Below are 72,089 nucleotides of genomic sequence, written 5' to 3' on the forward strand. Positions count from 1 at the left end.
TTGCAGAGGACCTGGGTTCAGTTCTCAGTACCCACATAGTGGCTCACAACCGTCCATAACTCCAGTTCCAGGTAATCACACACCGAGCTCTTCCAGCTCTGCAGCCACCAAATGTGGTGTGTATGCATACATGGGCACACAAAGAATCTTATCTTTGCTTCTGGTAGTCCTGGTGTGGAACCGAGTGCATCAGATTTCCCAAATGTGGATGCTGAGGACTTTGACAGCACTTGTCTCCTTGTCTTATGTATTCTTTTCACCGTCTTTAGTCCTCATCCTAATGCTAAGCCTGCCAGGAGCCATCACTGTTGTATAGGACTTGTTGTAAAAGATTGTCAGTATGAGTGACCCATTATGTTGGGAGAATAGCTAACTACAGTCCCAATCTACCTCTCCCCTTCCCCAAATAATCAGAACCTGGGCTAATAGGTGACAGCAAACATTCCACAGTCAGGTTACTTAGCTACCCTTCCTCCTGGGACCTCTTCACCCGCTAACAAACTGCTTTATTTACACTTCTCAGCCTGCTCCCCTGTTATCCTGTCTACCTCCAAGGACTCACGTACCAGGAAAATGACCTGATGAGTCCCTGCCCCAATTTTTTCTGCTTCACCTGCTATATAAGGTCTCTGAGAAAAATAAAATTTTACAGCTTGATCAGAAATCCTGTCTTGTTGTCATCCTTGCGTCCCTTGTTCCTATTTATTCCAAGTCCTTCGAGGGTTGGGTTCTATTTGCAGCAACCCTGCTGGCTGTGGCATTAGCCCCCACTGTGGTTTGCATCATGGATTTGACATGTCTGAGATATGCATTGATCCTTACACGAATATAATGTTATTCGTTTTTTTTTAACTTTTTTTTGCATTTATTGGATGATTACTCTGGCTGGTTTTATGTCAACTTGACACAAGCTGAAGAAGACACCAGAGAGGAGGGAACCTCATGTAAGAAAATGCCTCCATGAGATTTGGCTGTAGGTAAGCCTGTGGGACATTTTCTTAATTACTGATTGGTGGGAGAGGACCCAGCCCATTGTGGGTGGGGCCATCCCTGGGCTGATGGTCCTGGCTGCTATAAGAAAGCAGGTTGAGCAAGGCATGAAGAGCAAGCCAGTAAGCAGCTGTCCTCCATGGCCTCTGCATCAGCTCCTGCCTCCTATGTGAGTTCCTGTCCTGACTTCAGGATGAGCAGTGATGTGGAATTGTAAGCCAAGTAAACCCTTTCCTCCCCAACTTGCTTTGGTCATGGTGTTTTCATCACAGCCACAGGAACCCTAACAAAAACAACATATTCCTGTACCACGTATGTTTGTTTTTTCCTTTTCACTGACTTTAGAACAACTTGTTCTGCCTTAGTGATGTTGAAAACTCACTGTGGTGCGGAGCTCATGCATGTGTTAACCCAGCTCTCATTTCGGCGGTTCATCTTAGATGGTTTTGTCCATCTGAGACGTTCAGTGACTAGCGAATCCATACCTTGACTCCTCAAATTCATTGTTGCTGTCTGCATTTTTAAGCATATGCAGCAAAAACTGGGCAGTCTTTCTGGATCTGGCCCACTGACCTGTGTCCTGCCCCACAGTGTAGCCTCGGTACACCTACGAGCACCCCCCTTGCACTGCCAGAATGAAGACATTACTTCTTTAAAGTGGCATTGTTCAGACTCATAGTTGCCTGGGCAGTTTCACAGCTGATTTTTGCATGATTTTGTAGGGTTTGGGGGGCTCAAGAGAGTAGCAAATCTTTTTCCTAGGTCACCTCAGGCCACTCAGAAGAAGGGAGGTGTGTGTATTTTTTAATGGCTACTCTGTTTTTGTTTTTAGTTTTAAAGACAGGGTTTTTCATGAATCACAGAATCCCAGGATGATCTTGAGTATCTGATCCCCCCTCCCACTGGGATTGCAGGCTTAGACTTGAATGAGAAAGGCTTCCCTTAGATCATATATTTGAATGTCTGGTTCCCAGTTGGTGCACTGTGTAGGAAGGATTACGGGGTGTGTCCTTCCTAGGGGACATGTGGCCTTGTTAGAGGAGGTCTATCACTGGCATAGACTTTAAGGTTTCAAAAGCTCAGACTGGACCAGTCTCTCTCTCTCTCTCTCTCTCTCTCTCTCTCTCTGTCTCTCTCTCTACCTCTCTCTCTGTCTCTGTCTCTCGTCTCTCTCTGTCTCTCTCTCTGTCTCTCTCTCTCTCTCTCTGTCTCTGTCTCTGTCTCTCGTCTCTCTCTGTCTCTCTCTCTGTCTCTCTCTCTCTCTCTCTCTGTCTCTGTCTCTCGTCTCTCTCTGTCTCTCTCTCTGTCTGTCTCTCTCTCTCTCTCTCTCTCTCTCTCTCCCTTTTGCAGATGAGATGTGAGCTCTGTTACTGCTCCAGCACTATACCTGCTGGCACACCACCATACTTCCCACCATGAGAATCATGAACTAACCCTCTGAAACTATAAGCAAGCCCCTAATGAAATGTGGTTTTCTATAGCCTGTCTTGGTCATGACGTCTCTTCACAGCAATAGGGCAGTGACGAAGACACATACCTGGTTGTATGCTGGGAACCGAGCCAGGCAGATGCATGCTGGGTAAGCCCTCTACCACACATTTGATGGGGGAAATCCTTGTGTATATGTTTGTTTTATTGGTTGATAAATAAAGCACTGTTGGCCAATAGGGAAGCAAAGTGCTAGGGGTGGAGGAGGATTCTGGGAAATGTAGTAAAGAGGAGTGTCTCAATGTGATCCCAGGAAGATAGGACACTAAAGCTGGCGTACTAGGTAACATAAGTACTTATAAAAATATGTAGATTATTGCTTATTGTTGATAATTAAGATTGAGCTAGCAAATAAGAAATCCTAGTCATTGGCCGGCAACATTGTAACAAAGATAAGACTCTGTGTGTTATTTTGGGCCCTAACCTGGTGGCAGCACTCGGGCTTTATCATTACCCAGGGCAAGTTTCCTTGTTTCTTTCCTTTTCCCCCTCATAGAATGGCTGAGTTTCTCTCACTGTGGGTGAATAATTCATTCAGGGAACTGGGATTGTAATGTAAAAAAAATTTGTTCCTAATTCATATAAAAAATGGTCCAATGTTCCGTTTTCAAGGTGACAGTGTCACGGAGCCTTCAGCTCTGCCCAGCTGTGACTGTTATACACTGGACCTGGGGCACTTTTTGGAAGAATCCTCACTTGTTATTTTTTTTTTATTCCCCCAAGATACAGCTCCACCTGCCTCTGCCTCCCAAGTGTTGGGATTAAAGACACATACCACATCCCAGCATCCTCCTTGTTCTTGATGCAGAATCAGCGTTATGGCTCAATGAGTCGGATGTATGATCTTCAAGGTTTTCCACACAGTTCCCTGTGGGACCGGCCTGCACCTAGCTGAAGACACTCTGGCTGCTTTTACTCCACACAAATCTCCCTTCCGAGCCTTGGAATTGTTAAAGAAGAAACAAGGATGTCCTATTGCAAGAAATATTAAATATGAGTCTTTTTTTCATTTCAGATGTTTTGATTAGAATTAGAACAAGATTGTTTTACATGACAAAGTTCCATTATCTCTCTCCTCCTCCCGTACCACCCCAACTAAAACCCTACCTATCACATATCCTTTCTGCTCCCCCTGGATGATGAGGCCTTACATAGTGGGGTCTTCAGAGTCTATCATATCCTTTGGGATAGGACCTAGGCCCACTCCTGTATGTCTTGGCTCAGGGAGTATTCCTCTGTGTGGAATGGGCTCCCAAAGTCCACACCTAGGCTAGGGATGCGTACTGAACTACTACAGGAGATCCCCTAGATTTCCAAGGATTCCTCACTGACACCCATGTCCCTGGAGTCTGGATCAGTCCCATGCTGGTATCTGGGGAGCAAGAGTTTCCTGATGTTTAGGTCAGTTGTTTCTGTGGGTTTCACCAGACTGGTCTGGAACCCTTTGCTCTTCACTCATCCTTCTCTGCATCTGGGTTCCAGTTCAGTTCAGTGATTAGTTGTGGGTGTCTGCTTCTACTTCTACCAGCTGCTGGATGAGGGCTATCGGGTGGCATCTAAGTCAGTCATCAATCTCATTATCAGTGGAGGGCATTTAAAGTAGTCTCTCCTCTGTGCCTTAGATTGTTAGCTGGTGTCATCTTTGTAGATCTCCAGACATATCCCTAGTGCCTGATTTCTCTGTAAACCTAAAATATCTCCCTCTATTATGATATCTCCATTCTTGTTACCTTCTATTCTTCCCCTGACTCAACCTTTCTGCTCCCTCAAGTCCTCTGCACCCCTCCTCTTCTCCCCTTCTCAATATGAGTCTTTTCTGTCAGGTATTATGAAACTTGTGTTTGGGACAAGGAGTTCAAATCTGTTATCTCCCCACCTATTAAGACTTTTCCGCAAAGGTATTAATCTACCAACGCCAGTAAAACTTGCATTTATACAAAGACCCCAGGTTTATGTGGCCAAAAGGACAAAGAGCAAGGCTGAGGCCATATGTGGCTAATATAGCAATAAATCTATGATCTGTTGGAGCAATTTAATACCCAGATTCACATTCCTCCACTATAAAAAATGAACCATAAACCAACTCATGTTTATGGAAAAAATGTTAGAAGGCAATATATAAAATACATCCAGGCTGTACAAAGACAGAAGGAGCTGCCAGGCAGACACCATGTAGCTACCGGAAAAATAGGACGCTGGGCGTTCCAGTAAAACAAAACCACATAGAGATAAACAGATGAATAGATATAGGTTAATAATTGAGATCTGGCCAATAAGAAACCTGAGCCATTGGCCAAGCTGTGTATAACTAATATAAACCTCTGTGTATTAATTTGTGACAAATGGGGGCCTGACCAGGCAGAAAACAAAGTCTGTCTACCAGGTATAGTCCAAGAGTTTGATTGCCTGGAAGAGTCCCCTTCCCACTCCCTTTCATCTCTTGGGCTCCAGTTCTGTTCAGACTAAGCCAACTGAATAAGACTGTGAGGCCGGCGCCCAGCCCTGGGGAAAAGGCACAGTTACCACCTAAGTTAGAGTGAAAATCAAGTATGCTTCCAGTCTCTGTGTGTTTGTTCTTCCAAGCCCACCCTCTAGATCAAGAGTGGAGTTTGCCTTGTCTAGACATGTGTGTGGGAGTGGCAGTCGGTCTCTTTCTTCTCCACCAGAAACTTATTTCTAACTCTATCTATGGATCATGGACCTTAGATGATATCCTGTGTTCATTTTCTGTTGTTTCTGTAACAAAATGCCACAGGTTTAGCTTAAAACAACACTAATTACCTTCTTCTCTTTCAGGACATTAGACCCAGCAGGCCTGAGTTCCCTTTGCAGACTGGTGGTGATGGGGGGAGGGGGGACTCTTTCCTTGCTTTGCCCAAATGTTGGAGCCCACGGTTGGTTTGTGTCCCTCTGACTGGGATGACTTCAGTCTCTGCTTGTCACATCCCTGCCTCTGGTTGGAATCTTGTTCCCTGCCTTCACTTAAGGATCTTATGATTGCATGGGTCCACATGGGTGACCCCTGATAACCGTCAGTCTTAAAATCCTTCAACTGGAATATGGGCACCATGCAGGAGGGACATTGGTCAGCCTGTGTACTAGACTCCAGGGCCCCTTTCTCCTGTTGCTTCACAGCTCCATGAGGGATCTGCCCCAGCCATTTACCATCTTTTTCAGACAATCTTGACCTCACACAGGTGACTCATGGGAGCACATATTCTAGTCCCTAATCACTATGCCACTGAAATCTGGGTCCTCCCAGAAAATCTGGGATGTTCATTGTAACTATAGAAATATTTTGGCCTGGCAGAGGTGGTGCTCACCTTTAATTCCAGTACTTGGGAGGCAGGGACAGGCACATCTCTGTGAGTTCGAGGGTAGCCTGATCCAGGACACTCAGGGTTGTTACACAGAGAAACCCTGTCTTGAAAACCCACCCAAACAACCAAACAAAAAAAAACAAAAACAAAAATGAAAATTATTAAATAACTATAAACATATTTTTTAAAGAACGGTTTGTGTCTGGCTATAATTATTTCCACAAACATGGTAACCACATTCCTTCTAAAGTGATATTAACCATGAAAGCTGTTAGTAAAAATAGCGTGAGTGCTGAATGTTTGTTGTGATTCTTTCTACAATCTATCTTAAACAAAGATGCTTCCCTGCCATTTTCATTTTATTTTGAGACAGGAACTTACTCTGTAGACAATGTTTGTGTTGAAGCTGCATTCTCTGCTTCAGGCTTCCCAGGTGCCCAGACTGTGTCATGAGTTGACTGGCATAAATCTTGGGCCCTGAGTATGTGAGGCAAACCACTCCCAACCTAGCATATATGTATATTGTGTGTGTGTGTGTGTGTGTGTGTGTGTGTGTGTGTGTGTGTGTGTGTGTTGTGTATGGTTGCATGAATACTGTGTGCACCGTATGTGTATTGTATATGCACAAAAGTATAGAGATGCATGCCTATTTATCGTGGCCAAGCATGTCTCAGCCCCAATCCATGGAAGCCACAAAGTTCGGCGTGAGTGGGGGAGTGTGGACTTGGAAACTCCTAGCAACCAACAGCAATAAAGACCAGACACAGGCATCTTGTCATCTTTAGAGAGCTCTCAGTTCCATGTTGCAAAACTGGAGTCTCTCCTTTACTCAGCAACTTCGTTGTTGCTTTCTAACTGTACTTTCCTGACCATGATATGAGGCCATTTGTCTCTCCTCTTCCTAGACCCTATCATTCCTCACTGCCCAGGTGTAGGCCTATTCAAATGCTTAGTTCTGTAGAGATGCAAAACTAGAGGACATTCTCCACTGAGGCTATGCCATTCAACAGCAAATCAGCTAGCATCTGCAATACCATTTAGACTGGAGCACCAGAGGTTTGGACCCAAGAAATCCTATAATGGCATAATTTTTGGCTCCCGACACCTATTTCTGCATGTGTGTTGTACTGGGTGCTGTGTATTGTGTGCTGCGCATTGTGTATGTACAGGAGTGTAGGGATGTGTGTCTATCAGTGTATGTGCTGTGTGGTATGGTGTGCATTGTATATGAACAAAAGTATAGAAACACATGTCTGTGTCTGCATGTGTGTGTACTGTGTGCTGTGTATTATGTGGTGTGTATTGTTATGTACATTAGTATAGGGATGTGTGTCTATGAGCTCATGTGTGTGTGCTGTGTGGTGTGGTACGCATTGTGTATGTACATGAGTGTAGGCATGTGTGTCTATGAGCACATGTGTGTGTACTGTGTGCTGTTATGGTGTGGTGAGCATTGTGTATGTACAGGAGTGTAGAGATGTGTGTCTATGTGTGTGTGTGTGTGTGTGTGTGTGTGTGTGTGTATGTGTGTGTGTGCTGTGTATTGTGTGGTGAGCATTGTGTATGTACACGAGTGTAGGGATGTGTGTCTATGTGTGGGTGTGTAGAAGCCTGAGGGAGACCATGGTGTCTTTCTTTGTTCTCCAGTCTACCTCCTTTAGATAGGTGTCTCTCACTGTCAAGGCTAATCTTGGTTGTCATCTTGACTGGATTTGGAAGCAGTTGAAAGGCAAGCCTCTGGGCTCTCTTGTGAGGGCTTTTCCTGATCTGTTCCATAGCATGCGGAGACCCACCCTACACTGGGTCTGTAGCCTCTGGTGGGAGCTCCAGAAACCCCCCCCCAAGACACTTTGCTTACCTTTGCTGTGACTGGCACGTTCATCTGCACTGTAGCAGAATCCAGCTTGAGGGGCTTCCAACAGGGGCTGCAGACAAGAGGCTCTCCAGGAACCCTCCCGGATTTAGCATCAGAGTGGGATTGCTGAGACACCAAGCCCCAGGAACTGAGAAACTGCCAGGTTCTCTGCCACGTTGGTGTGTGAGGCAGCCAATGTTTAGCCAACCCAGACTGTACTGTGTAAGCCAACTGAATGTGTTTCTTTAAATGTATATTCATTCTGCTGCTTCTGTCAATCTAGAGAACCCCAAATGAGACACTGACTGAACTGTAAACTCATTACCTAGGCTAAGCTAGCGGGCCAGCAAGTTCCCAGGACCCATCATCTCCATTCCTCAATGCTGGGGTATAAGTATGAACAGCCACACCCAACTTTTTGTGGATACTGCGGATTTGAACCCGGGTCTTCCCACTTGTGAAGCCTGCACTCTTACCCACTGTACCCTCTTCATAGCCTGGTCCATATTTTACAGCTCCTCAAGTGATTCCCAAGTGCAGCCCTCACTGAGAAAACTAATCCACTCACAGCTAAGACCAATTAAAGGATGTAACTATGCAAACAAGGGTTTGTGTTTCCTCTAAGAATCTAGACCAGCTTCAGCCATTTCCTCCCCGGGGTCCCTTCATTCTTCCTTTATACTTCCTTTATCCCCTAGCAGTCAAGAGCCAACTCTGGAAGCCAGGCATGGTGGCACACCCCTTTAGTCCCAGCACTCAGGAGGCAGAGACAAGCAGATCTCTGTGAGTTTGAGGCCAGCCTTATCTATATAATGAGTTTTCTGAACTGCCATAGTTACACAGTAAGACCAACCTCAAAAACAAACAAGAATGGCTCTTGAGCTATGTCAGTGAGGATCCAAATTCAATGGTTGAAGCTGTACTTCCCTGCTCCATTGACCTTTTGTGCCTAAAACCAGTTTCAAGAATTGGAAAGAGACTGAGTGGCAATAAATCCCCAGGAGGCTGCAAACTACCCTGAGCCAGAAGTGCAGAGTCAAAACCCCAGGAATGCTGAAACACTGGAGTTGGATGGCTGCCCTGTCTTGGATCTTCTAACATGCTGCACTTTGCACTATTCTCCTTAGGATTGTCTGGTCCCCCAGTAAAATCCATATTCGTGTTGGGCTTGGGAAGGAGGTGGCCTCACCACCAAATCCTCACTGAGTATTGGCTTCCACCCAGAATGCTCTCACAGTGTTCTTTTCAGGCATGGCCCTCTCACCGGGTTACTTAGTGTCGGGGACACCTCTGGTTTAGAGGTTGTTGGGTATGGAGTGCTTGGAGATCAGATCTCATCTCATCTCCCCTTAATTCTTCAATTAGCTAACTCTGCTAGGAGTCGAACCAAAAGACCAGCACACAATGCCATCAGATTGCAGTTATGTATTCAGTTTCCTGTACACTTGAACCACATGGGCTATGAGAAGAAGAAGAGAAAGTGGTGACAAGATGCGTGTCTGGAGGACTGACATAGGTTCTAAATACTTCTTACAAGATCATCTACCTACAGGAGAATCGGCTGCCACAGGGATAGCAGGGGTAGCAAAGGTCGCAGGGTCCACATGGTCCCCAGGCTCCGCAGGCTCCGCAGGGGCCGCAGCCGCAGGGGCCACAGGGGCCGCAGGGGCTACAGGGGCTGCAGGCGCTGCAGGGGTTGCAAGTGTCGCAGGTGCCGCAGGGTCCGCAGGTGCCGCAGGGTCCACAGGGGCTGCAGGGGCTGCAGGGTCTGCAGGGGATGCATGTGTTGCAGGGGGAAGTGCAGGGGTAGCATGGAGATTCAATCTTGACACAGCTGCCGAGCCCGTAGGAGTAGGTCACTTCTTTCTCGTCCACACACGGCGGCAAGCTGAACTCTTTGCAGATGTTCATGTAACTGTACTTTTTGGATCCGAGGCAGTTGTACCTGTTCTCCCTCTCAGCTGACACACAGACCTTTCCGTCTTTCACCCGTACTTTGACCTGATCCGGTTCAAAGCCGCACACGTTCACTGATCCTAAAATGTTGCTGCTGCAACAGGAGGAGGGCAGAAATTTGTTCCTTGTCCTTCTGAGTCTGTGGTTGGAAAGGGAGGAAGGGAGAAGAGAGGTTAGACCTCTGGCCTTAGCACACCCCCACCACCCTTTTGCTCCAGGAGCTTCATTCTCACCCTTCCTTGTGGTCTCGAGCATCTGCTTTGTTTATTGTGTGCAACGAGGAATCATAAGCGGGCCTGGTGTTTTATGTGCTCGCTGGTGATCAGTCCCCACTGAGCCATCCCTCCAGCCCCGGGTTCTTATTAGCATATATTAATCATAAAACAATTACTTCATTATTGCATCTCTTTTCCCTCCTGCCTTCTTCTTCTTCTTTTTTTTTTCTTTTTTTTTTTTTTTTTCTAGCCCAAGCTGGTCTGGAGTTTACAGCAATCTTCCTGTTTCTGCCTTCCAAGTGCTGGGATTATTCCAGGCTGTGCTAACAACATTCTAACTCATTATGACATTTCATGCCCCTGTATTTGGTCACGTTCACACACCCGTGATTGCCTCACACTGGGAGCCACCTCCCTGTCCCAGCCTCCCACATGCTGGGGACCCTAGGTACGGATCACCCAGCACCACACTCACCTTGAAAATCTGGTCTCCCTTGCACTTTAGTTTAGAAATCCAATCTAGGGGATCCACCCCCCTTCCTGCTGTTATTTGTACCCCACAAACATTATTTTTTGCCTAGTGGGTGGGGAGCAGCTTTGTAATGACACACACCTAGACTTTGGGGCAAGGATCTAGACGCCTGGGTCCCTTGTATGTCAATGATGTTCCTGTTTTACATTTCTTGGGGCTGTGCAGGCATCGCTGACTTGCTTGCCAAACATCCCACACCTTCCCTGGTACAACCCAAGTAACAGGAGATCCTCATTAACCATGAGTGTGTCACACGGCTGTGTCAGTTCCCTCCCTGGGGAGCCATTTCCTGAACGAGAGAGTCCTTGTTTTCAAGAGCGTTTTGGAATTGTCTCCCTTGGATTCAGATTGTTTTATAGCCTCGGAATCATTTCCTTGGTGAGCTCATTTCCCTTTGTTAGCTCTGATATTTTTTTTGCAGATTTTTTAAAAATTTGAATTAGAAACGAGATTGTTTTGTATGACAACCCCAGTTCCCTTCTCCCTCCCCTCTTCCCCTACCCCCGCCCCCCCAACTAAAACCCTACCTGTCACATCCTTTCTGGTCCCCCTGGAAGCTGGATCTTCCATAGGGGGTCATCAGAGTCTATCGTATCCTTTGGGATAGGCCCCCCTAGCCCTAATATTAAGCAGCACTTTCCTAAGACGATAATGCCGAGTCCAGTCAGGAAACTCACCACACAGAGAGGGCAGTGTCCATTCATTTAACCCTAGCTTTGCTGTTCAATTTCACAGTGGGTTAGAATTCGATTTTCACCTCATACTTAAATCCAAAACATAGGCTTCTCCCAGTGTTCAAAGTGTGAGAGTCAAATGAAGCTAGTATCTGTATGATTTCCACAAATACAAACACACGGTGACCCTAACAACAAAGGCTTCCGGGGCCTCTTTTATTATATGCTAATATGAAGTATATGCTTATGTGCAAGCATAGCTATATGTGAGGATTGATCACACGCTGTCATTAGTGTTTTAAATGAACAATAAGGACCATTTCCACATTACCGCTGGCCACTGCCAATCACGGTGAAAGTCTTATTAGATAACAGAGACTGGACCAGGCGAAGACGTCTCCTCTTGCAGCTCATAAGATCTTCCTGTCTGGAGGGTGGACAGATGCTTACATGCTAGGCCAGACTGTCCTGAATCTCACTATACAGCCCAGGCCGGCCTCCGACTCCCTACCACCCTCATACCTCAGACTCAGAAATACTGAGATTACAAGTTGGAGCCACCATGCCTAGCTAACATTCAGAGCTTTGAAGTGTGCCCCGGAACCTCCTTGTGTCACTACTCCTGTTGTTCATATTGAGCTAACCGGGGTGCCATCTTCTCCAGGAAGCCTTCCTTGGCTCTCCAGATGTAAACATGTATAAACTCCAACCATTTTATGGAAATCTTTGGGGTGAGCTCAGAAGGGAGGGAAGGGGAAAGGATATTGCTAGGGTGTATCTGGTATAACACGGGGCTTTCTTCCGGGCCTCTTCATCTAGTTTCCTAAGTATTAATGGTTCCACCACACAGCAGCCTTTGAGAGAAGGATCCAGGGGTGGTTTCTGTGAGTTCTTCAAAGTCCTGGCCCAGCTCTGTTCACCCAATGCAATGACTCGTGGGCCCCTCTGACCCATAAGGATTTACGTGCGGTGCAGGCCAGGTCAAGGCGAGCAGGGAGGGCTGTGGCCCTCCAGCCTTTTCTCTGCTGGGAGGCAAACTGCACGAACGACCTCAAAGCCCTCAGTGGAGAGATGAGTGCATGAGGCCTGCAGCACATCCCCAGTTACGCCAGTGTGGACCTGGCCAGGAGAGAGGAGACCTAGGCCAGCCGCTAGGGGGTGGTGGAGCTCTCCTTTAAATTCTAAATAAAGCCAGCGGATTGACAGCTCCCAGGACTCTCAGTGATCCATTGCCACAATGTCAAAAAAAAAAACACAAGAAACATTCAGGACGGAATGCGAACCATGCAGATGCAGAGAATGTGGTCTACACCCATTTCCAGGTAGAGTGAGCCAAAAAAAAAAGAAAGAAAGAAAGAAAAAGAAAAGAAAGAAATCAAATCCGACCCCCCGCCCACCCCAAAGATAAGAATTTGCGGGTCTCTGTGTTATTGTCTGGTCCTCTAATCATGGTTCCCGCACAGCCCGGGAGGGAACCTTGCCTTGCAGCCTCTTGTTCTCCAGGATGCATTCGACGAGGAAAAAGCAAAACGCGGTCTTTTCTCTCTGTGATTGTATCTGTCACGTTCTTTAAGGTCTGAATTAAGAAACGTAAATAAAATCGCCAGCAGGGCTTCGTTCTTGACAATTAAATGCATGGCTTGCTGATTCCCTTTTGTGTTCCGGAGCAGTGCTGCCCCCTAGCGGCGGAGCCGCAGGCCGGGTTCTGACAGCGCCCCTTCCTCTTTGGCAAGACAATCTAGTTTTTACCAGAACTGAAAAAACGTCCTCAGCACTCTATGGGTCTCCCAGCTCTTACTGGGGAACGTTCAGTTACCCCTGTCTTTAAAACGCAAGAAATCTGGTGTGTCCTCCTACCCAGCCAGGCGTGGCGGTTCGTTTTCAGAAGCCCTTCGTCTTTCTGTGTGGGCCTGCCTTGACCATAAGGTGAGGGAGGCACCCGGACTCTTCCCTTCCCTTCCCCTTGCACCCCTGTGTGTCATGCTGAAAGACCCCCGAAGAGGTACTTTCGTAGAGGGAGACCCACACCCAGGAATCAGCGAGGCCACGAACTGGATGCAAAAACAAGAGGCTTTATTGGAGACGCGGGTACCCGGGGCGACTTAGCTTCTGTGTGGCTAAACGCCCCGAGCCAAGGGAAAGGGGTCCTTATATAGGGAAAAAGGTGCAAGCTAGGAGCAGGGATTCTATTGGATAATTCTAATGAGGCATTGTACAGAGCTATTCCCATTGGTCAATGTATATGAGGCGCTATACAGGGTTATTCAAATGAGGCAAAGCACAGAGTTATTCAAATGAGGTGAAACATAGAGTCTTTCAAATGAGGCAAAATACAGAATCATTTCTATTGGATGGTTCAAATGAGACACAGAGCCATTCCAGATCAGCATATTCTCAAGGTCTGGTGTCTGGTGTCTGGTACAGCAGACTCAATTCCCCCCCCCCTTCCTGATGGCTGACCTTGGGGGCGGAGACCTTGGGACGGAGTGTTTCTCTTCGGGCGGGGGCTCAGGGGCAGGGCTTCAGGCCGGCTCACTTGGTGTTTGTTCTCGTGCCGACCCACCTGGTGCTCGCCCTCGTGCCGGCCCACCCGGTGCTCGTTCTCGGGCTGGCCCACCTGGTGCTCGTTCTCGGGCTGGCCCACCTGGTGCTCGTTCTCGGGCCGGGCGTGCGGCGGGTGGCGGGGGAAGGCCACCGGGGGTGGGGATCAGGGAAGCCGCCGACAGGAGGAAGAGGAGACAAACTTGAGAAAGAAAGGGCTAAGGGCAGGGGTCTTTCAATGCTACATGCTGCTTCTATGTGCAGGGAGAAGGCCATAATGGGCAGAAGGGGTCATGTTTGAATCGTAGGGCCCTGGCTTGCTGGGTAGAAACACCACCCTGCCCCTCTGGGAGAGGGTAGAGCTAAATCAGAATCTTTAGTTCACTAAGCCCCCTCAGGTCTGCTATGTGCAGTCAAGTTCCACACCCCTAAGTTCCTAAACGTCCAGCACCGTCTGTCTGTCTTTGCTGTTGTGTCCAGGGTCTACACCAGGCCTCTGGTGGAGAGCCACACGCTCAGGCCCGGCCTCACCTGTGCAAAGTGGGATTGGAGAGCACCGACGTGCTCCCAAAGTGCAGGAAGCACACTCAGCCCCTCCAAAGACTCGCTGGAGGCTTTCTTGCCTAGCTGACATGCCTTGGAGTTATGTGCATGGATGTTTTGTCTGTACAGGTTTCTGTGCACCGCACGTGAGCAGTGTCCCTAGAGGCCCGAACAGGGGACTGAGCAACCTGGGCCTTACAGAAAAGCAATTCAGGCTCCTTTAGCCGGTGCCTCTACTGCAGGCTGCCTCCCAGAGCTGATGTCAAGATGGCCTGGGGAGCTGTGATCATCTAGGGACGGGAAAGGGTTTACTCCCAAGCTGGCTGTGTGGCTGCTGAGCCCTCACCGATGGGCGAGCAGAGCTGATGTCAGTGTCTCCGTGGGGCAGTTCCAGGTGACACCAAGTAAGGAGTGGGTGGTCCCAGGGGAACACAGCCTTTTCAATTGTTTTTTCACTGATTTATTTTATGAGGAAGGTATGGGCTTGTGGGTGCTGAGCAAACACTACCACTGAGCTACAAGACCAAGCCCAGCTCAATCTTCTTACAAACCAATGTCATAGTGGCATCCATGACATTTGGGGTGGTCTGCCCTGAGGGGAGGAAAGCTTTAGCACGAACACACATGCACACGAGTGCAGCACACGCATGCTCGCGTGCACATACAAGTGCACACACACACACACTTTGAGACAACCCTGGTCCTTGGGATGCTTCCCAGCAGTGCAGTCTGGCATCCTATATAGGAGCCTCCTAACTCACTTAGCGTTAAGGTTAGCTTTTTATCTTGAAAGCTTTTTAATGTTGACGTCTTCAATCAAAACAGGATCAAGAAGGAGCCTGTGGGAGGCTAGAGAGATGGCTCAGAGGTTGATAGCATCAACTGCTCTTCCAGAGGTCCTAAGTTCAATTCCCAGCAACCACATGGTGGCTCACAACCATCCGTTATGAGATCTGGTGCCCTTTTCTGGTATGCAGATATACATGGAAGCAGAATGTTGTATACATAATAAATAAATAAAATTAAAAAAAAAAAAAACAGGAGCCTGTGACGTCCTGTTGCGTTAGCAAGAGCCAAGGCGGAGTATGGGCTCACATCTTGGCAGATTTGGCAGCTGAAAGATAACAAGCTGTCTCGATGGTAGGAAATGTGGTCGCTTGCTAGAACTGAGTTGTCGAGGGTGCCGCCAAGAGGGCAAACCGACAGACCGCGTTCCCTGGGGTTCTCTTTTAGCGAGGGGCCTGGCCAGGAACTACATTTCCCAGGATGCCCTATACCCGGGACATCACGTGAATGGTTCTGGCCAATAGGGTTGTCGGAGAAGCAACCAACCCACAGCGTTCCCTGGCCGGGATGGGAAGCAAGAGACGTCTCTGTGCGTGGAGCATCTCGAGTCTTCAGGAAGGAGGAGTCGCAAGGAAAAATGCACTAACCGAGCAGAGCTGCTCTGGGTTTGCACGAGAGCAAGGACCAGGCGTTATCTCTGAATCACCGGGATGCAGTTTGATGCTGGCGACGACGGCTACCGTGACCCCAACTCCCCAAACTCACGGACTGGGCACCCGTGCACTGGCAGCTGCCGGTGTGCCCCGCCAGAAGAGTCTCAGTGACCTTGTCAGGACCCTGGACCAGGGTGGCATCGCCGGGGACCCTGGGAATGGCTGAGACTGGAGTGGGTTTGGCATGACGATGGCTCGCCCATTCCTACCGGTGCCAGCGGCTGCACAGCTTCTCCATCTCTCCACCCTGGCAACTCCGCAGGGGGTCAGCTCAGGGTCGAGAGTGTGGCCTCCTGTCCTCAGTGTCACCCGTGTCAGCTGAGGGCAGGCCGGCCTTCTGACTCAGGGTGAGCAGCGCTAACCTCCCGGAGGAGCCAGCAGGGTCTGTGCCTGCTTTATACTCGGGCCATGCTAAGAATCTGGTCAGGTTCCCTGACTACTTGGGAAATGCACCGCCTGTAACACACACACACACACACACACACACACACACACACACAGAGAGAGAGAGAGAGAGAGAGAGACAGAGACAGAGACAGAGACAGAGACAGAGAGAAACAGAGAGAGTTCCCTGACTCCTTGGGAAACCCAACACCTCTAGTTCTTGCACACACAATCACCACACACACACACACACACACATACACACACACGACTAGGGGAAAACCCACCACCTTTAGCACACACACACACACAGCAAACACCCCTCATGCTCAGGACCTGCTTTTTGAGGCTGAGCATTGAACGAGAGCCTCCTGCACCTTTTGGAAAAGCCAAACCAGTAAGGCAGCCTTGGTCATCTTCTGCTCTAGCCACATAAAACTCCTGTGGAGCAAAGGGTGAGGGCAGACTCGAATGACCTGTTCCAGGGGCAATAAACCTTCCTTGTGTTGGAGGCACAGGGAAGTGCCCGGAGCCACCTGCTGGAGCCAGCTCTGTTACCTGTGGGGACCTTTTCAGGCAAAAAAGTTTAGCCCCTGTCTTCCTTACCCCTTGACCTCATCACACAAACGTTGAGGGGAGTTGACTGGAAGTTTCTGACAATCCCTAGGAAAACCTTAACACCCCCCTCCCTCTACCACTTACCCTCTCATCCAGTTTCCAGACACTTGGCAGAGTTGAGGGTTGTGGAAGCTGTGTTACACATCCTCCAGATGGTGAAACCTGTTACACCGGGGTCGTGTGTGTGTGTGTGTGTGTGTGTGTGTGTGTGTGTGTGTGTGTGTGTGTGTGTGTGTTTGTGTCACCACAACTGACAGGGCGTGGCCCGGTTATGGAGGTGACTGAAGAATGGTGTGAGTTTTCCACTTTCAGTCTTTGCCTGCCTCCCAGGCTCCTCTCTGAATTTCTTGGTCATAAGGTCTCAGGTCTGCTTCTGGGTCAGATATGCACTTTATTCTCTCGTGATTCTTGAAGGTAATTTAGCAGACAGCAGTTCTGCTTGCTTCCGATATTTAAACTACATGTCGGAAATGTTTGAAGCACACCTTTTCTCCTTTTTAACTATTTGTTTTGGCCGCCTTTACAGACACCTGGTAACCAATGATAATTATCTGATCTCCCTGCCTCCACATCCAAAGTTCTGGGATTACAAAGCCTGAGCCAACACACCAGGTTTTTGCTGTCCTGGCCACTGAAGTTGTGGCTCTTAGCAGTCCAGGCAAGCACTTCCAACCATGCTTGTTATGAGAATGTCTTAAGAAATTATAACCTTTAGTGGAGTGTGGTGCCAGATGCTTTTAATCCCGGGCAGACAGAGGCAGGCAGATCTGAGTTTGAAGGTCTACACAGTGAGCTCCAGGTCAGCCACAACTACATAGTGAGACCCTTGTTATTGATTTGTTTAAAAAGAGAAAAGAGAAATTGCTGTGACATGAGACTTAAGACTATAAGTTTATTATAAGGCCCGTCAGAATGGGGAGACTAAGAAGAGGAACAGGGGTAATGGCTGACCACCATGGCCGGTCGCCATAGAGAAACTGAGAGGGAAACAGAGAGAGCAGGAACAGGGAGACAGGGAGACAGGGAGACAGAGAGACAGAGAGCGTAAATGGGCATGGGCCCATCTTTTAAAGGGGTCCTCTGCACCTGTGTGCAGACTTAGTTCCAATGGAACCTTGGGCTGACCAGGGTATTGCCTGTTTCACCAGGTAACAGGGGCAGGCCAGCATAATGCCTGAACCTTTCATTCCCACCTCTACTTATTATTTTAAAAAAGGTGGGGTGTTTAGACATGGCAGGTTAAGGAATAAGGGCGTCGAATTCTTAAGACTGCTTCCTGCTGACATGGGGGGCATTGACCATCTTTGGGGGACCCGAGAAGGTTGGGGTGCTGCCACGTCCTGGGGTAGCTGGTTGTTTCATTGCAGTCCAGGCTGTATGGAACTCCCTGGCGCCTCTTACACCTGGCAAGATGTTGACAGAGCAGAGGACAAGGTTAAGTTTAGAAAAAATTTTTTCTTAGGTCCTGTCATTTGAGGGGAAGATTGTAAGATGAGGGAGGGGTTCCCGAGCTGTCCCAAGATGAGGGAAGGGAAATTGGGACTGGGGAAAGGTTGAATATTACCTGGAGTGAATCTGACCTGTTTGGATCTGATTTGGCTCCCTGGAACTTATAAGAGTCCTTAGAGTTTGTGGAAACATAAGTATTAGACATGTTAGAAGCAACTTGACTAAAAGCATTAACATTTTAAAACAGACAGATTTTTTTTTAGGACAATGAAAAGCATCTTAATCTTGACCTTGTAGTTATGATCCTATAGTGGTATTGTTGAACTTTACTATGAACAGTAGCATGAGAAATAGAGAAGTCAGGAACATATTTTATCCTTTTTTAATGTCTTAACTCATTTTATCATCACTTAAGCCCTTTTATCCTCAGGCCTTTGTAACTACATTCTCAGACTTTCATACATGTTAGACTTTCCTATCTTTACATAGATAAACCCTAAAATACCTGTTACTTGAATCTGTTTTGCTTCAAGTTAGCAAGACTATCAGTCGTCAAAAGCATCAGAGTTCTTGAGAAGGATAAGATTTTACCTGAATCAATGATTAAAGAATAACAGAGACTTGCCAGCAGGCTGTATGGACAGCCATCCCCAAGGTCCTCCATCCATAGTAGCGGGCTGCAGGATACCTGCCTTCTTGCTGATAACTTGTGACCTGTGGATTACAGACTTTGGGAAGACTCGCCTACCGTTGGCCCAAGCAACGCCGGGAAAGTCGATTCCGTTGTCCTCTTGTCCAAGGTCTGGAATACTTTGTAGTAGTTGAGGTGAAGGGCAGGGTTGCTCAGTAACCAGCGTTGTCACTGACTCGAGATGAAGTTTCTTCAGTGCCCATCAGTCTTCTCAGAGGAAATGGGGTGGGGCCAGCAGCTGGCCTATCTCTCTGTTATAAAAAGCTTTTTAGCAAAACATTTTAAATGCCATATTCTCTAGATCTCTGAGCATTTGAGGGCTGTCTGCTGTTTAGTATCTCAGCAGTTAAAAGTTTGTCTTTAGTTAGAGAAAAATCCCTTTTTGTAATAAAAGCTGTACCTTTGTAAACGGCTTACAGGATAGACTGAATGGTATAAATATTTTGTTAGTTTGAAATAGACCTTTGTGATTTTAAACTTTTATCATCATTTAAAGATACAAGAGTTAAATTTAAGTTGTATAGACTTAGCTTATATTTTAAGTATAGTTAAATTAGACCTTTATGACCTTAAATGTTTACCATCATTTAAAGATATATAGCAATTTAGAAATATGAGACTTAGTATAGTTTAATTTAAATTGTATATAGAGCTAGAAAAGTATAAAATTAAATTACAAGTACAGAGACAAGCAGGACTGGATAACAGTAAAGGGGGAACCAGAATGTAATCTCTGATCTGTACATTGTAGCAAACAGACAGGAGATTTAAAGAGATAGGGTAGAGTTAAACAGAGGGCCCTGGAAAGGCACAGTATTTAGTAAACAAGCCATAAACAAGAGAGCCAGTGAAGGAAGAAATCATAGACAAAAAATAAAATAAAAGGCAAAAAGATCTGGCAGAAATCAAAAATGCGGTAGACAGGTTTACTGGATAGGCCACTGGAGCTGTGCGTGCCTACAGGTAGGTCACATGACCAAAACGGGGGCAACCGTAAGCCGCTTTTGTCTGTTTACCTGCTTGTTGGATGAAACCAGAAAGGTTCCTCTATGCATTTCCCATGGGTGAGGCAAGTGGAAAACCGGCAAAAAGCTCCTCTATGGATGCACGTCTGCCCGTGGGAGTTGCCAGGGGCCTGGCCCCGAAGGGGACACAGCTGTCCCAAAACTGAAAAAGGACCCAGCAGTCCGAACTGAAAAAGCAAAAAAGCACTGCTCCTGGAGCGGGATCCCATGCCTGACCTTCAGGAAATGCATCCAACAAGTGAAAGAAGAAATCAGGTGGCAGTGCTTGCCTGTGCAAGTCAGTGAACTGAGTGGGCAGGCCTAAGCTAGGTCACCTGGTTATAACCAAGATGGCGGCCCCCAGGTTAGCCCACGTGGTTGAGATGGCGACCCCCGTAAGCACATTCTCAATTGCCAGAAAAGTTTCAAACCTCATTCATGTGGAAAAATGAAAACCAGCAAACAAACAAAACTCTCAGAGCATCTCAAGCAGACATTGCCAACCAAGAAGAAACACACTGAGAAAGAACAAACAGAACAATGAGGGACATTTCCAGGTGAAAGAAAGTTCCCACTGGGAGGCAGAACTCCGCACATTTACCTACTCGCTGCCAGTAACCTAAAGATCCAGTAAAAATGTATTTCCCGAGGGCAAGGCCAAAAAATGGCACAGATTGCCCTGTCTGAGAGCACCCGGCCCAAAACCGAAAAATGGACCCAGAGTGAACAGTGCTGGGTCAGCCCCATGGGAACGGTTCTAAGTATCTTACCGGATTGTAGCGAATAGGCAGATCAGTGAGTTCAAGAGATCCTTAGTTGGAAAAGCGGCAAGTTGAATTCCGACATCTCAGGCTGCTGCAGGCAGGAGGGAGTGCCAGGAAAAGCGGACATAGAAGTGGGTTGTAAGGGTACCCTTGCCTAACACGCGCCCGCCAGCGGGTCGAAGAGAGACAGAGAGACAGAGAGACAGAGAGCGTAAATGGGCAGGGGCCTATCTTTTAAAGGGGTCCTCTGCACCTGTGTGCAGACTTGGTTCCCATGGAAACTTGGGCTGACCAGGGTATTGCCTGTTTCACCAGGTAACAGGGTCAGGCCAGCATAATGCCAGAAACTTTCAACCCTGTCTCAAAACAAAACAAAAGAAAACAAAACAAGGCATGGTGGAGGCTGAGGCAGGAAAATCTTTGTGAGTTCAAGGCCAGCTTGGATCTATACAATATGACCCAGTCAAAACAAAAACATGCAACCAAACAGAAGTATAACCCTCTCCAAGTGGTTCATATCTGTAATCCCAGCATTAAGGGAGACTGAGGAGAATTAGCATGAGTTCAAAATTAGAGGAAACAAATAATGAAAAGGAAAAAAAATAAAGTAAATTTAAAAAGCAGGGAATGAGAGCTGGCAGTTAAGGGGCTATATTTCTCTTGCAGGGAGCCTGATATGGTTCCTGGCACCCACAGCAGGTGTCGCACAACCCATTGTAATTCCACCACCAGGGGATCCCTCCTCTGGCCTGTGTGGGCACCCGCACTCAAGGGCGCACATTCACATAATCGAAATGAAAAAAAAACCCTTAAGGAAACCTTAGAGGTGTGCTTTCTCCCTTGGAGTACTAACTCCTCTTCAACTGCAGTTTCAAGTAGATTATTTTGGCTCAATGTAGCACCTGCAGCCATTTAGGATGAGGCTTCAAAATTGTAAGCAGCTGTTAAAGTCTTTCAAGGCTCTTAATTCTCCCTAGAAATTTGGAACAACTTAACAAGAAACCATGATAATACAAAATATAAAAAGGAAGGATGACAGTAAAAGTGATTTGAAATGGGCAGGGTGTTGTGTACCTGTGATCCTTGCACTTTGGTGGCTGAAGAGTTTTAGATCCATCTGGGATTTATGGTGAGACCCAGTCTCAAAAGCAAAGGAAAACCCAAACACACACACACACACACACACACACACGTGAGTGCCAGTAACTTACAAAATAAAAGATGTTTTTCCACCATACTAACTTAGAAGCTGCCTGCTATTTTAAGGGTAAGTATGTCCCCTCTGCTTCTTCTTTTTTTTTTTTTTTTTTTGGTTTTGTTTTTCTTTTGTTTTTTTTGGTTTTTGTTTTTTTTTTTTTTTTTTTTTTTTTTGGTTTTTTGAGACAGGGTTTCTCTGCGTAGCTTTGGAGCCTTATCCTGGCACTTGCTCTGGAGACCAGGCTGGCCTCGAACTCTCTGAGATACGCCTGCCTCTGACTCCACAGTGTTGGGATTAAAGGCTTTCGCCACTAAAGCCGGTTTGCTTCTTTGTTTTGGGGGATTTTTTTTGGGGGGGGGGCAGGGTTTCTCTGTGGCTTTGGAGGCTGTCCTGGAACTAGCTCTGTAGACCTGGCTGGTCTCAATCTCACAGAGATATACCTGCCTCTGCCTCTGGAGGGCTGGGATTAAAGGGGTGTGTCACATACGCCCAGTTTACAAGGTTGTGTAAGACCTGCCTGTGATAGGCCTGGGCCGTTGGCTCTGGAGCTTGGATGCACATTAGTGCCACCTATGGAATTATTTAAAGATAGCTGAGGCTCTAACCTGAGCTGGGCCTTCTTTGAAATGCATTCTTGGTGCTGGAGAGATGAGTCCACTCCGCTGATAAGAGCATCGGCTGCCCTTGCAGAAGACCTGGGTTCAGTTCTCAGTACCCACACAGTGGCTCACAACCTTCCATAACTCCAGTTCCAGGTAATCACACACCGAGCTCCTCGGAGCTCTGCGGCCACCAAATGTGGTGTGTATGCATACATGGGCACACAAAGAATCTTATCTTTGCTTCTGGTAGTCCTGGTGTGGAACCGAGTGCATCAGATTTCCCAAATGTGGATGCTGAGGACTTTGACAGCACCTGTCTCCTTGTCTTATGTATTCTTTTCACCGTCTTTAGTCCTCATCCTAATGCTAAGCCTGCCAGGAGCCATCACTGTTGTATAGGACTTGTTGTAAAAGATTGTCAGTATGAGTGACCCATTATGTTGGGAGAATAGCTAACTACAGTCCCAATCTACCTCTCCCCTTCCCCAAATAATCAGAACCTGGGCTAATAGGTGACAGCAAACATTCCACAGTCAGGTTACTTAGCTACCCTTCCTCCTGCGACCTCTTCACCCGCTAACAAACTGCTTTATTTACACTTCTCAGCCTGCTCCCCTGTTATCCTGTCTACCTCCAAGGACTCACGTACCAGGAAAATGACTTCTACCCTTATGAATCCCTGCCCCAATTTTTTCTGCTTCACCTGCTATATAAGGTCTCTGAGAAAAATAAAATTTTACAGCTTGATCAGAAATCCTGTCTTGTCGTCATCCTTGCGTCCCTTGTTCCTATTTATTCCCAGTCCTTCGATGTTTGGGTTCTCTTTGCAGCTGCACTGCTGGCTGTGGCATTAGCCCCCACTGTGGTTTGCATCATAGATTTGACATGTCTGAGATGTGCATTGATCCTTACACGAATATAATGTTATTTGTTTGTTTTTTTTAACTTTTTTTGCATTTATTGGATGATTAATCTGGCTGGTTTTATGTCAACTTGACACAAGCTGAAGAAGATTTCAGAGAGAAGGGAACCTCAAGTAAGAAAATGCCTCCATGAGATTTGGCTGTAGGTAAGCCTGTGGGACATTTTCTTAATTACTGATTGGTGGGAGAGGACCCAGCCCATTGTGGGTGGGGCCATCCCTGGGCTGATGGTCCTGGCTGCTATAAGAAAGCAGGTTGAGCAAGGCATGAAGAGCAAGCCAGTAAGCAGCTGTCCTCCATGGCCTCTGCATCAGCTCCTGCCTCCTATGTGAGTTCCTGTCCTGACTTCATGATGAGCAGTAATGTGGAATTGTAAGCCAAGTAAACCCTTTCCTCCCCAACTTGCTTTGGTCATGGTGTTTTCATCACAGCCACAGGAACCCTAACAAAAACAACATATTCCTGTACCACGTATGTTTGTTTTTTCCTTTTCACTGACTTTAGAACAACTTGTTCTGCCTTAGTGATGTTGAAAACTCACTGTGGTGCGGAGCTCATGCATGTGTTAACCCAGCTCTCATTTCGGCGGCTCAACTTAGATGCTTTTGTCCATCTGAGACGTTCAGTGACTAGCGAATCCATACCTTGACTCCTCAAGTTCATTATTGCTCTCTGCATTTTTAAGCACGTGCTGCAAAAACCGGGCAGTCTTTCTGGGCCTGGCCCACTGACCTGTGTCCCGCCCCACAGTGTAGCCTGGGTACACCTATGAGCACCCCCCTTGCACTGCCAGAGTGAAGACATTACTTCTTTAAAGTGGCATTGTTCAGACACATGGTGGCCTGGGCAGTTTCACAGCTGATTTTTGCATGATTTTGTAGGGTTTTGGGGCTCAAGAGAGTAGCAAACCTTTTTCCTTGGTCACCTCAGGGCACTCAGAAGAAAGGGAGGTGTGTGTATTTTTTAATGGCTAATTTACTTTTGTTTTTAGGTTTAAAGACAGGGTTTTTCATGAATCCCAGAATCCCAGGATGATCCTGAGTGTCAGACCCCCCTCCCACTGGGATTGCAGGCTTGGGCTTGAATGAGAAAGGCTTCCCTTAGGCTCATATATTTGAATGTCTAGTTCCCAGTTGGTGCATCGTGTAAGAAGGATTACAGGGTGTGGCCTTCCTGGGGGACATGTGGCCTTGTTGGAGGAGGTCTATCACTGGGCATAGACTTTAAGATTTCAAAAGCTCAAACAGGACCAGTCTCTCTTTCGCTCTGTCTCTCTCTGTCTCTCTATCTCTGTCTCTGTCTCTCGTCTCTCTCTGTCTCTCTGTCTCTGTTTGTCTGTCTGTCTCTCTCTCTCTATCTCTCTCTCTCTCTCTCTCTCTCTCTCTCTCTCTCTCTCTCTCTCTCTCTTTCTGCCTCCCTTGTGCAGATCAGATGTGAGCTCTGTTACTGCTCCAGCACTATGCCTGACGGCAAGCCACCAAACTTCCCACCGTGACCATCATGGACTAACCCTCTGAAACATAAGCAAGCCCCTAATAAAATGTGGTTTTTTATAGGTTGTCTTGGTCATGGCGTCTCTTCACAGCAATAGGGCAGTGATGAAGACACATACCTGGTTGTATGCTGGGAACCGAGCCAGGCAGATGCATGCTGGGTAAGCCCTATACCACACAAGTGATGGGGGAAGTCCTTCTGTGAACATGTTTGTCTTATTGGTGAATAAATAAAGCACTGTTGGCCAATAGGGAAGCAAGGAGTGGAGGAGGATTCTGGGAAATGTAGTAAAGAGGAGTGTCTCCATGTGATTCCAGGGAGATAAGATGCTAAGGCTGGTGTCCTAGGTAAGGTAAGTACTTATAAAAATATGTAGATTAGTAGTTATGGTTGATAATTAAGACTGAGCAGGCAAATAAAAATCCTAGTCATTGGCTGGCAGCATTGTAACTAATACAAGACTCGGTGTGTTATTTGGGGGCCTAAATGTGGTGAAAGAACTTGGGTGTTATCATTACCCAGGGCAAGTTTTCTTCTTTCTTTCCTTTTCCCCCTGATAGCATGGCTGAGGTTCTCTCACTGTGGGTGAATAATTCATTCAGGGTCACCTAGTCCAACGTTCCATTTTCAGGGTGACAGTGTCACGGAGCCTTCAGCTCTGCCCGGCTGTGACTGTTATACACTGGACCTGGGGCACTTTTTGGAAGAATCCTCACTTGTTTTTTTTTATTCCCCCAAGATAGTGCTCCACCTGCCTCTGCCTCCCAAGTGCTGGGATTAAAGACACATACCACTTCCCAGCATCCTCCTTATTCTTGATGCAGAATCAGCGTTATGGCTCATGAGTCAGATGTATGATCTTCAAGGTTTTCCACACAGTTCCCTGTGGGACTGGTCTGCACCTAGCTGAAGACACTCTGGCTGCTTTGACTCTGCACAAATCTCCCTCCCGAGCCTTGGAATTGTTAAGGAAGAAAAAAGGATGTCCTATTGCAAGATACATTAAATATGAGTCTTTTTTCTTTCAGATTTTTTATTTGAATTAGAAACAAAATTGTTTTACATGACAATCCCAGTTCCCTTATCTCTCTCCTCCTCCCCTACCCCCCCAACTAAAACCCTACCTATCACATATCCTTTCTGCTCCCCCTGGATGATGAGGCCTTCCATAGGCTTAGATTGTTAGCTGGTGTCATTTTGTAGATCTCCAGACATATCCCTAGTGCCTGATTTCTCTGTAAACCTAAAATATCTCCCTCTACTATGATATCTCCATTCTTGTTACCTTCTATTCTTCCCCTGTCTCAACTTTTCTGCTCCCTCATGTCCTCTGCACCCCTCCTCTTCTCCCCTTCTCAATATGAGTCTTTTCTATCAAGTATTGTGAAACTTGTGTTTGGGACAAGGAGTTCAAATCTATTATGTCCCCACCTAGTAAGACTTTTCCACAAATGTATTAATCTAACAACACCAGTAAAACATGCGTTTATACAAAGACCCAGGTTTATGTGGCCAGAAGGACAAAGAGCAAGGCTGAGGCCATATGTGGCTAATATAGCAATAAATCTATGAATTGTTGCAGCAATATAATACCCAGATTCACATTCCTCCAGTATCAAAAATGAACCATAAACGAACTCATGTTTATAGAAAAAATGTTATAAGGCAATATATAAAACACACCCAGGCTGTACAAAGACAGAAGGAAATGCCAGACAGACACCATGTAGCAACCGTAAAGATACGACGCTGGGCGTTCCAGTAAACCAAAACCACATAGAGATACACAGATGAATAGATATAGGTTAATAATTGAGAGCTGGCCAATAAGAAGCCTGAGCCATTGGCCAAGCTATGTATAACTAGCTTTCTTAATAAGACTGAGAGGCCGGCCCCAGCCCTGGGGAAAAGGCACAGCTACCACCTAAGTTAGAGTGAAAATCAAGTATGCTTCCAGTCTCTGTGTGTTTGTTCTTCCAAGCCCACCCTCTAGATCGAGAGTGGAGTTTGCCTTGTCTAGACATGTGTGTGGGAGTGGCAGTCGGTCTCTCTCTTATCCACCTGAAACTTATTTCTAACTCTATTCTACGGATCATGGACCTTAGATGATATCCTGTATTCATTTTCTGTTGTTACTGTAACAAAATGCCACAGGTTTAGCTTAAAACAACACTAATTACCTTCTTCTCTTTCAGGACATTAGACCCAGCAGGCCTGAGTTCCCTTTGCAGACTGGTGGTGATAGGGGTGGGGGGGGGCTCTTTCCTTGCTTTGCCCAAATGCTGGAGCCCACGGTTGGTTTGTGTCCCTCTGACTGGGATGACTTCAGTCTCTGCTTGTCACAGTCCTGCCTCTGGTTGGAATCCTTTTCCCTGCCTTCACTTAAGGATCTTATGATTGCATGGGTCCACATGGGTGACCCCTGATAACCATCAGTCTTAAAATCCTTCCACTGGAATGTGGGCACCATGCAGGAAGGACATTGGTCAGCCTGTATACTAGACTCCACAGTTTCTCCTGTTGCTTCAGAGCTCCATGAGGGATCTGCCCAGCCGTTTACCATCTTTTTCAGAAAATCTTGACCTCACACAGGTGACTGATGGGAGCAAATATTCTAGTCCCTAATCACTATGCTACTGAAATCTGGGCCGTTCCATAAAATCTGGGATGTTCATTGTAACTATAGGAATATTTTGGCCTGACAGTGGTGGTTCACACCCTTAATTCCAGTACTTGGGAGGCAGGGACAGGCAGATCTCTGTGAGTTTGAGGGTAGCCTGACCTAGGACAGTCAGGGTCGATACACAGAGAAACAGTGTCTTGAAAACCCAACCAAACAACCAAACAAAAAAAAAACAAATCCAAAATTGAAAATTATTTAATAACTATAAACATATTTTTTAAAGAACAGTTTGTGTCTGGCTATAATTATTTCCACAAACATGGTAACCACATTCCTTCTAAAGTCATATTAACTATGAAAGCTGTTAGTAAAAATATCGTGAGTGCTGAATGTTTGTTGTGATTCTTTCTACAGTCTATCTTAAATAAAAATGCTTCCCCACCATTTTCATTTTATTTTGAGACAGGAACTTACTCTGTAGACAAGGTTGGCATTGAAGCTGCATTCTCTGCTTCAGGTTTCCAAGGTGCCCAGACTGTGTCATGAGTTGACTGGCATTTTAATCTCTAGAGCAATTAAACACAGAGAGAAAGATTGTACAGACCAAACCTTGGGCCCTGAGTATGTGAGGCAAACCACTCCCATCCTGGCATATATATATATTATATATATATATATATATATATATATATATGTGTGTGTGTGTGTGTGTGTGTGTGTGTGTGTGTGTGTGTATGGGTGCATGCATACTGTGTGCACCGTATGTGGTGTGGTGTGTATTGTATTTGCACTAAAGTATAAGGATGCATGCCTATGTGTCATGGCCAAGCATGTCTCAGCCCAAAACCATGGAAGCCACAGGTTCGGCCTGAGTGGGGGAGTGTGGACTTGGAAACTCCTAGCAACCAACAGCAATAAAGACCAGACACAGGCATCTTGTCATCTTTAGAGAGCTCTCAGTTCCATGCTGCAAAACTGGAGTCTCTCCTTTACTCAGCAACTTCCTTGTTACTTTCTAACTGTACTATCCTGACCATGATATGAGGCCATTTGTCTCTCCTCTTCCTAGACCCTATCAGTCCTCACTTGTCACTAACTTAGCCCTCTGCTCTGGTGTAGGCCTATTCAAATGCTTAGTTCTATAGAGATGCAAAATGAGGGGACATTCTCCACTGAGGCTATGCCATTCAACAGCAAATCAGCTAGCATCTGCAATACCATGTAGATGGAAACCAGAGGTTTGGACCCCGAGAAATCCTCTAATGGCATAATTTTTGGCTTCCAACACCTATGTCTGCATGTGTGTGTGTACTGTGCGCTGTGTATTGTGTGGTGCCCATCGTGTATGTCCAGGAGTGTAAGGATGTGTGTCTATGTGTGCGTGTGTAGAACCCTGAGGGAGACCATGGTGTCTTTCTTTGTTCTCCCGTCTACCTCCTTTATATAGGTGTCTCTCACTGTCAAGGCTAATCTTGGTTGTCATCTTGACTGGATTTGGAAGCAGTTGAAAGGCAAGCCTCTGGGCTCTCTTGTGAGGGCTTTTCCTGATCTGTTCCATAGCATGAGGAGACCCACCCTACACAGGGGCTGTACCTCTGGTGGAAGCTCTAGAAAAAAGCCTCACCTCGAAAAGACACTTTGCTTACCTCTGCCGTGACTGGCACGTTCATCTGTACTGTAGCAGAATCCAGCTTGAGGGGGCTTCCAGCAGGGGCTGCAGACAAGATGCTCTCCAGGAACCCTCCCGGATTTAGCATCAGAGTGGGATTGCTGAGACACCAAGCCCCAGGAACAAAGAAACTGCCAGGTTCTCTGCCACATTGGTGTGTGAGGCAGCCAAATGTTTAGCCAACCCAGACTGTACTGTGTAAGCCAACTGAATGTGTTTCTTTAAATGTATATTCATTCTGCCACTTCTGTCAATCTAGAGAACCCCAAATGAGACACTGACTGAACTGTAAACTCATTACCTAGGCTAAGCTAGCGGGCCAGCAAGTTCCCAGGACCCAACATCTCCATTCCTCAATGCTGGGATTTAAATATGAACAGCCACGCCCAACTTTTTGTGGATACTGGGGATTTGAACCCGGGTCTTCCCACTTGTGAAGCCTGCACTCTTACCCACTGAACCCTCTTCATAGCCTGGTCCATATTTTACAGCTCCTCAAGTGATTCCCAAGTGCAGCCCTCACTGAGAAAACTAATCCACTCACAGCTAAGACCAATTAAAGGATGTAACTATGCAAACAAGGGTTTGTGTTTCCTCTATGAATCTAGACCAGCTTCAGCCATTTCCTCCCCAGGGTCCCTTCATTCTTCCTTTATACTTCCTTTATCCCCTAGCAATCAAGAGCCAATTCTGGAATCCAGGCATGGTGGCACACCCCTTTAGTCCCGGCACTCAGGGGCCAGAGACAAGCAGATCTCTGTGAGTTTGAGGCCAGCTTTATCTATATAATGAGTTTTCTGGACTGCCATAGTTACACAGTAAGAACAACCTCAAAAACAAACAAGAATGGCTCTTGAGCTATGTCAGTGAGGATCCAAATTCAATGGTTGAAGCTGTACTTCCCTGCTCCATTGACCTTTTGTGCCTAAAACCAGTTTCAAGAATTGGAAAGAGACTGAGTGGCAATAAATCCCCAGGAGGCTGCAAACTACCCTGAGCCAGAAGTGCAGAGTCAAAACCCCAGGAATGCTGAAACACTGGAGTTGAATGCCTGCCCTGTCTTGGATCTTCTAACATGCTGCACTTGGCACTATTCTCCTTAGGATTGTCTGGTCCCCCAGTAAAATCCATAGTCGTGTTGGGCTTGTGAAGGAGGTTGCCTCACCACCAAATCCTCACTGAGTATTAGCTTCCACCCAGAGTACTCTCACAGTGTTTTCAGGCAGGGCCCTCTCACCGGGTTACTTAGTGTGGGGACACCTCTGGTTTAGAGATTGTTGGGTATGGAGTACTTGGAGATCAGATCTCATCTCATCTCCCCTTAATTCTTCAGTTAACTAACTCTGCTAGGAGTCGAACCAAAAGACCAGCACACAACACCATCAGATTGCAGTTATGTATTCAGTTTCTTGTACACTTGAACCACATGGGCTATGAGAAGGGGAAGAGAAAGTGCCGACAAGCTGCCTGGCTGGAGGACTGACTTCTGCTAAGAAATAGGTTCTAAATACTTCTTACAAGAGCATCTTCCTACAGGAGAATAGGCTGCCACAGGGATAGCAGGGGAAGCAAGGGTCGCAGGATCCGCATGGTCCACAGGGTCCGCAGGGGACGCAGAGGCTGCAGGTTCCGCAGGGGTTGCAAGGGTCGCAGGTTCCGCAGGTTCCCCAGGGGCCACAGGGGCCACAGGGGCCGCAGGGTCCCCAGGTTCCACATATCCGCAGGGGCAGTAGGGGTCGCAGCGCCCGCAGGGTCCACAGGCGCCTCAGGTGCCTCAGGGGCCCCAGGGGATGCAGGGGTGACAGGGATAAGTGCAAGGGTAGCATGGAGATTCGATCTTGACACAGCTGCCGAGCTGTAGGAGTGGGTCACTTCTTTCTAGTCCACACACGGCGGCAAGCTGGACTCTATGCAGATGTTCGTTTAACTCTACTTTTTGGATCCAAGGCAGTCGTACCTGTTCTCCCTCTCAGCTGACACACAGACCTTTCCGTCTTTCACCGGTACTTTGACCTGATCAGGTTCTAAGCCGAACACATTCACTGATCCTAAAATGCTGCTGCTGCTACAGGAGGATGCCAGAATTCTGTTCGTTGTCCTTCTGAGTCTGTGGTTGGAAAGGGAGGAAGGGAGAAGAGAGGTTAGACCTCTGGACTTAGCACACCCCCACCCTTTTGCTCCAGGAGCTTCATTCTCACCCTTCCTTGTGGTCTAGAGAATCTGCTTTGTTTATTGTGTGCAACGAGGAATCGTAAGCGGGTCTGGTGTTTTATGTGCTCCCTGGTGATCAGTCCTCACTGAGCCATCCGTCCAGCTCTGGGTTCTTATTTGCATATATTAATCATAAAAAGAATGACATCATTATGGCATCTCTTTTCCCTCCTCCCTTCTGCTTTTTTTCTTTTCTTTTTTTTTTTTTTTTTCTACCCCAAGCTGGTCTGGAGTTTATGGCAATCCTCCTGTTTCTGCCTTCCAAGTGCTGGGATTTTTCCAAGCTGTGCTAACAACATTCTAACTCATTATGACATTTCATGCCCCTGTATTTGGTCACGTTCACACACCCGTGATTGCCTCACACTGGGAGCCACCTCCCTGTCCCAGCCTCCCACATGCTGGGGACCCTAGGTACGGAACACCCAGCACCACATTCCCCTTGAAAACCTGGTCTCCCTTGGACATCAGTTTAGAAATCCAATCTGGGGGATCCACCCCCTTCCTGCTGTTATTTGTACCACACAAACATTATTACTTGCCTAGTGGGTGGGGAGCAGCTTTGTAATGACACACACCTACACTTTAGGGCAAGGATCTAGACGCCTGGGTCCCTTGTATGTCAATGATGTTCCTGTTTTACATTTCCTGGGGCTCGACTTGGTGCAGGCATTGATCACTTGCTTGCCAAACATCCCACACCTTCCCTGGTACAACCCACGTAACAGGAGATCCTCATTAACCATGAGTGTGTCACACAGCTGTGTCAGTTCCCTCCCTGGGGAGCCATCTCCTGAACGAGAGAGTCCTTGTTTTGAAGAGCGTTTTGGATTTGTCTCCCGTGGATTCAGATTGTTTTGTAGCCTCGGAATCATTTCCTTGGTGAGCTCATTTCCCTTTGGTAGCTCTGATATTTTTTTTTTGCAGATTTTTTAAAAATTTGTATTAGAAACAAGACTGTTTTGTATGACAACCCCATTTCCCTTCTCCCTCCCCTCCTCCCCTATCACCCCCCAACTAAAACCCTACCTATCACATCCTTTCTGCTCCCCCTGGAAGCTGGATCTTCCATAGGGGGTCATCAGAGTCTATAGTATCCTTTGGGATAGGCCCCCTTAGCCTAATATCAAGCAGCACTTTCCTAAGACGATAATGCCAAGTCTAGTCAGGAAACTGACCACTCGGAGTGGGCAGTGTGCATTCATTTAACCCTAGCTTTGCTGTTCAATTTCACAATGGCTTAGAATTTGATTTTCACTTCATACTTAAATCCAAAACGTAGGTTTCTCCCAGTGCTAAAAGTGTGAGAGTCAAATGAAGCTAGTATCTGTATGATTTCCACAAATACAAACACACGGTGACCCTAACAACAAAGGCTACCGGGGCCTCTTTTATTATATGCTAATATGAAGTATATGCTTATGTGCAAGCATAGCTATATGTGAGGATTGACCACACGCTGTCATTAGTGTTTTAAATGAACATAAGGACCATTTCCACATTACCGCTGGCCAGTGCCAATCACGGTGAAAGTCTTATTAGATAACAGAGTCTGGACCAGGCCAAGACGTCTCCTCTTGCAGCTCATAAGATCTTCCTGTCTGGAGGGAGGTCGGATGCTTACATGCTAGCCCAGACTGTCCTGAAACTCACTATACAGCCCAGGCCGGCCCCCGACTCCCTACCACCCTCATACCTCAGACTCAGAAATACTGAGATTACAAGTTGGAGCCACCATGCCTAGCTACCATTCAGAGCTTTGAAGTGTGACCGGGAATTTCTTTGGGTCACTGCTCCTGTTGTTCATATTGAGCTAACCGGGGTGCCATCTTCTCCAGGAAGCCTTCCTTGGCTCTCCAGATGTAAACATGTATAAACTCCAACCATTTTATGGAAATCTTTGGGGTGAGCTCAGAAGGGAGGGAAGGGGAAAGGATATTGCTAGGGTGTATCTGGTATAACACGGGGTTTTCTTCCGGGCCTCTTCATCTAGTTTCCTTAGTATTTATGATTCCACCACACAGCAGCCTTTGAGAGAAGGATCCAGGGGTGGTTTCTGTGAGTTCTTCAAAGGCCTGGCCCAGCTGTGTTCATCCAATGCAATGACTCGTTGGCCCCTCTGACCCATAAAGATTTAAGTGCGGTGCCGGCCTGGCCAAGGCGAGCATTGAGGGCTGTAGTCCTCCAGTCTTTTCTCTGCTGGGAGGCAAACTGCACGAACGATCTCAAAGCCCTCAGTGGAGAGATGAGTGCATGAGGCCTGCAGCACATCTCCAGTTCTACCAGTGTGGAGCCTGGCCAGGAGGAGAGGAGACCTAGGCCAGCCGCTAGAGGGTGGTGGAGCTCTCCTTTGAATTCTAAATGAAGCCAGTGGATTGACAGCTCCCAGGACTCTCCCTGATCCATCCCCACAGTGTCAAAAACAAAAACAAAAACAAAAACAAACAAAAAAAAACAACAAAAAAACAAGAAACATTCAGGAAGGAATGCGAACCATGCAGATGCAGAGAGAGTGGTCTACACCCATTTCCAGGTAGAGTGAGCCAAAAAAAGAAAAAAGAAAAGAAAAAGAAAAGTAAAAGAAATCAAACCAGACCCTGCCCACCCCAAAGATAAGAAATTGCCGGTCTCTATGTTATTGTCTGGTCCTCTAATCATGGTCCCGGCATAGCCCGGGAGGGACCCTTGCCTTGCAGCCTCTTGTTCTCCAGGAGGCATTCGTCGAGAAAAAAGCAAAACGCGGTCTTTTCTCTCTGTGATTGTATTTGTCACGCGCTTTAAGGTCTAAATTAAGAAACGTAAATGAAATCGCCAGTCTGTGCTGAGTTATTGACAATTAAATGCATGGCTTGCAGATTCCCTTTTGCGTTCCTGCTCAATGCTGCCCCCTAGCGGCGGAGCCGCAGGCCGGGTTCTGACAGCGCCCCTTCCCCTTTGGCAAGACAATCTAGTTTTTACCAGAACTGAAAAAACGTCCCCAGCACTCTATGGGTCTCCCAGCTCTTACTGGGGAACGTTCAGTTACCCCTATCTTTAAAACGCAAGAGATCTGGTGTGTCTTCCTACCCAGCCAGGCGTGGCGGTTCGTTTTCAGAAGCCCTTCGTCTTTCTGTGTGGGCCTGCCTTGACCATAAGGTGGGGGAGGCACCCGGATTCTTCCCTTCCCTTCCCCTTGCACCCCTGTGTGTCATGCTACATGCTGCTTCTACGTACAGGGAGAAGACCATGATGGGCAGAAGGGGTCATGTTTGAATCGTAGTGCCCTGGCTTGCTGGGTTGACACACCACCCAGGCCCTCTGGGAGAGGGTAGAGCTAAATCAGAATCTTTAGTTCACTAAGCCCCCTCAGGTCTGCTATGTGCAGTCAAGTTCCACACCCCTAAGTTCCTAAACGTCCAGCTCTGTCTGTCTGTCTTTGAGTTGCATCCAGGGTCTACACCAGGCCTCTGGTGGAGAGCCACACGCTCAGGCCCGGCCTCACCTGTGCAAAGTGGGATTGGAGAGCACCGCCGTGCTCCCAAAGTGCAGGAAGCACACTCAGCCCCTCCAAAGACTCGCTGGAGGCTTTCTTGGCTAGCTGACATGCCTCGGAGTTATGTGCATGGATGTTTTGTCTGCACAGGTTTCTTAGCCGCAAGACCAAGCCCAGCACAATCTTCTTACAAACCAGTGTCATAGTGGCATCCATGACATTTGGGGTGGTCTGCCCTGAGAGGAGGAATGCTTTAGCACAAACACACATGCACACGAGTGCAGCACACGCATGCTCGCGTGCACATACAAGTGCACACACACACACACTTTGAGACAACCCTGGTCCTTGGGATGCTTCCCAGCAGTGCAGTCTGGCATCCTATATAGGAGCCTCCTAACTCACTTAGCGTTAAGGTTAGCTTTTTATCTTGAAAACTTTTTAATGTTGACGTCTTCAATCAAAACAGGATCAAGATGGAGCCTGTGGGGAGCTGGAGACACTGATCAGAGGTTAATAGCATCAACTGCTCTTCCAGAGGTCCTAAGTTCAATTCCCAGCAACCACATGGTGGCTCACAACCATCCGTTATGAGATCTGGTGCCTTCTTCTGGTTTGCAGATATACAAGGAAGCAGAATGTTGTATACATAATAAATAAAATTAAAAAAAAAAAAACAGGAGCCTGTCACGTCCTATTGCGTTAGCAAGAGCCAAGGCGGAGTGTGGGCTCACATCTTGGCAGATTTAGCAGCAGAAAGATAACAAGCTGTCTCGATGGTAGGAAATGTGGTCGCTTGCTAGAACTGAGTCCTCAAGGGTGCCGCCAAGAGGGCAAACCGACAGACTGCGTTCCCTCGGTTCGCCTTTAGCCAGGGGCCGGGCCAGGAACTACATTTCCCAGGATGCCTTATACCAGGGTCATCATGTGAATCGTTCTGGCCAATAGGGTTGTCGGAGAAGCAACCAACCCACAGCGTTCCCTGGCCCGGATGGGAAGCAAGCAGTTTCTCTATTTGCGCCTAGAGCATCTCGAGTTTTCAGGAAGGAGGAGTCGCAAGGGAAAATGCACTAACCAAGCAGAGCTGCTCTGGGTTTGCACGAGAGCAAGGACCAGGCGTTATCTCTGAATCACCGGGATGCAGTTTGATGCTGGCGAAGGCGGCTACCGTGACCCCAACACCCCGAGCTCACTGACTGTGCACCCGTGCACTGGCAGCTGCCGGTGTGCGCGGACCGAAGAGTCTCAGTGACCTTGTCAGGACCCTGGACCAGGGTGGCATCGCCCGGGGCCCTGGGAATGGCTGAGACTGGAGTGGGTTTGGCATGACGGTGGCTCGCCCATTCCTACGAGTGCCAGCGGCTGCACAGCTTCTCCATCTCTCCACCCTGGCAACTCCACAGGGGTCAGCTCAGGGTCGAGAGTGTGGCCTCCTGTCCTCCGTGTCACCCGTGTCAGCTGAGGGCAGGCCGGCCTTCTGACTCAGGGTGAGCAGCGCTAACATCCCGGAGGAGCCAGCAGGGTCTGTGCCTGCTTTATACTCGGGCCATGCTAAGAATCTGGTCAGGTTTCCTGAATACTTGGGAAATGCACCGCCTGTAACACACACACACAGAGACAGAGACAGAGACAGAGACAGAGAGAGAGAGAGAGAGAGAGAGAGAGAGAGAGAGAGAGAGAGAGAGAGAGAATTTCCCTGACTACCTGGGAAACCCAACACCTCTAGTGCTTGCACACACACACACACACACACACACACACACACACACACACACACACACCACACACCCCTCATGCTCAGGACCTGCTTTTTGAGGCTGAGCATTGAACGAGAGCCTCCTACACCTTTTGGAAAAGCCAAACCAGTAAGGCAGCTTTGTTCATCAGCTTCTGCTCTAGCCACATAAAACTCCTGTGGAGCAAAGGGTGAGGGCAGACTCGAATGACCTGTTCCAGGGTAATAAACCTTCCCTGTGTTGGAGACACAGGGAAGTGCCCTGAGCCACCTGACCAAGCCAGGGCTGTTACCTGTGGAGACCTTTTCAGGCAATGAAGTTTATCCCCTGTCTTCCTTACCCCTTGACCTCATCACACAATCGTTGAGGGGAGTTGACTGGAAGTTTCTGACAAGCGCTAGGAAAACCTTAACACCCCACTCCCTTTACTTCTTACCCTCTCATCCAGTTTCCATCACTTGGCAGAGTTGAGGGTTGTAGAAGCTGTGTTACACATCCTCCAGATGTTGAAACCTGTTACACCGGGGCTACACCTCCCCCAGGGTCGTGTGTGTGTGTGTGTGTGTGTGTGTGTGTGTGTGTGTGTGTGTGTGTGCCACTGACAGGGCATGGCCCGGTTATGGAGGTGACTGAAGAATGGCATGAGTTCTCCACTTTCAGCCTCTGCCCTCCTCCCATGCTCCTCTCTGAATTTCTTGGTCATAGGTGTCAGGTCTGCTTCTGGGTCAGATATGCACTTTATTCTCTCGTGGTTCTTGAAGGTAAGATAGCAGACAGCAGTTATCTTGCTTCTGATATTTAAACAACATGTCAGAAATGTTTGAAGCACATCTTTTCTCCTTTTTAACTATTTGTTTTGGCTGGCTTTATAGACACTTCGTAACCAATGATAATTATCTGATCTCCCTGCCTCCACATGGAAAGTTCTGGGATTACAATGCATGAGCCAACATGCAAGGTTTTTGCTGTCCTGGGCACTGACGTTGGGGTTCTGAGCAGGCCAGGAAAGCACTACCAACTAGGCTGGTTATGAGAATGTCTTAAGAAATTATAATCTTTAGTGGAGTGTGGTGCCAGACGCTTTTAATCCCGGGCAGACAGAGGCAGGTGATCTGAGTTTGAAGGTCTACACAGTGAGCTCCAGGTCAGCCAGAACTACATAGTGAGACCCTGTCTCAAAACAAAACAAAACAAGGCATGGTGGAGGCTGAGGCAGGAAAATCTTTGTGAGTTCAAGGCCAGCTTGGATCTATACAGTATGACCCAGTCAAAACAAAAACATACAAACAAACAGAAGTATAACCCTCTCCAAATGGTTCATATCTCTTATCCCAGCATTAAGGGAGACTGAGGATAATTAGCATGAATTCAAAATTAGACAAAACAAAAGAAAGAAAAGGAAAAAAAAGACAGTTAATTTAAAATGCAGGGAATGAGAGCTGGCAGTTAAGGGGCTATATTGCTCTTGCAGGGAGCCTGACATGGTTCCTGGCACCCTCAGCAGGTGTCGAACAACCCATTGTAATTCTACCTCCAGGGGATCCCTCATCTGGCCTGTGTGGGCACCCGAACTCAAGGGCGCACATTCACATAATCGAAAGGAAAAGAAACCCTTATGGAAACCATAGAGGTGTGCTTTCTCTCTTGGAGTACTAACTCCTCTTCAACTGCAGTTTCAAGTATATCATATTTGCTCAATGTAGCACCTGCAGCCATTTAGGATGAGGCTTCAAAATTGTAAGCAGCTGTTAAAGTCTTTCAAGGCTCTTAATTCTCCCTAGAAATTCGGAACAACTTAACAAGAACCCATGATAATACAAAATATAAAAAGGAAGGATGACAGTAAAAGTGATTTGAACTGGGCAGGGTGTTGTTACCTGTGATCCCTGCACTTTGGTGGCTGAAGAGTTCTAGATAGGTCTGGGATTTATGGTGAGACCCAGTCTCAAAAGCAAAGGAACAAACACCACACAACACATACACACACACACACACACACACATACACACACACACACACACACACACACACACACACACGCACGCACGCACGCACGCACGCACGCACGCACGCACGCACACGTGAGTAACTTACAAGATAAAAGTTGGTTTTCCACCATACTAACTTAAAAGTTGCCTGCTATATTAACTGTCAATATGTCCCCTCTGCTTCTTTGTTTTTGTTTTTGTTTTGTTTTTCTTGGGGGGGGGGTTGAGACATGGTTTCTCTGTGTAGCTTTGGAGCGTTATCCTGGCACTTGCTCTGGAGACCAGGCTGGCCTTGAACTCATTGAGATTCGCCTATGTCTGCCTCCCAAGTGCTGGGATTAAAGGCTTTCACCACCAACGCCTGTTTGCTTCTTTGTTTTATGGTTGTTTGTTTTTTTTTTTTTTTTTCTTTTTTTGTGAAACACGGTTTCTTTGTTGCTTTGGAGGCTGTCCTGGAACTAGCTCTGTAGACCAGGCTGGTCTCAATCTCACAGAGATCCACCTGCCTCTGCCTCTAGAGGGCTGGGATTAAAGGGGTGCGCCACCAACACCCAGTTTAGAAGGTTGTGTAAGACCTGCCTGTGATAGGCCTGGACCGTTGGCTCTGGAGCTTGGATGCACATTAGTGCCCCCTATGGAAGTACTTAAAGATAGCTGAGGCTCTAACCTGAGCTGGGCCTTCTTTGAAATGCATTTTTGGTGCTAGAGAGATGAGTCCACTCTGCTGTTAAGAGCATCGGCTGCCCTTGCAGAGGACCTGGGTTCAGTTCTCAGTACCCACATAGTGGCTCACAACCGTCCATAACTCCAGGTAATAACACACCAAGCTCTTCCCAGCTCTTTGGCCACCAAATGTGGTGTGTATGCATACATGGGCACACAAAGATTCTTATCTTCGCTTCTGGTAGTCCTGGTGGGGAACCGAGTGCATCAGATTTCCCAAATGTGGATGCTGAGGACTTTGACAGCGCCTGTCTCCTTGTCTTATGTATTCTTTTCACTGTCTTTAGTCCTCATCCTAATGCTTAGCCTGCCAGGAGCCATCACTGTTGTATAGGATCTGTTGTAAAAGATTGTCAGTATGAGTGACCCATTATGTTGGGAGAATAAGTAGCTAACTACAGTCCCAATCTACCTCTCACCTTCCCCAAAAAATCAGAACCTGGGCTAATAGGTGACAGCAAACACTCCACAGTCAGGTTACTTAGCTACCCTTCCTCCTGCGACCTCTTCACCCGCTAACAAACTGCTTTATTTACACTTCTCAGCCTGCTCCCCTGTTATCCTGTCTACCTCCAAGGACTCACGTACCAGGAAAATGACCTCTACCCTTATGAATCCTTACCCCAATTTTTTCTGCTTCACCTGCTATATAAGGTCTCTGAGAAAAATAAAATTTTACACCATGATCAGAAATTCTGTCTTGTTGTCATCCTTGCGTCCCTTGTTCCTATTTATTCCAAGTCCTTCGAGGTTTGGGTTCTCTTTGCAGCAGCACTGCTGGCTGTGGCATTAGCCCCCACTGTGGTTTGCATCATGGATTTGACATACCTGAGATGTGCATTGATCCTTACATGTATATAATAATGTTATTTGTTTTTTTTTTTTTTTTTTTTTTTTACTTTTTTTTGCATTTATTGGATGATTACTCTGGCTGGTTTTATGTCAACTTGACACAAGCTGAAGAAGACACCAGAGAGGAGGGAACCTCAAGTAAGAAAATGCCTCAATGAGATTTGGCTATAGGTAAGCCTGTGGGACATTTTCTTAATTACTGATTGGTGGGAGAGGACCCAGCCCATTGTGGGTGGGGCCATCCCTGGGCTGATGGTCCTGGCTGCTATAAGAAAGCAGGTTGAGCAAGGCATGAAGAGCAAGCCAGTAAGCAGCTGTCCTCCATGGCCTCTGCATCAGCTCCTGCCTCCTATGTGAGTTTCTGTCCTGACTTCAGGATGAGCAGTAATGTGGAATTGTAAGCCAAGTAAACCTTTTCCTCCCCAACTTGCTTTGGTCATGGTGTTTTCATCACAGCCACAGGAACCCTAACAAAAACAACATATTCATGTACCACGTGTGTTTGTTTCTTCAGTTTCTCAGGGTGTCTTTTCCCTCTGTGCAGCCTCCTCTTCTGATTTTAGAAGAACTTGTTCTGCCTTACTGATGTTGAAAACTCACTTTTGTGCAGGGCTCATGCATGTGTTAACCCAGCTCTCATTTCGGCGGCTCATCTTAGATGCTTTTGTCCATCTGAGACATTCAGTGACTAGCGAATCCATAACTTGACTCCTCAAGTTCATTATTGCTCTCTGCATTTTCAAGCACGTGCAGCAAAAACTGGGCAGTCATTCTGGGCCTGGCCCACTGACCGGTGTCCCGCCCCACAGTGTAGCCTGGGTACACCTACGAGCACCCCCCTTGCACTGCCAGAATGAAGACATTACTTCTTTTAAAGTGGCATTGTTCAGACACATGGTGGCCTGAGCAGTTTCACAGCTGATTTTTGCATGATTTTGTAGGGTTTTGGGGCTCAAGAGAGTAGCAAACCTTTTTCCTAGGTCACCTCAGGACACTCAGAAGAAGGGAGGTGTGTGTATTTTTTTAATGGCTACTCTCTTTTTGTTTTTAGTTTTAAAGACAGGGTTTTTCATGAGTCCCAGAAACCCAGGATGATCTTGAATGTCTGATCCCCCCTCCCACTGCGATTGCAGGCTTGGGCTTGAATGAGAAATGTGTCCAGTAGGCTCATATATTTGAATGTCTGGTTCCCAGTTGGTGCACTGTGTAGGAAGGATTACGGAGTGTGGCATTCCTGGGGGACATGTGACCTTGTTGGAGGAGGTTTATCACTGGCATAGACTTTAAGATTTCAAAAGCTCAGAACAGGACCAGTCTCTCGCTTTCTCTCTTTCTCTCTCTCTCTCTCTCTCTCTCTCTCTCTCTCTCTCTCTCTCTGTCTGTCTCTGCCTCCCTTTTGCAGATGAGATGTGAGCTCTGTTACTGCTCCAGCACTATACCTGCTGGCACACCACCATACTTCCCACCATGAGAATCATGAACTAACCCTCTGAAACTATAAGCAAGCCCCTAATGAAATGTGTTTTTCTATAGCCTGTCTTGGTCATGGCGTCTCTTCACAGCAATAGGACGGTGACGAAGACACATACCTGGTTGTATGCTGGGAACCGAGCCAGGCAGATGCATACTGGGTAAGCCCTATACCACACAAGTGATGGGGGAAGTCCTTCTGTGTATATGTTTGTCTTTTTGGTGGATAAATAAAGCACTGTTGGCCAATAGGGAAGCAAAGGGCTAGGAGTGGAGGAGGATTCTGGGAAATGTAGTAAAGAGGAGTGTCTCCATGTGATCCCAGGGAGAAAAGATGCTAAGGCTGGTGTCCTAGGTAAGGTAAGTACTTATAAAAATATGTAGATTAGTAGTTATGTTTCATAATTAAGACTGAGCTAGCAAATAAGAAATCCTAATCATTGACCGGAGCATTGTAACTAATATAAGACTCAGTGTGTTGTTTTGGGGCCTAAATGTGGTGGCAGAACTTCGGGGTTATCATTACCCAGGGCAAGTTGCCTTGTTTCTTTCCTTTTCCCCCTCATAGCATGGCTGAGGTTCTCTCACTGTGGGCGAATAATTCATTCAGGGTCACCTAGTCCAACGTTCCATTTTCATGGTGACAGTATCACGGAGCCTTCAGCTCTGCCCAGCTGTGAGTGTTATACACTGGACCAGGGCACTTATTGGAAGAATCCTCACTTGTTATTTTTTTTTTATTCCCCCAAGATAGAGCTCCACCTGCCTCTGCCTCCCAAGTGCTGGGATTAAAGACACATACCACATCCCAGCATCCTCCTTGTTCTTGACGCAGAATCAGCGTTATGGCTCAATGAGTCAGATGTATGATCTTCAAGGTTTTTCACACAGTTCCCTGTGGGACCGGTCTACACCTAGCTGAAGACACTCTGCCTGCTTTGACTCCACACATATTTCCCTTTTGAGCCTTGGAATTGTTAAGGAAGAAACAAGGATGTCCTATTGCTAGAAATATTAAATATGAGTCTTTTTTTTCTTTCAGATTTTTTATTTGAATTAGAAACAAAATTGTTTTACATGACAATCTCAGTTCCCTTATCTCTCTCCTCCTCCCCTACCCTCCCAACTAAAACCCTACCTATCACATATCCTTTCTGCTCCCCCTGGATGATAAGGCCTTCCATAGGGTGTCATCAAGTCTGTCATCTCCATTGTGTTAGGGCCTAGGCCCACTCCTGTGTCTCTTGGCTCAGGGAGTATACGTCTTTGTGGAATGGGCTCCAAAGTCCACACCTAGGCTAGGGATAAGTACTGAACTACTACAGGAGGTCCCGTAGATTACCAAGGATTCCTCACTGACACCCATGTCCCTGGGGTCTGGATCAGTCCCATGCTGGTATCTGGGGGGCAAGAGTTTCCCGATGTCAGGTGTTTCTGTGGGTTTCACCAGACTGGACCCCTTATCTCTTCACCAGTCCTTCTCTGCATCGGAACAGGGTTCCAGTTCAGTTCAGTGATTAGTTGTGGGTGTCTGCTTCTAGTTCCACCAGCTGCTGGATGAGAGCTATCGGGTGGCATATAAGTCAGTCATCAATCTCATTATTAGGGGAGGGCATTTAAGGTAGCCTCTCCTCTGTGACTTAGATTGTTAGCTGGTGTCATCTTTGTAGATCTCCAGACATTTCCCTAGTGCCTGATTTCTCTGTAAACCTAAAATATCTCCCTCTATTATGATATCTCCATTCTTGTTACCTTCTATTCTTCCCCTGACTCAACCTTTCTGCTCCCTCATGTCCTCTGCTCCCCTCCTCTTCTCCTCTTCTCAATATGAGTCTTTTCTATCAAGTATTATGAAACTTGTGTTTGGGACAAGGAGTTCAAATCTATTATGTCCCCAACTAGTAAGACTTTTCCACAAATGTATTAATCTAGCAACACCAGTAAAACATGCATTTATAGAAAGACCCAGGTTTATGTGGCCAGAGGACAAAGAGCAAGGCTGAGGCCATATGTGGCTAAATATAGCAATAAATCTATGATCTGTTGCAGCTATTTGATACCCAGATTCACATTCCTCCAGTATCAAAAATGAAAAAATATTATAAGGCAATATATAAACACACCCAGGCTGTACAAAGACAGAAGGAACTGCCAGGCAGACACCATGTAGCTACCGGAAAAATAGGACGCTGGGCGTTCCAGTAAACCAAAACCACATAGAGATACATAGATGAATAGATATAGGTTAATAATTGAGAGCTGGCCAATAAGAAACCTGAGCCATTGGCCAAGCTGTTTATAACTAATATAAACCTCTGTGTATTTATTTGTGACTAAGGGTGGCCTGACCAGGCAGAAAATAAAGTCTGTCTATGAGGTGTAGTCCCAGAGTTTGATGGCCTGGAAGAGTCCCCTTTCCACTCCCTTTCATTACTTGGGCTCCAGTTCTGTTCAGACTAGCCAACTGAATAAGACTGTGAGGCCGGCCCCCAGCCCTGGGAAAAAGGCACAGCTACCACCTAAGTTAGAGTGAAAATCAAGTATGCTTCCAGTCTCTGTGTGTTTGTTCTTCCAAGTCCACCCTCTAGATCGAGAGTGGAGTTTGCCTTGCCTAGACATTGCGTTGGAGTGGCAGTCAGTCTCTTTCTTCTCCATCTGAAACTTATTTCTAACTCTATTCTATGGATCATGGACCTTAGATGATATCCTGTATTCATTTTCTGTTGTTACTGTAACAAAATGCCACAGGTTAAGCTTAAAACAACACTAATTACCTTCTCTTTCAGGACATTACTCCCAGCAGTCCTGAGTTCCCTTTGCAGACTGATGGTGATGGGCAGCGGGGAGGGGGGGCGATGAAGGCGGGGGAGGCTCGTTCCTTGCTTAGCCAAAATGCTGGCGCTCAAGGTTGGTTTGTGTCCCTCTGGCTGGGATGACTTCAATCTCTGCTTGTCACAGCCCTGCCTCTGGTTGGAATCCTTTTCCCTGCCTTCACTTAAGGATCTTATGATTGCATGGGTACACATGGGTGACCCCTGATAACCGTAAGTTTTAAAATCCTTCCACTGGAATGTGGGCACCATGCAGGAAGGACATTGGTCAGCCTGTGTACTAGACTCCACAGTTTCTCCTGTTGCTTCAGAGCTCCATGAGGGATCTGCCTCAGCCATTTATCATCTTTTTCAGACAATCTTGACCTCACACAGGTGACCCATGGGAGCACATATTCTAATCCCTAATCACTATGCCACTGAAATCTGGGTCTTTCCATAAAATCTGGGATGTTCATTGTAACTATAGGATTATTTTGGCCTGACAGTGGTGGTGCACACCTTTAATTCCAGTACTTGGGAGGCAGGGACAGGCAGATCTCTGTGAGTTCGAGGGTAGCCTGATCATAGACAGTCTGGGTCGTTATACAGAGAAACCTTGTCTTGAAAACCCACCTAAACAACCAAACAAAAAACAAAAACAAAAATGAAAATTATTTAATAACTATAAACATATTTTTAAAGAAAAGTTTGTGTCTGGCTATAATTATTTCTGCAAACATGGTAACCACATTCCTTCTAAAGTGATATTAACTATGAAAGCTGTTAGTACAAATAGCGTTAGTGCTGAATGTTTGTTGTGATTCTTTCTACAGTCTATCTTAAATAAAAATGCTTCCCCGCCATTTTCATTTTATTTTGAGACAGGAACTTACTCTGTAGACAATGTTTGTGTTGAAGCTGCATTCTCTGATTCAGGCTTCCCAGGTGCCCAGGCTGTGTGATGAGTTGACTGGCATTTTAATCTCTAGAGAAATTTAACACAGAGGGAAAGATTGTACAGACCAAATCTTGGGCCCTGAGTATGTGAGGCAAACCACTCCCAACCTAGCATATATGTATATATATTGTGTGTGTGTGTGTGTGTGTGTGTGTGTGTGTGTGTGTGTGTGTGTATGGGTGCATGAATACTGTGTGCACCGTATGTGGTGTGGTGTGTATTGTATATGCACAAAGTATAGTGATGCATGCCTTTGTGTCGTGGCCACGCATGTCTCAGCCCCAGTCCATGGAAGCCACAGGTTCGGCCTGAGTGGGGGAGCGTGGATTTGGATATCCTAGCAACCCAACAGCAATAAAGACCAGACACAAGCATCTTGTTATCGTTAGAGAGCTCTCCCATGTTGCAAAACTGGAGTCTCTCCTTTACTCAGCAACTTCCTTGTTACTTTCTAACTGTACTTTCCTGATGATGATATGAGGCCATTTGTCTCTCCTCTTCCTAGACCCTATGATTCCTCACTTGTCACTAACGTAGCCCTCTGCACCGGTGTAGGCCTATTCAAATGCTTAGTTCTGTAGAGATGCAAAGCTGGCGGACATTTTCCAATGAGGCTATGCCATTCAACAGCAAATCAGCTAGCATCTGCAATACCATTTAGACCGGAGCACCAGAGGTTTGGACCTCGAGAAATCCTCTAATGGCATAATTTTTGGCTTCAAACACCTATGTCTGCATGTGTGTATGTACTGTGTGCTGTGTATAGTGGTGAGCATTGTGTATGTATAGGAGTGTATACATGTGTGTCTGTGTGTGTGTGTGTGTGTGTGTGTGTGTGTGTGTGTGTGTACTGTGTGCTTGTATTGTGTGGTGCACATTATGTATGTAACGAGTGTAGGGATGTGTGTCTATGTGTGTGTGTGTGTGTGTGTGTGTGTGTGTGTGCGCGCGTGTGTGTGCGTGTGTGTGCTGTGTATGGTGTGGTGTGTATTGTGTATGTACAGGAGTGTAGGGATGTGTGTCTATGTGTGCGTGTGTAGAAGCCTGAGGGAGACCATGGTGTCTTTCTTTGTTCTCCAGTCTACCTCCTTTAGATAGGTGTCTCTCACTGTCACGGCTAATCTTGGTTGTCATCTTGACTGGATTTGGAAGCAGTTGAAAGGCAAGCCTCTGGGCTCTCTTGTGAGGGCTTTTCCTGATCTGTTCCATGTAGGAAGCCGGTTCCTGCATTATAATGTTGCCTGAAGACACCAAGGTGTGAATTACTTCACAGGCACTGGGTAATCTCCATTCCTTTGATCTCTGCCTATCCCGTGGCTCATTTTTGCCTGAGGAGCTGAAGCCATTCATAGGGTAATACGTCCCAGGCGGCTGGTCAGCCTTTTATAAGGGATGGTTTTCTTAGTTTAGTGTCTCTGCTCAGTCTCTGTTCAGTCTCCACTCTGGTAAGATGCATTAAAGCTTGTCTGCAGAAGGATCCGAGTGTCCTGCGTGTATTTCTTGCTGGCGAGGAATACAGAGCGGGCGCGGGACATATGGTGCTGAAACCCGGGAAGCTTAACATCTCCAGCACCGCGGAGACCCCTTGGCTACAAGGCGGATTCAGAACTGCAGGATGGTAAATTCGGAGAGGTATGATTTTTCTGGACTTTGGCTTGGGACAATCTTAAAGAAGTCCAGAATTACATATCAGAAACCGAATGTAATGAGAGAAATTCGGAGAGGTATGATTTTTCTGGACTTTGGCTTGGGAATGTTGCTATTGTGGGAGGTTAATATAGAGACTTCTATGCTTTTACTAGGAGCTATTTTGACTTTTCTCACTGTTGAAACAATCTTAAAGAAGTCCAGAATTACATATCAGAAACCGAATGTAGTGAGAGATGGGGCGTGCCTAACAATAAAATATAAGAAAAAAGGACCTCCCGGAATGTCTACTGACAAGGGAGTGTGTACAGCAACAAATATGAAAAAAGGACCTCCTGGAATGTCTACTGACAAGGGAGTGTATAAAGCTTTAAATCTTGATAGCTCTGATGACTCTAAAAGCTCAAGAGATAAAGTTTTAAAAGGAACAGCTCAGCTAGATGAGGGAGAGACAGAGAAGAAGGGAGAAAGAATGGGGAATGGCCGGTCACACCCCGGTAAATTTAGGAGAGATGAGGACTCGGAACCTAGCTTCTGCCCTGCAACGAAACTGGAAGCCTTGGAGCTGAGCAGCTCAGACTCTGAGATTTTAGACTCTAACAAGGAAGCAGAGCTAGAGAAAGAAGCAGCACGGCCAAAAATGCCAGCGGGTGTGCTTCCATCAGCACCCCCACTATTTAAAACCGACTCCTTCTTACCATCAGAGGAGCGGAGAAAATTACAGATGGCTTTCCCAGTCTTTGATAGGGGAAAAGGCCATGCCTGCTATTCAACACTTCTTAAAGGCCTAAAATGCCTGGGGCTTTAAAGCCTCATTTACATTAACGCTGGGGACCATACCGAGGCCAAGCGTCTCACCTCAAAAACTAAAAGGCCAAAAGGAAATGGTAAAATGGAAAGATATCTTAACTGATTTTTGGAAAGGCCCGGATCCTATTCTCATAAGATCCAGGGGAGCGATATTGTGTTTTCTCACAGGATGAAGAAAATCCTCTGTGGATCCCAGAAAGACTCACCCGAAGAGTCCCTTCAGACCTTCAAAAGTCGGAACTCCACCCTTCCCCCGGGAATTGAGAGCCGCTATTGTTATCCAGATTAACTCCTGCCCTTGGCGGAGAGATTGTCACTGCTTAAGGGGTGGAGATGATTGTTTGATGCAGCCGTTTACAGATTGCTGTTATTTTTGGCTGGTCTGTGAGAAAAGGGGTGGGGGTGAAATTAATTGATGCAGCCGCTTGTGGATTGCTGTTACTTTTGACTGGCATGTAAGCTCCAGGGCTCAAACCAAGAGATCATCAAAGCGCTTATATTTTGGCTAAGCAATAGGCCGCCGGCCAGACAGCTCTTGCACACCCGGAGCCTAGGTTCATTGCACAGGGTAGAGTGTCTGGTTTGTGCAGCCCCAAAGAGGGATGCTGAGCATAGGCATCGCACAGAGTTGCCTATTATACAGGCTTCTCTGGGAGGTACGTTGACCTGCATAAGGGTTACCTGCCCCGAGTCTCCCTTTCCCAAAAAAACGGCAGAGGACAGGTCAAGAGCGCTTCGGGTCAAGCTAACAGCCTGATGGCGACTCTCGTACACAATCTTAATGTTTGATTTTGGGAAGGTCAACCTCTACCTCTATCCCTCAACATATGGGTGACCTATTTGCTTGTAATAATATAAAGCCTTATCATTAATTAATAAAAAAAGGGGGATATGTAGGAAGCCGGTTCCTGCATTATAATGTTGCCTGAAGACACCAAGGTGTGAATTACTTCACAGGCGCTGGGTAATCTCCATTCCTTTGATCTCTGCCTATCCCGTGGCTCATTTTTGCCTGAGGAGCTGAAGCCATTCATAGGGTAATACGTCCCAGGCGGCTGGTCAGCCTTTTATAAGGGATGGTTTTCTTAGTTTAGTGTCTCTGCTCAGTCTCTGTTCAGTCTCCACTCTGGTAAGATGCATTAAAGCTTGTCTGCAGAAGGATCCGAGTGTCCTGCGTGTATTTCTTGCTGGCGAGGAATACAGAGCGGGCGCGGGACAGTTCCATAGCATGCGGAGACCCACCCTACACAGGGGCTGTAGCCTCTGGTGGGAGCTCCAGAAAAAAGCCCCCCCCACACCGCAAAAAAAGACACTTTGCTTACATTTGCTGTGACTGGCATATTCATCTGCACTGTAGCAGAATCCAGCTTGAGGGGGCTACCAACAGGGGCTGCAGACAAGAGACTTTCCAGAAACCCTCGTGGATTTAGCATCAGAGTGGTATTGCTGAGACACCAAGCCCCAGGAACTGAGAAACTGCCAGGTTCTCTGCCACGTTGGTGTGTGAGGCAGCCAATGTTTAGCCAACCCATACTGTACTGTATAAGCCAACTGAATGTGTTTCTTTAAATATATATTCATTCTGCCGCTTCTGTCAATCCAGAGAACCCCAAATGAGACACTGACTGAACTGTAAACTCATTACCTAGGCTAAGCTAGCGGGCCAGCAAGTTCCCAGGACCCATCATCTCCATTCCTCAATGCTGGGGTTTAAGTATGAACAGCCACACCCAACTTTTTGTGGATACTGGGGATTTGAACCCGGGTCTTCCCACTTGTGAAGCCTGCACTCTTACCCACTGAACCTTCTTCATAGCCTGGTCCATATTTTACAGCTGCTCAAGTGATTCCCAAGTGCAGCCCTCACTGAGAAAACTAATCCACTCACAGCTAAGACCAATTAAAGGATGTAACTATGCAAACAAGGGTTTGTGTTTCCTCTAAGAATCCAGACCAGCTTCAGCCATTTCCTCCCCAGGGTCCCTTCATTCTTCCTTTATACTTCCTTTATCCCCTAGCAATCAAGAGCCAACTATGGAAGCCAGGCATGGTGGCACACCCCTTTAGTCCCAGCACTCAGGAGGCAGAGACAGGCAGATCTCTGTGAGTTTGAGGCCAGCCTTATCTATATAATGAGTTTTCCGAACTGCCATAGTTACACAGTAAGAACAACCTCAAAAACACACAAACAAGAATGGCTCTTGAGCTATGTCAGTGAGGATCCAAATTCAATGGTTGAAGCTGTACTTCCCTGCTCCATTGACCTTTTGTGCCTAAAACCAGATTCAAGAATTGGAAAGAGACTGAGTGGCAATAAATCCCCAGGAGGCTGCAAAATACCCTGAGCCAGAAGTGCAGAGTCAAAACCCCATGAATGCTGAAACTCTGGACTTGGATGACTGCCCTGTCTTGGATCTTCTAACATGCTGCACTTTGCACTATTCTCCTTAGGATTGTCTGGTCCTCCAGTAAAATCCATAGTCCTGTTGGGCTTGGGAAGGAGGTGGCCTCACCACCAAATCCTCACTGAGTATTAGCTTCCACCCAGAGTACTCTCACAGTGTTCTTTTCAGGCAGGGCCCTCTCACCGGGTTACTTAGTGTTGGGGACACCTCTGGTTTAGAGGTTGTTGGGTATGGAGTACTTGGAGAGCAGATCTCATCTCATCTCCCCTTAATTCTTCAATTAGTTAACTCTGCTAGGAGTCGAACCAAAAGACCAGCACACAACACCATCAGATTGCAGTTATGTATTCAGTTTCCTGTACACTTGAACCACATGGGCTATGAGAAGGGGAAGAGAAAGTGCTGACAAGCTGCCTGGCTGGAGGACTGACTCCTGCTAAGAAATAGGTTCTACAAGAGCATCTTCCTACAGGAGAATAGGCTGCCACAGGGATAGCAGGGATAGCAAGGGTCGCAGGGTCCGCAGGGTCCACAGAGGCTGCAGGTTCCGCAGGGGTTGCAAGGGTCGCAGGTTCCACAGGGTCCCCAGGGCCCGCAGGGTCCCCAGGGTCCGCAGAGCCGTAGGGGCAGCAGGGGTCGCAGGGCCCGCAGGGTCCACAGGCGCCTCAGGTGCCGCAGGGGCCCCAGGGGATGCAGGGGTGTCAGGGAGAAGTGCAAGGGTAGCATGGAGATTCGATCTTGACACAGCTGCCGAGCTGTAGGAGTGGTTCACTTCTTTCTCGTCCACACACGGCTGCAAGCTGGACTCTTTGCAGATGTTCCTGTAACTGTACTTTTTGGATCCAAGGCAGTCGTACCTGTTCTCCCTCTCAGCTGACACACAGACCTTTCCGTCTTTCACCGGTACTTTGACCTGATCCGGTTCTAAGCCGAACACGTTCACTGATCCTAAAATGTTGCTGCTGCTACAGGAGGATGCCAGAATTCTGTTCGTTGTCCTTCTGAGTCTGTGGTTGGAAAGAGAGGAAGGGAGAAGAGAGGTTAGACCTCTGGACTTAGCACACCCCCACCAACCTTTTGTTCCAGGAGCTTCATTCTCACCCTTCCTTGTGGTCTAGAGAATCTGCTTTGTTTATTGTGTGCAACGAGGAATTGTAAGAGGGTCTGGTGTTTTATGTGCTTGCTGGTGATCAGTCCTCACTGAGCCATCCGTCTATTTCCGGGTTCTTATTAGCATATATTAATCATAAAAGAATGACATCATTATGGCATCTCTTTTCCCTCCTCCCTTCTTCTTTTTTTCTTTTCCTTTTTTTTTTTTTTTTTCTACCCCAAGCTGGTCTGGAGTTTATGGCAATCCTCCTGTTTCTGCCTTCCAAGTGCTGGGATTATTCCAAGCTGTGCTAACAACATTCTAACTCATTATGACATTTCATGCCCCTGTATTTGGTCACGTTCACACACCCGTGATTGCCTCACACTGGGAGCCACCTCCCTGTCCCAGCCTCCCACATGCTGGGGACCCTAGGTATGGATCACCCAGCACCACACTCACCTTGAAAACCTGGTGTCCCTTGCATGTCAGTTTAGAAATCCAATCTGGGGGATCCACCCCCTTCCTGCTGTTATTTGTACCACACAAACATTATTACTTGCCTAGTGGGTAGGATGCAACTTTGTAATGACACACACCTACACTTTGGAGCAAGGATCTAGACACCAGGACCCTTGTATGCCAGTGATGTCCCTGTTTTACATTTCTTGGGGCTCGATTTGGTGCAGGCATTGATCACTTGCTTGCCAAACATCCCACACCTTCCCTGGTACAACCCAAGAAACAGGAGATCCTCATTAACCATGAGTGTGTCACACGGCTGTGTCAGTTCCCTCCCTGGGGAGCCATCTCCTGAACGAGAGAGTCCTTGTTTTGAAGAGCGTTTTGGATTTGTCTCCCGTGGATTCAGGTTGTTTTGTAGCCTTGGAATAATTTCCTTGGTGAGCTCATTTCCCTTTGCTCTGATATTTTTTTTTGCAGATTTTTTAAAAATTTGAATTAGAAACAAGATTGTTTTGTATGACAACCCCATTTCCCTTCTCCCTGCCCTCCTCCCTTGTCACCCCCCCCAACTAAAACCCTACTTGTCACATCCTTTCTACTCCCCCTGGAAGCTGGACCTTCCATAGGCGGTCATCAGAGTCTATCGTATCCTTTGGGATAGGCCCCCCTAGCCCTAATATTAAGCAGCACTTTCCTAAGACAATAATGCCGAGTCCAGTCAGGAAACTCACCACTCAGAGAGGGCAGTATCCATTCATTTAACCCTAGCTTTGCTGTTCAATTTCACAGTGGGTTAGAATTCGATTTTCACCTCACACTTAAATCCAAATCCTAGGCTTCTCCCAGTGCTAAAGTGTGAGAGTCAAATGAAGCTAGTATCTGTATGATTTCCACAAATACAAACACATGGTGACCCTAACAACAAAGGCTTCCGGGGCCTCATTTATTATATGCTAATATGAAGTATATGCTTATGTGCAAGCATAGCTATATCTGATGATTGACCACACGCTGTCATTAGTGTTTTAAATGAACAATAAGGACCATTTCCACATTACCGCTGGCCACTGCCAATCACGGTGAAAGTCTTATTAGATAACAGAGTCTGGACTAGGCCAAGACGTCTCCTCTTGCAGCTCATAAGATCTTCCTGTCTGGAGGGAGGTCGGATGCTTACATGCTAGGCCAGACTGTCCTGAAACTCACTATACAGCCCAGGCCAACCTCCGACTCCCTACAACCCTCCTACCTCAGCCTCAGAAATACTGAGATTACAAGTTGGAGCCACCATGGCAAGCTAACATTCAGAGCTTTGAAGTGTGCCCCGGAACCTCTTTGTATCACTGCTCCTGTTGTTCATATTGAGCTAACCGGGGTGCCATCTTCTCCTAGAAGCCCTCCATGGCTCTCCAGATGTAAATATGTGTAAACTCCAACCATTTTATGGAATGTGAGCAGTGGCCCTAGAGGCCGGAAGAGGGGAGGGAGCAACCTGGGCCTTACAGAAAAGCAATTCAGGCTCCTTTAGCCGGTGCCTCTGCTGCATGCTGCCTCCTAGAGCTGATGTCAAGATGGCCTGGGGTGCTGTGATCATCTAGGGACAGGAAAGGGTTTACTCCCAAGCTGGCTGTCTGGCTGCTGAGCCCTCACCAATGGGCGAGCAGACCTGATGTCAGTGTCTCCGTGGTCAGTTCCAGGTGACACCAAAAAAGAGCGTGTGGCCCCAGGGGAACACAGCCTTTTCAATTGTTTTTTCACTGATTTATTTCATGAGAAGGGTATGGGCTTGTGGGTATTGGGAAACACTACCACTGAGCCGCAAGACCAAGCCCAGCACAATCTTCTTACAAACCAATGTCATAGTGGCAACCATGACATTTGGGGTGGTCTGCCCTGAGGGGAGGAAAGCTTTAGCACGCACACACATGCACGCACACACATGCACACGAGTGCAGCACACGCATATCGTGTGCACACACAGGTGCACACACGCACACTTCGAGACAACCCTGGTCCTTGGGATGCTGCCCAGCAGTGCAGTCTAGCATCCTATATAGGAGCCTCCTAACTCACTTAACGCTAAGGTTAGCTTTTTATCGTGAAAGCTTTTTAATCTTGACGTCTTCAATCAAAACAGGATCAAGAAGGAGCCTGTGGGGGCTGGAGACACCGCTCAGAGGATAATAGCATCAACTGCTCTTGCAGAGGTCCTGAGTTCAATTCCCAGCAACCACATGGTGACTCACAACCATCCGTTTGAGATCTAGTGCCCTCTTCTGGTGTGCAGATATACATGGAAGCAGAATGTTGTATACATAATAAATAAAATTAAAAAAAAAAAAAGGAGCCGGTGACGTCCTATTGCGTTAGCAAGAGCCAAAGCGGAGTGTTGGCTCACATCCTGGCAGATTTGACAGCGGAAAGATAACAAGCTGTCTCCATGGTAGGAAATGTGGTCGCTTGCTAGAACTGAGTCGTCGAGGGTGCCACCAAGAGGGCACACCGACCAGCAGCGGTCCCTGGGTTCGCCTTTAGAGAGGGGCCGGGCCAGGAACTACATTTCCCAGGATGCCCTATACCCGGGGCATCACGTGAATGGTTCTGGCCAATAGGGTTGTCGGAGTAGCAACCAACCCACAGTGTTCCCTGGCAAGGATGGGAAGCAAGAGGCGTCTCTGTTTGCATGTGGAGCATCTCGAGTCTTCAAGAGGAGGAGTCGCAAGGAAAAATGCACTAACCAAGCAGAGCTGCTCTGGGTTTGCACGAGAGCAAGGACCAGGCGTTATCTCTGAATCACCCGGATGCAGTTTGATCCTGGCGACGACGGCTACCGTGACCCCAACACCCCGAGCTCACGGACTGGGCTGGTGTGCGCGGCCAGAAGAGTCTCAGTGACCTTGTCAGGACCCTGGACCAGGGTGGCATCGCCGGGGGCCTTGGGAATGGCTAAGACTGGAGTGGGTTTGGCATGACGGTGGCTCGCCCATTCCTACGAGTGCCAGCGGCTGCACAGCTTCTCCATCTCTCCACCCTGGCAACTCCGCAGGGGGTCAGCTCAAGTTCCAGAGTGCGGCCTCCTGTCCTCCGTGTCACCCGTGTCAGCTGAGGGCAGGCCGGCCTTCTGACTCAGGGTGAGCAGCGCTAACCTCCGGGAGGAGCCAGCAGGGTCTGCGCCTGCTTTATACTCCGGCAATGCTAAGAATCTGGTCAGGTTCCCTGACTACTTGGGAAATGCACCGCCTGTAACACACACACACACACACACACACACACACACACACACACAGAGAGAGAGAGAGAGGAGAGAGAGAGAGAGAAGAGAGAGAGAGAGAGCGAGAGAGAGAGAGAGAGAGAGAGAGAGAGAGAGAGAGAGAGAGAGATTTCCCTGACTACCTGGGAAACCCAACACCTCTAGTGCTTGCACACACACACACACACACACACACACACACACACACACACACACACACACACGACTAGGGGAAAACCCACCACTTTAGCACACACACACACACACACACACACACACACACACACACACACACACACACACACCACACCCCTCATGCTCAGGACCTGCTTTTTGAGGCTGAGCATTGAACGAGAGCCTCCTACACCTTTTGGAAAAGCCAAACCAGTAAGGCAGCCTTGTTGTCAGCTTCTGCTCTAGCCACATAAAACTCCTGTGGAGCAAAGGGTGAGGGCAGACTCGAATGACCTGTTCCAGGGTAATAAACATTCCCTGTGTTGGAGGCACAGGGAAGTGCCCGGAGCCACCTGCTGGAGCCAGGGCTGTTACCTGTGGAGACCTTTTCAGGCAATGAAGTTTATCCCCTGTCTTCCTTACCCCTTGACCTCATCACACAAACGTTGAGGGGAGTTGACTCGAAGTTTCTGACAAGCGCTAGGAAAACCTTAACACCCCACTCCCTTTACTTCTTACCCTCTCATCCAGTTTCCATCACTTGGCAGAGAGGGTTGTAGAAGCTGTGTTACACATCCTCCAGATGTTGAAACCTGTTACACCGGGGCTACACCTCCCCCAGGGTCGTGTGTGTGTGTGTGTGTGTGTGTGTGTGTGTGTGTGTGTGTGTGTGCCACTCACAGGGCGTGGCCCTGTTATGGAGGTGACTGAAGAATGGGGTGAGTTCTCCACTTTCAGCCTTTGCCTGCCTCCCATGGTCCTCTCTGAATTTCTTGGTCATAAGGTGTCAGGTCTGCTTCTGGGTCAGATATGCACTCTATTCTCTCCTGGTTCTTGCAGGTACTTAGCAGACAGCAGTTCTGCTTGCTTCCTATGTTTAAACTACATGTCGGAAATGTGTTGAAGCACACCTTTTCTCCTTTTTAAAATTTGTTTTGGCTGGCTTTACAGACACCTCGTAACCAATGATAATTATCTGATCTTCCTGCCTCCACTTCCAAATTTCTGGGATTACAAAGCATGAGCCAACACGCCAGGTTTTTGCTGTCCTGGGCACTGAAGTTGGGGCTCTGAGCAGGCCAGGCAAGCACTTCCAACCACACTTGTTATGAGAATGTCTTAAGAAATTATAACCTTTAGTGGAGTGTGGTGCCAGACGCTTTTAATCCCGGGCAGACAGAGGCAGGTGATCTGAGTTTGAAGGTCTACACAGTGAGCTCCAGGTCAGCCAGAACTACATAGTGAGACCCTGTCTCAAAACAAAACAAAACAAGGCATGGTGGAGGCTGAGGCAGGAAAATCTTTGTGAGTTCAAGGCCAGCTTGGATCTATACAATATGACCCAGTCAAAACAAAAACATGCAACCAAACAGAAGCATAACCCTCTCCAAGTGGTTCATATCTGTAATCCCAGCATTAAGGGAGACTGAGGAGAATTAGCATGAGATCAAATTTAGACGAAACAAAAAATGAAAAGGAAAAAAATAAAGTAAATTTAAAATGCATGAATGAGAGCTGGCAGTTAAGAGGCTATACTGCTCTTGCAGGGAGCCTGACATGGTTCCTGGCACCCACAGCAGGTGTCGAACAACCCATTGTTCCACAACCCTCCCTTGGAGTCTCCCTCCAAGGAAGCCCTATTCTGGCCTGTGTGGGCACCCGCACTCAAGGGCGCACATTCACACATTTCCTTAAGGGAAAAGAAACCCTTAAGGAAACCTTAGAGGTGTGCTTTCTCTCTTGGAGTACTAACTCCTCTTCAACTGCAGTTTCAAGTAGATTATTTTGGCTCAATGTAGCACCTGCAGCCATTTAGGATGAGGCTTCAAAATTGTAAGCAGCTGTTAAAGTCTTTCAAGGCTCTTAATTCTCCCTAGAAATTCGGAACAACTTAACAAAACCCATGATAATACAAAATATAAAAAGGAAGGATGACAGTAAAAGCGATTTGAACTGGGCAGGGTGTTGTGTACCTGTGATCCCTAAACTTTGTGGCTGAAGAATTCTTGATCTGTCTGGGATTTATGGTGAGACCCAGTCTCAAAAGCAAAGGAAAACCCAAACACACAAACACACACACACACAAACACACACACACACAGGTGAGTGCCAGTAACTTACAAAATAAAAGTTGTTTTTCCACCATACTAACTTAGAAGCTACCAGCTATTTTAAGTGTCAGTATGTCCCCTCTGCTTCTTTGGTATTTTTTTTGTTTTCGTTTTTTTGTTTGTTTGTTTGTTTGTTTCTTTTTTTGGTTTTTCGAGACACGGTTTCTCTGTGTAGCTTTGGAGCCTTATCCTGGCACCAGGCTGGCCTCGAACACACTGAGATCCGCCTGCCTCTGCCTCCTGAGTGCTGGGATTAAAGGCTTTCGCCAGCAATGCCGGCTTGCTTCTTTGTTTTTTTGGGGATGTTTTGTTTGTTTGTTTTTTTCACGACAGGGTTTCTCTGTGGCTTTGGAGGCTGTCTTGGAACTGGCTCTGTAGACAAGGCTCAAACTCACAGAGATCCACCTGCCTCTGCCTCCAGATGGCTGGGATTAAAGGGGTATTCCACCAACGCCCAGAAGGTTGTGTAAGACCTACCTGTGATAGGCCTGGGCCTTTGGCTCTGGGGCTTGGAGGCACATTAGTGCCACCTATGGAAGTATTTAAATATAGCTGAGGCTCTAACCTGAGCTGGGCCTTCTTTGAAATGCATTTTTGGTGCTGGAGAGATGAGTCCACTCCGCTGATAAGAGCATAGGCTGCCCTTGCAGAGGACCTGGGTTCAGTTCTCAGTACCCACACAGTGGCTCACAACCGTCCATAACTCCAGTTCCAGGTAATCACACACCGAGCTCTTCCAGCTCTGCGGCCACCAAATGTGGTCTGTATGCATACAAGGGCACTCAAAGATTCTTATCTTTGCTTCCAGTAGTCCTGGTGTGGAACAGAGTACATTAGATTTCCCAAATGTGGATGCTGAGGACTTTGACAGCGCCTGTCTCCTTGTCTTATGTATTCTTTTCACCGTCTTTAGTCCTCATCCTAATGTTTAGCCTGCCAGGAGCCATCACTGTTGTATAGGATCTGTTGTAAAAGATTGTCAGTATGAGTAACCCATTATGTTGGGAGAATAGCTAACTACAGTCCCAATCTACCTCTCCCCTTCCCCAAAAAATCAGAACCTGGGCTAATAGGTGACAGCAAACATTCCACAGTCAGGTTACTTAGCTACCCTTCCTCCTGCGACCTCTTCACCTGCTAACAAACTGCTTTATTTACATTTCTCAGCTTGCTCCCCTGTTATCCTGTCTACCTCCAAGGACTCATATACCAGGAAAATGACCTCTACCCTGATGAGTCCCTGCCCCAATTTTTTCTGCTTCACCTGCTATATAAGGTCTCTGAGAAAAATAGTATTTTACAGCTTGATCAGAAATCCTCTCTTGTTGTCATCCTTGCGTCCCTTGTTCCTATTTATTCCCAGTCCTTCGAGGTTTAGATTCGCTTTGCAGCAGCACTGCTGGCTGTGGCATTAGCCCCCACTGTGGTTTGCATCGTGGATTTGACATACCTGAGATGTGCATTGATCCTTACTCGTATATAATGTTATTTGTTTTCTTTTTTAACATTTATTTGCATTTATTGGATGATTACTCTGGCTGGTTTTATGTCAACTTGACACAAGCTGAAGAAGTCATCAGAGAGGAGGGAACCTCAAGTAAGAAAATGCCTCCAGGAGATTTGGCTGTAGGTAAGCCTGTGGGACATTTTCTTAATCACTGATTGGTGGGAGAGGACCCAGCCCATTGTGGGTGGGGCCATCCCTGGGCTGATCATACTGTCTGCTATAAGAATGCAGGTGTATGATCTTCAAGGTTTTTCACACAGTTCCCTATTGGACCGGTCTACACCTTGCTGAAGACACTCTGGATGCTTTTACTCCGCAAAAATCTCCCTTCCAAGACTTGGAATTGTTAAGGAAGAAACAAGGTTGTCCTGTTGCAAAAAATATTAAATATGAGTCTTTTTTTTTCTTTCAGATTTTTTATTTGAATTTGAAACAAAATTGTTTTACATGACAATTTCAGTTCCCTTATCTTTCTCCTCGTCCTCCCCTACCCCCCCAACTAAAACCCTACCTATCACATATCCTTTCTGCTCCCCCTGGATGATAAGGCCTTTCATAGGGGGTTTATCAGAGTCTATCATATACTTTGGGATAGGGCCTAGGCCCACACCTGTGTGTTTTGGCTCAGGGAGTATTCCTCTATGTGGAATGGGCTCCAAAAGTCCACACCTAGGCTAGGGATAAGTACTGAACTACTACAGGAGGTCCCGTAGATTTCCAAGGATTCCTCACTGACACCCATGTCCCTGGGGTCTGGATCAGTCCCATGCTGGTATCTGGGGGGCAAGAGTTTCCCGATGTTTAGGTCAGTTGTTTCTGTGTGTTTCACCAGACTGGTCTGGACACCTTTGCTCTTCACTCATCCTTCTCTGCATCGGAACTGGGTTCCAGTTCAGTTCAGTGATTAGTTGTGGGTGTCTGCTTCTACTTCCACCAGCTGCTGGATGTGGGCTATCAGGTGGCTTTTAAGTCAGTCATCAATCTCATTATCAGGGGAGGGCATTTCAGGTAGTCTCTCCTCTGTGGCTTTGATTGTTAGCTGGTGTCATCTTTGTAGATCTCCAGACATTTCCCTAGTGCCTGATTTCTCTGTAAACCTAAAATATCTCCCTCTATTATGATATCTCCATTCTTGTTACCTTCTATTCTTCCCCTGACTCACCCTTTCTGCTCCCTCATGTCCTCTGCACCCCTCCTCTTCTCCCCTTCTCAATATGAGTCTTTTCTATCAGGTATTATGAAACTTGTGTTTGGGACAAGGAGTTCAAATCTATTATGTCCCCAACAAGTAAGACTTTTCCACAAATGTATTAATCTACTAACGCCATAAAACTTGCGTTTATACAAAGACCCAGGTTTATGTGGCCAAAAGGACAAAGAGCAAGGCTGAGGCCATATGTGGCTAATATAGCAATAAATCTATGATCTGTTGCAGCTATTTGATACCCAGATTCACATTCCTCCAGTATCAAAAATGAACCATAAACCAACTCATGTTTACTGAAAAAATGTTATAAGGCAATATATAAAACCCACCCAGGCTGTACAAAGACAGAAGGAGCTGCCAGGCAGACACCATGTAGCTACCGGAAAAATAGGACACTGGGCGTTCCAGTAAACCAAAACCACATAGAGATACATAGATGAATAGATATAGGTTAATAATTGAGAGCTGGCCAATAAGAAGCCTGAGCCATTGGCCAAGCTGTGTATGACTAATATAAACCTCTGTGTATTTATTTGTGACTAAGGGTGGCCTGACCAGGCAGAAAACAAAGTCTGTCTATGAGGTGTAGTCCCAGAGTTTGATGGCCTGGAAGAGTCCCCTTCCCACTCCCTTTCATCTCCTGGGCTCCAATTCTGTTCAGACTAGCCAACTGAATAAGACTGTGAGGCCTGACCCCAGCCCTGTGGAAAAGGCACTGCTACCACCTAAGTTAGAGTGATAATGAAGTATGCTTCCAGTCTCTGTGTGTTTGTTCTTCCAAGCCCACCCTCTAGATCGAGAGTGGAATTTGCCTTGTCTAGACATTTGCATGGGAGTGGCAGTCGGTCTATTTCTTCTCCACCTGAAACTTATTTCTAACTCTATTCTATGGATCATGGACCTTAGATGATATCCTGTATTCATTTTCTGTTGTTACTGTAACAAAATGCCACAGGTTTCGCTTAAAACAACACTAATTACCTTCTTCTCTTTCAGGACGTTAGACCCAGCAGGCCTGAGTTCCCTTTGCAGACTGGTGGTGATGGGGGTGGGGCTCTTTCCTTGCTTTGCAGACTGGTGGTGATGGGGGGGCCTCTTTCCTTGCTTTGCCCAAATGCTGGAGGCCACGGTTGGTTTGTGTCCCTCTGACTGGGATGACTTCAATCTCTGCTTGTCACAGCCCTGCCTCTGGTTGGATTCCTTTTCCCTGCCTTCACTTAAGGATCTTATGATTGCATGGGTCCTCATGGGTGACCCCTGATAACCGTCAGTCTTAAAATCCTTCCACTGGAATGTGGGCACCATGCAGGAGGGACATTGGTCAGCCTGTGTACTAGACTCCAGGGCCCCTTTCTCCTGTTGCTTCAGAGCTCCATGAGGGATCTGCCCAGCCATTTACCATCTTTCAGACAATCTTGACCTCACACAGGTGACCCATGGGAGCACATATTCTAGTCCCTAATCACTATGCCACTGAAATCTGGGTCGTTCCAGAAAATCTGGGATGTTCATTGTAACTATAGAAATAGTTTGGCCTGGCAGTGGTGGTGCACACCTTTAATTCCAGTACTTGGGAGGCAGGGACAGGCAGATCTCTGTGAGTTCGAGGGTAGCCTGATCATAGACAGTCAGGGTCGTTACACAGAGAAACCCTGTCTTGAAAACCCAACCAAACAACCAAACAAAAAAACAAAAACAAAATTGAAAATTATTTAATAACTATAAACATATTTTTTAAAGAACAGTTTGTGTCTGGGTATAATTATTTCTGCAAACATGGTAACCACATTCCTTCTAAAGTGATATTAACTATGAAAGTTGTTAGTAAAAATAGCGTGAGTGCTGAATGTTTGTTGTGATTCTTTCTACAGTCTATCTTAAATAAAAATGCTTCCCCGCCATTTTTATTTTGAGACAGGAAATTACTCTGTAGACTAGGTTCGCATTGAAGATACATTCTCTGCTTCAGGCTTCCCAGGTGCCCAGGCTGTGTCATGAGTTGACTGGCATTTTAATCTCTAGAGAAATTAATCACAGAGAGAAAGATTGTACAGACCAAATCTTGGGCCCTGAGTATATGAGGCAAACCACTCCCAACTTAGCATATATGTATAGTGTGTGTGTGTGTGTGTGTGTGTGTGTGTGTGTGTGTGTGTTTGGGTGCATGAATACTGTGTGCATCGTATGTGGTTTGGTGTATATTGTATATGCACAAAACTATAGGGATGCATGCCTATGTGTCGTGGCCACGCATGTCTCAGCCCCAAACCATGTAAGCCACAGTTTCCGCCTGAGTGGGGGAACATGGACTTGGAAACTCCTAGCAACCCAACAGTAATAAAGACCAGGCACAGGCATCTTGTCATCTTTAGAGAGCTCTCAGTTCCATGTTGCAAAACTGGAGTCTCTCCTTTACTCAGCAACTTCCTTGTTGCTTTCTAACTGTACTATCCTGACCATGATATGAGGCCATTTGTCTCTCCTCTTCCTAGACCCTATCAGTCCACACTTGGCACTAACTTAGCCCTCTGCTCTGGTGTAGGCCTATTGAAAGGCTTAGTTCTGTAGAGATGCAAAACTAGGGGACATTCTCCACTGAGGCTATGACATTCAACAGCAAATCAGCTAGCATCTGCAATACCATGTAGACCAGAGCACCGGAGGTTTGGACCCCGAGAAATCCTCTAATGCATGATTTTTTTTCCCGACACCTATGTCTACATGTGTGTGTGTACTGTGCGCTGTGTATTGTGTTGTGCGCATTGTGTACGTACAGGAGTGTAGGGATGTGTGTCTATGAGTGTGTGTGTGTGTACGTGTGTACGTGTGTGTGTGTGTGTGTGTGTGTGTGTGTGTGTGTGTGTGTTTGCTCTGTATTGTGTGGTGCCCATCGTGTATGTACAGGAGTGTAGGGATGTGTGTCTATGTTTGTGTGTGTGTGTGTGTGTGCTGTGTATGGTGTGGTATGTATTGTGTATGTACAGGAGTGTAGGGATGTGTGTCTATGTGTGGGTGTGTAGAACCCTGAGGGAGACCATGTTGTCTTTCTTGTTCTCCAGTCTACCTCCTTTAGATAGGTGTCTCTCACTGTCACGGCTAATCTTGGTTGTCATCTTGACTGGATTTGGAATCAGTTGAAAGGCAAGCCTCTGGGCTCTCTTGTGAGGGCTTTTCCTGATCTGTTCCATAGCATGTGGAGACCCACCCTACACAGGGGCTGTAGCCTCTGGTGGGTGTAGGGAGCCGTCCCTGCATTCTCCATTACAATGATGGTGCCTGCAGGCACTGAATGTAAATTATTTCGCAGGCACTGGGTAATTTTCCATTTCCTTGATCTCTGCCTATTTCGTGGCTCATATGGCCTGAGGAGCTGAAGCCAATCATAGGGTGACACGTCCCAGGCGGGGCTGCCAGCCTTTATTAGGGGATGGGATTCTTGGCTCGGGGTCTCCGCTCTGGTAAGCTTATGCTCTCCTCTCTCAAGATGCATTAAAGCTTTCCTGCAGAAGGATCCGAGTGTCTGTGTGATTCTTGCCGGCGAGAATATAGCGCGGGACATCTGGTGCCGAAACCCGGGAACTTGTTAACATCGCCGGCACTGCGGAGACCCCTCTAACGGGGCGGATTCAGAACTGCAGGGTGGTAAGTTCGGAGAGGTATGCTTTATTCTGACACCTTCTTTTTTGACTTTGCTTTTAATTTGTCACCACTATGGGATGGAAAGGCCTTAATTCTAGTCTTTATTCTAATTTTGCTCACATTGGTCTTATATTATGCCCACCATGGCTGGTGTTCCAGTTAGAGACCAAGCTTACCCCAGGTAGCCTCCAGCATAATGGGCTCTTCAAAACAGAGAGACCTAATTAAAAACTGTCTAGAGATTGAGGCTTGCCGTCCCATGGTAGCAGAGAGTCAAAAAACGCTTAAAGAGGTACAGGATAATATATCAGAAACCGAACGAGATGAGAGATTAGGAGCTCAAAAAAGGAAGGACATGTCTAAGGAAAAAGGCCCTCCCCAGGATACAAAAAAAGGGGGAGAGAAAATAGGGAATAACCGGTCACACCCCGGTAAATTTAAGAGAAATAAAGACTCAAAACCTAGCCTCTGCCCTACAATGAAACTAGAGGCCTTGGAGCTGAGCAGCTCAGACTCTGAGATTTTAGACTCTAGCAAGGAAGCAGAGCTAGAGGAGGAGGCAGCACGATATAAAGAGGACAGATACCACCCCGATAGATATCGGCTGCCAAAAGGGAAAGCAAATATGAGGCCATCGCCTGTTAATCCAGCGGGTGTACTTCCATCAGCACCCCCATTATTCGGTACTGACTCCTTTTTACCATTAGAGGAGCGAAGGAAATTGCAGATGGCTTTTCCAGTCTTTGAAAATGAGGGGGCGAGAGTACATGCTCCCGTAGACTATAATCAGATTAAAGAATTGGCTGAATCAGTCCGGAAGTATGGGGTCAATGCCAATTTTACAACAATACAAGTAGAAAGACTAGCAAACTATGCTATGACACCCACTGATTGGGAGACAACAGTAAAGGCAGTGCTCCCCAATATGGGACAATATATGGAGTGGAAGGCTCTTTGGTATGATGCAGCCCAGGCACAGGCAAAGGCCAATGTCACAGCAGAAAATGAAAATCAGAGACAATGGACCTTTGAAATGCTGACAGGACAGGGGCCACATGCCCTCAATCAAACTAATTACATTTGGGGCATATATGCCCAGATATCAGCTGCCGCCATTAAAGCATGGAAGGCATTGACAAAAAGGGATGAATCAGGTGGACATCTTACAAAGATAGTCCAGGGGCCCCAGGAGCCATTCTCAGACTTTGTGGCCAGAATGACAGAGGCGGCTAGCCGGATATTCGGTGATGCAGAACAAGCCATGCCTCTGATTGAACAATTAGTCTTTGAACAAGCAACTCAAGAATGCCGAGCAGCCATAGCCCCCCGGAAAAGTAAAGGTTTACAGGACTGGTTAAAGATCTGCAGAGAACTCAGAGGGCCACTTACTAATGCAGGCTTGGCCGCAGCCATCTTACAAACCCAAAGGCGCCGAAATATGTCTGCCTGCTTTAACTGTGGAAAAACAGGGCACCTTAAAAAGGACTGTAGAGCCCCTGAAAAGACTAGGGAAATGGAGCTGTGCAAGCGCTGTGGAAAAGGTTATCATAGGGCCAGCGAATGCAAATCTGTGCGGGACATAAAAGGTAGGCTTTTACCCCCTAGGGAGGAACCTAAAGCGTCCCAACCAAAAAACGGGCCTCGGGGCCCATGGTCCCAGGGCCCTCAGAAATATGGGAACCAGTTCCGGAAAAGCAACTCAGAGAAGGAAGGGACTCCCGAGGACACTCCGGAGTGGACCTGTGTGCTGCCTCCGACTTCTTATTAATGCCCCAAATGAATGTTCAGCTGGTCCCAATCCAGTCTCCGGGGCCTTTTACCCCCCCCCTACCATTGGGCTCATTTTGGGCCGAGGTTCCTTGACCTTACAAGGACTCATTGTGTATCCTGGAATCGTAGATCCATATCATAAGGAAGAATTCCAGGTCCTCTGCTCCAGCCCTCGGGGCGTGTTCTCCATAAAGCAGGGAGATAAGATCGCACAATTAGTGCTATTGCCCTCCCCTGGGGATAGAGAGAATTGCACCTCCCAAAAAAGAGCCTTGGGCTCTACCGGTAATGATTCAGCATATCTGGCCATACCCCTAGATGAGAGACCAACTATGAAATTATTGGTTAATGGAAAAGAATTTGAGGGGATTACAGATACAGGGGCGGACAAAAGCATCATTTCATTGCATTGGTGGCCGAAATCCTGGCCTACTGTGATTTCATCTCATTCTCTTCAAGGCCTTGGATATCAATCCTCTCCAGCTGTTAGTGCTGCGGCCTTGGTCTGGTGGAGCACTGAGGGCAGGCAGGGACGCTTTACCCCTTATGTTTTGCCCCTCCCAGTAAATCTGTGGGGGTGAGATGTGTTACAAGCCATGGGCATGACCCTGACCAATGAGTATTCCCCTCAGGCATCAGCTATAATGACAAAAATGGGCTATGTACCAGGAAGGGGCCTGGGCAGAAGGGAGCAAGGTAGAATAGAGCCCATTGAACAAAAAGGGAATCAAAGTAGAAAAGGACTGGGTTTTATTTAGGGGCCGTTGAGGCTTCACGACCCATACCATGGAATACAGAGGACCCGGTATGGGTCTCTCAATGGCCATTATCCTCTGAAAAGCTGGAAGCAGTCACAAGACTTATACAGGAGCAAGAACAGTTGGGGCATTTAGAAACTTCTACTTCTCCCTGGAACACCCCAATTTTCATTATCAAAAAGAAATCTGGAAAATGGAGGTTGCTCCATGACCTGCGGGCTATTAATAACCAAATGCGCCCTCTGGGCCCTGTCCAGAGAGGCCTCCCTTTGCTTTCTGCGCTACCCCAAAATTGGAAGCTTATTATTATAGATATTAAGGACTGTTTTTTCTCCATCCCCCTCTTTCCTCGGGACCGGCAAAGGTTTGCCTTTATTGTTCCCTCACTCAATCACATGGAGCCAGACAAGAGATTCCAATGGAAGGTGTTGCCACAGGGCATGGCTAATAGTCCAACTATATGCCAATTGTATGTCCAAAAGGCATTGGAACCTGTTAGGAAGCAGTTTACATCCATGATTATGATTCACTATATGGATGATATTCTTATCTGCCATAGGAAGATAGAGGTCCTGCAACAAGCATTCCCCATGCTGGTAGCTGAGTTAAAACAATGGGGACTGGAGATAGCGTCAGAGAAGGTCCAGGTCTCAGATACCGGTCTCTTCCTGGGCTCAGTAATTACCCCAACAAAAATAATCCCACAAAAAATAGAAATACGCAAGGATCATCTGAGAACCTTAAATGACTTCCAGAAACTCTTGGGGGATATAAATTGGCTGAGACCCTTTTTAAAGATCCCCTCTGCAGATTTAAAACCCCTTTTCGACATCCTGGAAGGTGAGCCTCACATTTCTTCCCCCAGAAGCTTTACTCCGGCTGCTTGTCAAGCCCTACAAAAAGTGAAAAAGGCCTTGCAGGATGCACAATTGCATCGCATAGATGAGACACTGCCATTCAGCCTATGTGTCTTTAAAACGGCTAAGTTACCGACCGCCGTCTTGTGGCAGCATGGGCCGTTGCTTTGGGTTCACCCAAATGCTTCCCCCGCTAAGATCATTGATTGGTATCCTGATGCTGTCGCGCAGCTCGCACTTCTGGGAATAAAAGCAGCTGTCACTCATTTTGGCAGGGACCCTCATCTCTTGGTTGTACCTTACACTGCTGCACAAATTCAGACTCTAACAGCTACATCTAATGACTGGGCGGTGTTGGTTACCTCCTTTTCAGGGAAAATTGATAATCATTTCCCCAAAACATCCAATCCTACAATTTACACAAAATCAGGCTATAGTGTTTCCACAGATGACAGCAAAGCATCCAATCCCAAATGGGACGGTGGTTTATACTGATGGTTCCAAAACCGGTGTAGGGGCTTATGTTATAGGAAATAAGGTAGTTTCTAAACAATTCAATGAAACCTCACCCCAGATCGTTGAATGCCAAGTGGTGCTGGAAGTCCTTGAGGCCTTTCCGGGGCCACTTAATATTGTGTCAGATTCCTCCTATGTGGTTAATGCAGTCAACCTCCTTGAAACTGCTGGTATAATACGACCCTCCAGCAGAGTTGCAGGTATCTTTCAAAAAATACAAATTACCCTATCAAACAGGAGGTTCCCTGTTTTTGTCACTCATGTTCGAGCACATTCGGGGCTCCCAGGACCTATGTCCTCTGGGAATGATTTGGCAGACCGGGCCACAAAGTTGATGGCTGCCGCCTTGTCCACCCAGATACAAGCTGCACAAGAATTTCATCAGCGCTTTCATGTGACGGCTGAAAACTTGCGCCGTCGATTTGCTTTGACAAAGCAGGAGGCTAGACAAATTGTTACTCAATGTAAAAACTGCTGTGAATTTTTACCTGCACCTCATGTAGGAATAAATCCGCTTGGCATTAGGCCGCTGCAGATGTGGCAAATGGATGTTACACATGTTGCCTCCTTTGGAAAACTCCAATATGTTCATGTCTCAGTGGACACCTGCTCAGGCATAATTTGTGCCACGCCTTTGACAGGCATGTGATTCAACACTGTTTAGAGGCCTGGGGTGCCTGGGGAAAGCCTCATATCCTAAAAACAGATAATGGGCCGGCTTATACCTCTCAAAAGTTCCAGCACTTCTGCAGACAGATGGAAGTTACCCATCTGACTGGCCTACCTTATAACCCTCAAGGACAAGGCATTGTGGAACGTGCCCATCGCACACTTAAGTCTTATTTAATCAAACAAAAGGAGGGAATGGGAGCATCCTTACCCTCGGTGCCAAGAGTTGCAATATCCATGGCACTCTTTACCCTTAATTTTCTAAACATTGACGCTCAGGGCCATACTGCGGCCAAGCGCCACACCTCAGAACCTGAAAGGCCAAAGGAAATGGTAAAATGGAAAGATATCTTAACTGGTCTTTGGAGAGGCCCGGATCCTATTCTCATAAGATCCAGGGGAGCTATATGTGTTTTTCCACAGGATGAAGAGAATCCCCTGTGGATCCCGGAAAGACTCACCCGAAGAGCCCCTTCGGACCTTCAAAAGTCGGAACTCCACCCTCTCCCTGGGAGTTGAGAGCCATTATTATCCAGATTAACTCCTGTCCTTGACGGAGAGATTGTCATCATAGATAGCTTCAGCTGTCTCCTATTTTAAGGAAATGGGTGGGGATGGGATTGTTTGGTGCAGCCGTTTGCTGCGGATTGGTGTTACTTCTCTGGCTGGTCTGTAGGCTCAAGGCTCAAACTAAGAGAGACAAGATGGTTATCGCCCAAGCGCTTGTAACTTTAAAACAAGGGGCTTCCACTGATATTTGGCTAACTATGCTTAAGCAATAGGCCGCCGGCCAGACAGCTCTTGCACACCCGGAGCCTAGGCTCATTGCACAGGGTAGTGTGTCTGGTTTGAGCAGCCCATGAGGGATGTTGAGCAAGGCATCGCACAGAGAGTTGCCCAGTATGCAGGCTTCTCTGGGAGGCATGTTGTCCTGCATAAGGGTTGCCTGCCCTAGTCTCCCTTTCCCAGAAAAACGGCAGAGGACAGGTCGAGAGCGCTTCGGGTCAAGCTAACAGCCTGATGGCGACTCTTGTACACAGTCTTAATGTTTGATTGGGAAGGTACAACCTCTGCCTCTATCCCTCAACATATGGGTGACCTATTTGCTTGTAAAAATATAAAGCCTTATCATTAATTAATAAAAAAGGGGGATCTGTAGGGAGCCGTCCCTGCATTCTCCATTACAATGATGGTGCCTGCAGGCACTGAATGTAAATTATTTCGCAGGCGCTGGGTAATTTTCCATTTCCTTGATCTCTGCCTATTCCATGGCTCATCTGGCCTGAGGAGCTGAAGCCAATCATAGGGTGACACGTCCCAGGCGGGGCTGCCAGCCTTTATTAGGGGACGGGATTCTTGGCTCGGGGTCTCCGCTCTGGTAAGCTTATGCTCTCATCTCTCAAGATGCATTAAAGCTTTCCTGCAGAAGGATCCGAGTGTACTGTGATTCTTGCCGACAAGAATCACATCCGAGTGATTCTTGCCGGCAAGAATATAGCGCGGGACAGGTGGGAGCTCCAGAAAAAAGCCCCCCCCCAAAAAAAAGACACTTTGCTTACCTTTGCTGTGACTGGCACTTTCATCTGCACTGTAGCAGAATCCAGCTTGAGGGGGCTCTCAACAGGGTCTGCAGACAAGATGCTCTCCAGGAACCCTCCCGGATTTAGCATCAGAGTGGGATATCTGAGACACCAAGCCCCAGGAACTGAGAAACTGCCAGGTTTTCTGCCACATTGGTTTGTGAGGCAGCCAATGTTTAGCCAACCCAGACTGTACTGTGTAAGCCAACTGAATGTGTTTCTTTAAATGTATATTCATTCTGCCGCTTCTGTCAATCTAGAGAACCCCAAATGAGATATTGACTGAACTGTAAACTCATTACCTAGGCCAGCAAGTTCCCAGGACCCATCATCTCCATTCCTCAATGCTGGGGTTTAAGTATGAACAGCCACACCCAACTTTTTGTGGATACTGGGGATTTGAACCCGGGTCTTCCCACTTGTGAAGCCTGCACTCTTACCCACTGAACCCTCTTCATAGCCTGGTCCATATTTTACAGCTGCTCAAGTGATTCCCAAGTGCAGCCCTCACTGAGAAAACTAATCCACTCACAGCTAAGACCAATTAAAGGATGTAACTATGCAAACAAGGGTTTGTGTTTCCTCTAAGAATCTAGACCAGCTTCAGCCATTTCCTCCCCGGGGTCCCTTCATTCTTCCTTTATACTTCCTTTATCCCCTAGCAGTCAAGAGCCAACTCTGGAATCCAGGCATGGTGGCACACCCCTTTAGTCCCAGCACTCAGGAGGCAGAGACAGGCAGATCTCTGTGAGCTTGAGGCCAGCCTTATCTATATAATGAGTTTTCTGGACTGCCATAGTTACACAGTAAGAACAACCTCAAAAACAAACAAGAATGGCTCTTGAGCTATGTCAGTGAGGATCCAAATTCAATGGTTGAAGCTGTACTTCCCTGCTCCATTGACCTTTTGTGCCTAAAACCAGTTTCAAGAATTGGAAAGAGACTGAGTGGCAATAAATCCCCAGGAGGCTGCAAACTACCCTGAGCCAGAAGTGCAGAGTCAAAACCCCAGGAATGCTGAAACTCTGGATTTGGATGGCTGCCCTGTCTTGGATCTTCTAACATGCTGCACTTTGCACTATTCTCCTTAGGATTGTCTCGTCCCCCAGTAAAATCCATAGTCCTGTTGGGCTTGGGAAGGAGGTGGCCTCACCACCAAATCCTCACTGAGTATTGGCTTCCACCCAGAGTACTCTCACAGTGTTTTCAGGCAGGGCCCTCTCACCGGGTTACTTAGTGTTGGGGACACCTCTGGTTTAGAGGTTGTTGGGTATGGAGTACTTGGGAGATCAGATCTCATCTCATCTCATCTCCCCTTAATTCTTCAATTAGCTAACTCTGCTAGGAGTCGAACCAAAAACCAGCACACAATGCATCAGATTGCAGTTATGTATTTCAGTTTCTTGTACACTTGAACCACATGGGCTATGAGAAGGGGAAGAGAAAGTGCTGACAAGCTGCCTGGCTGGAGGACTGACTTCTGCTAAGACATAGCTTCTAAATACTTGTTACAAGAGCATCTTCCTACAGGAGAATAGGCTGCCACAGGGATAGCAAGGGAAGCAGGGGTCGCAGGATCCGCATGGTCCGCAGAGGCTGCAGGGTCCGCAGGGGTTGCAAGGGTCGCAGGTTCCGCAGGGTCCCCAGGGGCCGCAGGGTCCCCAGAGTCCCCAGGGGCCGCAGAGTCGCAGGGGCAGCAGGGGTCGCAGGGCCCGCAGCGTCCACAGGCGCCTCAGGTGCCGCAGGGGCCCCAGGGGATGCAGGGGTGTCAGGGAGAAGTGCAAGGGTAACATGGAGATTCAATCTTGACACAGCTGGTGAGCTGTGTCACTTCTTTCTCGTGTGTACGCCACTTCTTTCTCGTCCACACACGGCGGCAGCAAGCTGAACTCTTTGCAGACGTTCGTGTAACTGTAATTTTTGGATCCAAGGCAGTCGTACCTGTTCTCCCTCTCAGCTGACACACAGACCTTTCCGTCTTTCACCCGTACTTTGACCTGATCGGGTTCTAAGCCGCACACGTTCACTTATCCTTAAATGTTGCTGCTGCTACAGGAGGAGGCTAGAATTCTGTTCGTTGTCCTTCTGAGTCTGTGGTTGGAAAGAGAGGAAGGGAGAAGAGAGGTTAGACCTCTGGACTTAGCACACCCCCACCAACCTTTTGCTCCAGGAGCTTCATTCTCACCCTTCCTTGTGGTCTACAGCATCTGATTTGTTTATTGTGTGCAACGAGGAATCGTAAGCGGGTCTGGTGTTTTATGTGCTCGTTGGTGATCAGTCCTCAATGAGCCATCCGTCCAATTCCGGGTTCTTATTAGCATATATTAATCATAAAAGAATGACATCATTATGGCATCTCTTTTCCCTCCTCCCTTC

General features: G+C 47.1%; 1 long non-coding RNA gene and 3 pseudogenes across 1 annotated transcript in view; all 4 read right to left on the bottom strand.

Annotated features, from left to right (window-relative positions):
- Positions 1-9,183: 9,183 nt before the first annotated feature.
- On the bottom strand, positions 9,184-14,763 carry LOC113837408 (annotated as a pseudogene).
- Positions 14,764-30,546: 15,783 nt separating this feature from the next.
- On the bottom strand, positions 30,547-36,219 carry LOC113837409 (annotated as a pseudogene).
- Positions 36,220-50,567: 14,348 nt separating this feature from the next.
- On the bottom strand, positions 50,568-69,803 carry LOC113837410 (annotated as a pseudogene).
- Positions 69,804-71,088: 1,285 nt separating this feature from the next.
- Positions 71,089-72,089, bottom strand: part of LOC113837395 — a 3,454-nt gene continuing 2,453 nt past the window's right edge. Inside the window, exons 2-3 of the long non-coding RNA XR_003487967.2 lie at positions 71,899-72,023; positions 71,089-71,804 (exon numbers count right to left, since the gene is read on the bottom strand). This is a non-coding gene — a long non-coding RNA (uncharacterized LOC113837395). The remainder of the gene's footprint in view (positions 71,805-71,898; positions 72,024-72,089) is intronic.

Source organism: Cricetulus griseus, chromosome 10, assembly GCF_003668045.3.
Source record: "Cricetulus griseus strain 17A/GY chromosome 10, alternate assembly CriGri-PICRH-1.0, whole genome shotgun sequence".
Lineage (NCBI taxonomy): Eukaryota > Metazoa > Chordata > Mammalia > Rodentia > Cricetidae > Cricetulus > Cricetulus griseus.